Source organism: Amblyomma americanum, chromosome 9, assembly GCF_052857255.1.
Source record: "Amblyomma americanum isolate KBUSLIRL-KWMA chromosome 9, ASM5285725v1, whole genome shotgun sequence".
Classification (NCBI taxonomy): Eukaryota; Metazoa; Arthropoda; class Arachnida; order Ixodida; family Ixodidae; genus Amblyomma; species Amblyomma americanum.
The window spans coordinates 97,006,639-97,078,727 of NC_135505.1; the positions used below are offsets into that span (position 1 = coordinate 97,006,639).

The 72,089-nt window shown below is 44.5% G+C and overlaps 1 long non-coding RNA gene across 1 annotated transcript; it reads right to left on the minus strand.

Annotated features, from left to right (window-relative positions):
- Positions 1 to 43,515: 43,515 nt before the first annotated feature.
- LOC144105203 (uncharacterized) lies at positions 43,516 to 60,100 on the minus strand. Its single transcript, XR_013308720.1, has 2 exons — positions 59,988 to 60,100; positions 43,516 to 43,721 (listed from the first exon to the last, which is right to left on the minus strand). It is a non-coding gene; the product is annotated as an uncharacterized LOC144105203 (long non-coding RNA).
- Positions 60,101 to 72,089: the final 11,989 nt, after the last annotated feature.

Genomic DNA, 72,089 nt, shown 5'->3' on the forward strand with positions numbered 1-72,089 from the left:
TAGCTTCTCAACCAACCAGAACTAAAAGGTGGCCGAATTGTAATTTTTCGTGTTGCGGCAGCTGTAAGGCCTTAGCATTACTAGCCTTACGATCACAAAAACTGTCCACCTCGTGTTGTGTGATGTCGCCGCCACCCGCCAGAAGGTCTCTTCTCGCTACACATCCGCCTTTGTCCTCCCCCAATCTCCGCCATTCAGAGCCCTCGTCCCGCACCAAAAGAATCCAACACGCCCTCCATGTGCTCATCCCCCCCCCCCCCCAAGTGCCCACGGCAGCCCTCCAGGATGGCTTCACCTACCACCCATTCCTTTTCCCCTCCAGCCATCTCTCCCTTCAGAAGCATACCCATCACCAACATGCCACCTGTACCCTCCAAGTGGCCTTACCCAGCACACGTCCACTCCCCTCCACACAACCGACGCCAATACTTCTGAGAAGCCACGCAGTACTGTATTTTAGAGCTGCGTACAACTTCGGAAAACGGCTCACACTGGTACTTTGACATTCAAGATCAGCCGGGGTCAAAGCGGCCGAGACATTGTCAATTACGCTATTGTGTAGCTATGTGTCTAAGCGTAGTATATGCCATGTGATCAACCATGAGTTTGGACCATTTGTTAAATATGCAGTTATGGCAAATAATGACTGGGCAAAATACTAACGTTAATTTTTTAATTGCAATAAAAAGCAAAGTGCTCTATAGCATTGATTCATATGCTTCTGGAAATCTTTGAACAAGTATGAATGCACTGTGCTAGTTAGCGACTGTCACAACAATTCGGCGCACATTCCGAAAGCCTGCGCGGCGCGGAAGCAATCGCGCCAGCGCGTGCGGTAGACCATTCTGGAATATTGGATAAAGGAGCTCCATAGAGCGTGTAGCAGTGTGTGTGTTAATGCCCTCTCCATTTAGTTCGCCGACGCGGCGCGAAACGAATCCCATCCGAGCGCGCCATCTATCATTTGAGAACTTGGGAGAAAATATTACTCATTGCCGACGGAGAGCGAGGAGCAGGAGTAGGAAAGGCGGTAAGGTTAACCGGTAGATGAAAGCAGTTAGCTACCCTGCACTGGGAAGAAAGGGATGAGGGGCTGTAAAGGTTAGGGGGAAAAGTGAGTGATAAGAAAAAGCAAAAGGCGAAAAGGCTTCGGCAAAGTCACAGCCTGTCGTGCAGGCTCAACACATGGGAGCCGTAGCTTCAAGCACCGCAGGAGGGCCTCGCAGGCCTTCGTCATAGCCGATGATTGCCGCGGCCAGTGCCCAAGGATCTTCAACTCCGTAAACAGGCGTGAATCAGTGTGTTCCAGCGCACGGCGTAGAGAATGACTTTCAGAACTGCACGCTGGACATTCACAGAGAATTAGATATGGTCTCATCCATCACGGCCACAGATGTCACATCCAGTTTTATCGGCCATGCCGGTCACAGTAGACTAATGGTTTGTGAATGCGGCACCAAGGCACAGAAGACCCAGCAAAGTTTCCTCACTTCGTGGTAGGCCGGACGCGAGCCGTAGCTTCAGGCCAGTATCCAGGGATCATAGACCCGTGTTCGAAAACTGGCCGGAATTCCCCAAGTAGAGTGTGATCTCCCGCGCCAGTGTTCGAAGCGGACGCGCTGCGTCAGCTCTCGAGATGGACACGAAATCATCCTCGCGGTGAGCACTTCGCACGGCCTCGTCCGCGCGGTGGTTGCCTGTGATGCCGCTGTGTCGTGGCAGCCATTGGTAGGCATTATCGTGCCCTTTATTGATGGCGGCGAACGAGTAATCTCGAGCGTGCTAAGTGGTGCCCTTTTCACTGCGCTGCCGTGCCCGCGGAGGCGGGTCGAAAGGAAGATATTTGAATTTTCTGGAAACCAGTCTCCACGCCTGATCAATGGGGATGTTTCTGTCCTGTTTTAGTGCACTTTAGGTACAAGGCCTTTTTTTGTATTGCAGTGTCATTTGCGTTACTTTGCATGTGTCGCATTGTATGTTCGTTAGAGTGATTGGAAATTCATCTGTATCATCTCTTTGCTGTATAAATTTGTTTTGTTTATGAAACTTTGGTTCCCACCCATTCTCTGGCTTGCAACCGGCGAAAGCTGGGCACCAAGCGAACACCCCCTTGTACTTGGCAGCTGGATTCTGGCTGAACTTGCCGCGCTGAGTAGAGGGCACTTCCTCTGATACCGACACCGCTACCCCCAAACGCTTTGAGGGTGTCTGCGAGTGCACGCGGCTAAGGCGAGGATGTGACAGCAACCCGAATTGATTAACATTAGTTGGGTTATTGCAGCTAAAGCCAAACTTTGCAGTGTGGCATCGCGTCATATACCGTTGAAAAGATTAGGTTAATTGCAAATGCGCTGCGCTAGTTAACGAGTCTAATTAACGTTAATTAGTTAACTGCACTTAAATCCCAACTTTTCGTTACAGCACGCAGCCATACTTCTTTAAAAACCTTAGGTCAGTTGTGCACTCTGTTAGTTGGAGACCCGAAATAATTAGAGGTAACTTGTTAATTCCAGTTAAAAACCAAAACCAATCAAAATCACAGACCTAACGCGCTACTTACTACTGCAGTTTTAGCAGAGTTTAACCGTTGCCAATTTTTTTTTTCTCAATAAGCAAAGCGAACCGTAACGATGTTATGGGTAAACGATTCGAAATCTGCTATCGCGATGGAAAGAATCGCGTACAACGGGGCGCCTACACGCTGCTCTGATGGAATTCTTTTTCATCGAGCTTTTACTTCGGTGAGAGCAAAAAGACGCTAGAGTCGTCCGTGATGCATTCTAGGGTGACTCTAATGTCTCTTTCTTACCGCCGAGGTAAAAGCGCGATCAGAAGACATTCGAAGAGCCGAGCGTTTCTTTCCTTCGCGATGGTACACCCATAATCAAGAACGCAGATTTGCCGCATCACTTTATTATCGGCTGGATGCATTTACGAGAGATATTCGGTTTATAATCTCTACGATAATGAACAGCGCTTACCAAACAAGGCTATCACACAATATCACAACAATCACACAGTAAACGAAGCAGCCAGACAGTTCCATCAGTTGAACACAAAAAATAACATGTCACACCTAACCTTCAGAAAAACAAAAGACAGGTGGAAGCACAAGGAGCTCAGAAAACGCAGATGGTGAGTATTCACCAGGGATATAAATTAGGCATTGAGTAGCGACATCTTACGTCACACTGCAGGACATGAGATAGCCTCCTTACTTCATAAATGAACTGCGTCCCAGCGCAAGAGGATAAAAGTTCGCCAAATTTTCTTTCTACTGGATTACTTCTAAATAATGCAATCGATCAAGCACCTATTGGTAACCGTGCACCAATTGCACTTTTTGAGCACATTCACTGAAGCATTCCTGAAGACACTATTGGGAATTTTGAGAGCAATTGATTCGTGAGTGGGAATGAGGAGTGCACGTTAAAGATCCCCATGTGGTCGAAGTTATTCCGGTGCCCTCAACTACGGCACCTCTTCCTTCCTTCCTTCCTTCCTTCCTTCCTTCCTTCCTTCCTTCCTTCCTTCCTTCCTTCCTTCCTTCCTTCCTTCCTTCCTTCCTTCCTTCCTTCCTTCCTTCCTTCCTTCCTTCCTTCCTTCCTTCCTTCCTTCCTTCCTTCCGTCCTTCCTTCCTTCCTTCCTTCCTTCCTTCTTTAGTTCCTTCCTTCCTTCCTTCCTTCCTTCTTTCACTCCCTCATTTATCCCTTCTACTACGGTGCGGTTCGGGTATCACCGAGACATGTCAAACAGTTACTACGTCATTTCCTTTTTTCGAAAACAATTTTCATTTTCATTTCTATTTTCAGAGGCTGCTACTGATTTGCGCGCTTTGTTGTGAGAGGTTATTTCGCATCGGGACACCCGCTCCTTGACGCATGTATCCTTGATGAAAAATGAAGAGTAATCAAGTCCTGTGACCTTGCAGGCCACCTCTCGCGTTCATTGTTATCATCATCAGCCTGGCTACACCCACTTCAGCGCAAAGCCTTCTCCCATGTCTCTCCAATGAACGCTCTCATTTGCCAGCTGCGGCCACCGTGTCCCCACATACTTATTAATCAAATCCCTCCACCTAATTTTCTGCCGCCCAGTTCTACGCTTGCCTTCTCTTGAAATCCACTCCGTTACCCTTAAGGACCGTCGATTATCTTTCCTTCGCATTACATGCCCTGCCCAACCCCATTTCTTCTTCTTCATATCGACTAGGATGTCATTAAAACGCGTTTATTCCCTCACCCACACTGCCCGCTTCCGGTCTCTTAATGTAACACGTATCATTTTTCTTTCCATGGCTCGCTGCGTTGTCCTAACTTAAGCTGAACTCTTTTCGTTAGCCTTAACGTTTCTGCCCTGTAGGTGAGTACCGGTAAGATACACGTGTTGTACAATTTTGTCTTGAGGGTTATTGGTAACCTGCTATTGATGATCTGAGAGAACCTGCCATATGCGCTCCACCCCATTCTGATTCTTCTAGTTACTTCACTCTCATAATCCGGATTAGTGGCCACTACCTGCCCTCAGTAGACGTATTCCCTTACCACTTCCAGCACCTCGCTACCAATCGTGGACTGCTGTTTCCTTGCGAGACTGTTGAACATTGCTTCGGTTTCTGAATGTTAATTTTAAGACCTACAATTCTGCTCTGCCAGTCTAACTCATTGATCATGCTTTACAGCTCATATCCTGAGTGACTCAGGAACTCTCGTCGTAGACTCTCTGGTAAACGACGCCCTATTCACTGCATCCTGTTATCAATAGGCTTCCGAAAGGAAGATCGCAGAACATATCATCAGTTGAGCTTTTCAATCAGTCATCGAACTATGGCTGTTCAGTGAGTCTTCAATTAAAATCACAATGAACAGCATCATTATGATATATGTGATGTCAGGTTAGCTCCCGACAAAGAAGTTCCTTTATATTACTAAGAAACAACAAAGGAAAGACAAGATGGAGATACCCAATTCACTTTTAACAAACACTTGATCAAACAGAATCGCACAAAAACACATTTTGTGGATAACAGCAAGCTCATTTTTATTAACTAAGTTGACTGTTATCCTGCCCAGCAGAGCTATTAGTTTTGAGAGTAGCTAACTCTGATAAGTAAGAGTTGCGTGCAACGCTGTGAAATGCTGTTTGGAAATGAAGGTACAAAAATATTCGTAGAATGGCAGTCGATGAGGATAATCAGGTAAGTCAAGAATCTATGTTTCATGGTATAAATTTACGCGAAACCTTCAACGGGGTCGCGCTTTGTCAACAAGCCTTTTACATTTGTCTCATTGAGAATAGCGACGATATTCGCAGCATTGCAGTCGTCGGGTAATTTAGAAACAGCAGTTTCATTTTGAAGCGACGGCGTTTGAAAGGACGCTGTAGGTTGAGAAGAACTCTTCATTTCGCAGTCGCTATACAGACTGATACCTGGTGCCTAAATACCTTCCAGATATTGTAATTGTGATACCCACCCTCTCCTGTTATTTGTTTTTCACTCTTTACTGCAGAATCACTAAAGGTTTATGTACCGGTACCTTGTCCAGGCAGCTGAAGAAATGCTAATCAAAAATATCACTTAAATTTTTTTATCTTTGGTTCCTTTGTTCCAACCTTGGTTGACATAATCGAGATTACTTTGCACAGATCTTTTCGTGCGCGCTTTATTTCACTGACTACAAACATTTCATATCGAATATTTTAAATTTTTTTTTTGTTCAGAGTGCTACGACACTTCCTCTTTTGCAGATTTGTCTTGCTATTTTTTAGTTATTTCATCATTGAGTGCAGGGATTATTCCGCTCCCTTCCAGTACTTGTTCATCAAACGGTGCCTTTTGTTTATCAAAAGCCTGAGAAAATAGTTCGTTGATGGCTTCTGATTCCGAATAGCTGTCGAGAGGTAAGGTCCTTCATTTCAAGAGGGCCTGCGCCCCAATTAAGTTTACAGAGGAAATGTAATTCCTCAACCTCAAAGAGAAATCAGTGTTGTCCTGGATAAATGCATGTGTCCTGTTTAATGGATCATCATTTGGGGTAATGTATTCCATCGGGCGTCACACCTTAACTGAGTTTCGGCCCAACTTCATGTCAACTTGACTCTGTTTGAAAAGAAATTGAACAGACAAGGCAGTTGTGATTGAATAGCTATAATTATTTTGCAGGATCCTACAGCTTGACTGTTTTAAGTGTGGGGGCAAAAAAAAAACAAAGCATAAAGGCAGCATAACCCCTTTCAAGGAAAATGGCTTAAAAAGCGACCGATTTCTTCCTTTAAACTGCAATAAGTGCCATTCTACGTTAGGCACATTTTGTATCACCTCCCAGCATAATATAGGCCATATCTAGCGTTAGGAAGGTACTGATCACTACAAATAATTAGAAAATTAGAATCACCATTCACAACAGTACACCATAAATGCAAGCATCTAAATAAACGTACTGTCTGTATATGTCTGCAAAACTTATAAATTGATTTCTAAAAACGAAAATTACGCATGGGACAGGACACAGGAAAGAACCAGACAGGAGGAGGATGGATTTGCAACTGTGTTATGACGCAACGCCTCCCTCCTTCCTCAACAACAACACGCATGCGCACCAAGATGTCACTGCCTTACCAAACCTAGAAACTTCAGTTTCTTCCAGTGCAAGTGAACAAAAGGCTCGCTGACGCACTTTTATGAGCCATATCTTTTATGTACAGGGCCTCTAACGTTTAACGTGCCATTTTGCTGTTACTACCACCGATTATCTTAGTATGCTTGGAAACTTCTGTACATTTTTTGCCAAAGAAATGACAAAGTTTTTTAAAAAAAAACACCCCGCAATGCACTACTCCTGTCCCTTGCATGGTTTCTGTTTTTAAAACTCGTGGGTCACCAACACTGCGCCCTATTGCACTATTCAGGATTTTGTATGTGCATACATCGCTTGAAGCACTTACTGACTGGAGACTCTAAATTGAGATTATATGCCCTGAAATGATTTTTCCGGGAAGTCTTTCTACGTGAGTTTATCTCATGTGGCGCTATCACATTTACACGGGAAGCAGTCGTCACATTTGGGTGTCGGCATTCTTAATGATAACAAAGTGAATCATATTGTTTGTTCTCGCCATTAACGCAATGCAAGGTATGTATCAAATATTGGCATAATGAAAAAACTCTGATTTCGCCGATTGTAGCCTGGGCGACACAATAGAAGCTTATCATTGGAGTCCACTGGATTGCGTTTATGAACAGAGCGGAGGATTCTCTCACGTTCAAACAATTCGACGCCGCTCCACTCTTACGGTGCTGTGCCTCACACAATAAGAAACTATAGGCGTTTTATTCGAAAGGAGCCATCTGCAACACGACGTGGTGGCCGCAGAAAGAAGAGGTTATTTCAAGAGGTACGTTTTTGTAGGGTCATGCATGCTGTGGTAGTCGTAGATTAGGACAGATTTCATTAGCAAAACGAAGTAGAGCTTTGTAAGCATTAAACATTTTCCCAAGAATTTATTCAACAGCCATTCTTGTTAGCGTAATCGCAGAGGGTAGGCTAAAGCGGAAACAGCTGTTTTTAGTTTACTACCAATCTCTGAAACTGAAAAGCTTCGTGAACATATTAAGTGGCTTACATATTTTCGTATGATGGAAGTCAACAGTCAACGAAACCGAGGAGCATAGAAGAGTGTTTCTTTTTTTATAATTTGTGGGATTAAGCAGTTGATTATAATATTGTAATTATTTCATCGCTGAAATATAACTGATCAGGAACAACATGTCCCCTTGGAGTCCGCCTTGCAGCCCCCGAATAGCTCCGAAAGCACAATATTGGACTGCCGCCGCCGTAGCTCAGTTGGTAGACCACCGGACGCGAAATTCGGCGTTCGTGGGTTCGGATCCTACGGGAGCAAGCGATTGTTTTTCTTCTGCGTTGTAACTAATTATCTTTCAGCGATAAGGTATGTACATTATTAATGTCGAATAATTACCAAATAAATAATTAGAAAGAAAACTTCATTCTGTGCTTCTCGGTTTCGGTGACCTCGGTTCCTTCATCTGTATGCCATAACGAGCCCGTATTTCTTTAGATTAAGGAATGCCTAGGTTCTGGCAGTCTTGCTGCCATGGTTACCATAAGACGGTTCTCGCACAGCTTCCGTCCTCTCTGTTCGATCACATTCCTCACGTGGCACTTGCGGTAGTGAGTACTACGTCCGCCGCTATAGCAAGGGTGGCGCTCGTGGACACTCCCAGGGTTAGTTAACACCACCATAAAAAACCCCAAAAGTATAATATTGTAAAGCCGTAGCACAGTTGATATAGGACCGAACACAAAATTCGAAGGCCGTGGGTTCGTATCTTATCGACGGTGTCTTATAATCAATTATATATTTGCGAGGAAATAATAACACTAGCATTATCGCATTCACTAAGCTCACAAATTACTTTTAAAAAAGAAACATTCTCCTTTGCAACTCGTTTCCGGTCAACGTTGGCTTTCTTCATATGTAATGAGCCCCTCACTCCCCTTCCATTGTCTTATACGAATATTTTCGGGCCGGCACTAGAGAAAACAGCTGTGTTTCCCAAACAATTGGTAAGTGGCCACGCATGATGTATTTGTAGTTTGGACGCACTCGTATTACTCCCGTAAGTTCCAGCTGGCAGGAAAAAATGAGAATTTTTTAAACCGCAGTAAATTTTTAATGTCCAAATAATGGAAAAGGGCATATGATATGTTCTTTTAAAAGCTGGCTATCTTACTCTAAGCTCCTCTTTCTTTCTTTCTTTCTTTCTTTCTTTCTTTCTTTCTTTCTTTCTTTCTTTCTTTCTTTCTTCCTTTCTTTCTTTCTTTCTTTCTTTTAGGTGTGTGGTCTCTTCTATACTCCGTCTCACAAGATGTTTGCAGCACTACGAAAGGTACAGATCTCTCGTCCAATCAGGATGGCGCGCACTACATTAGTGTGTTCCTACGCGCCTGTGGCTCGATCCACCTGATGTCCAGGTGGCTTCTTTCTACCTCTATTTATAGTAGCACCGAGCCACAGGTGTTCCACCGCGCAGCGCCGCGCCTTTCCTCAAAATCCAACTTTCAATTTTCAGTTTTCTCTCGCTTCTTTCCCTCCTTTATCTCTTCCTTTACGATGCGGTTCGGGTGTCCACCGAGATATTGTCTTTCTTCTTTCCCTCCCTCCTTTATCCCTTCCTTTACTGCGCGGTTCGGGTGTCCACCGATATATGTGAGACAACCAGGGTACTGTTCTCATCAATTCCCCTGTTGTCGCGTCGCAGTAAATTTCAGTAATCGTGTCATGTGCATATAAATTTATTTACTCCAGCGTGCCGAGGCAGCCGAGTGTCGATGGTGGCGAAATGCAAAACAAGCCCATGTGCTGCGCGAGAGGCAACGCACGTTAAACGGGTTCGATCATCTCATCGTCCTCATAACAACTGAATTCAGCACTGCTGGTTGTGTCGTCCTCCAGGTTGACAACAATGGCCGGTCCCTGGTCAACAACATCGTCGATGATGTGGTCCAGTTTTCTCATCACATCTTCCTCACTGATAATATGCTGCACGTAATTCTTCCATTTCTCAACAGTCACTTGCGTGATGCCTTGCCAAACCAGAGGCTCGACGTCTTGGAGCTTAAACGTCTTGTTTTGGCTGGCCACGAAACCCTTGACGTCGCTCCAGACAAGCTCTATCGGGTTCAGTTGGCAGTGGTACGGTGGCAGGCGCACAACGAGATGGCCAGCACCTTTAGCAATGCAGTCGACACGGTATTGCTCCCCACCTGTGTTCACATTGCTGACAAGCTGCATGAGCTCGGCCTTCACCATGCCGCTGCTCCACGCGACACCTTTTCCGGACAGCCAAGCCTGTATGTCCTTTTTGAGGCTACTCATCCGCGGCACTTTATCCTGCTTCACAGAATGATATGGCGCGTTGTCCATCACTATAACGCTGCCGGGTGGTAGTAGTGGGAGAAGTCTCCTGGAGAACCAGTTTTCGTAGTGTTCCCCGTTCATTTCCTCGTGGTAATCGCCCGAGTTTTTCTTCGCTCGGAAAACTTCCGCTGCGCCTTCGACAAAACCTTGCTCACTACCGCAATGCGTCACAATAAGCCTGCCACCTTTGCCACTGGGGTTTTGTAGACCAGTCGACAGTCCGGATCGATGCGCTTGGTGTGCAGATTGGATGGTGCAGTCAGTCCACACTCGACTTCGCGTGTGGCCGGCGTTAACCCACGTTTCGTCGGTGAAGAAAATAGGCCTACCCTGGCGTCGCAGCTCCGCTATCTGGCGCAGGTACCGGCGGCGACACTGCACAATGTGCGTCGCTTCGATTAACATCGCATTCCGAGAGCGCTTCTTATATCGGAAGCCAAGTTTCTTCAACATCCTCTGCATTGTCGCTGAGGACACGGTCGGTAGCGTTTCGTCCTCTTCGAAATGCGCAACCACCTTCGCGATAGTTGGAATTTCCCCTCTCTGGAAAAAGGTGTGTACCACCCTTCGCAACACGCTCAGGTCCAAATCGTCCAGCTTCTTCGTCCGCTCGCGGCCTCTTCCGCCAGCACGCTTCTTCGGTGACAACACTCTGCCCGCGTTCAACGTCTCCGTTGTCCACTTGTAAAGCGTTCGCTCGCTCACCTGCGTGAATTTTGCCGTCCTCTTGATGAGCGCATTTGTACTCCAACTGCCCCCGCACTCGACGCGAAGCGCTTCAAGAACATTTAAAGCCACCTGCTTCGCCTGCTTGGGGAAACAGCGCACTGTCGGTGTAGAGCACACAGGAGACACAACAGACTCGTCCGACGCCATGTTGGAAAGTGGCGACGCATCACTACCTCGCAGCAGGCCTCCGCAGAGCTGTGTCCGTACGGGCTTTGTCTGGTAATTTCACCAGTGATTGAAACACTCCCTACCATTTAAATATACCTGTCCAAATCATGTTTTTAGTTGCAATGCTTATTGTTTTGATTAATAGTCATACACTCCTCAAATATTCGAGGGACTATTTTCTGCGTTTCTGCAGCCCTGATTGGACGAGAAAGCTCTACCTTCCGTGGTGCTGCAAACATCTTGTGAGACGAAGTATAGGCGTGTGTTTGTTCAGTTGGAATCTCGTTTTCTTTTTACTGCGGAGATTGGAAACCAGGCGTACAGTTTTGGGCCAAACTTTTTAGCAATTAAGAGCTAAAGCCCTACCTCAGGCGGCATTTGAAAGAGCTCGAAACTTGATATGCGTACAGAATCGACCTCCTCACCGAGTTATTTATGCACAGATACAAAACAAAATCAGCTCAAGCAAAAAAAAATACTGGTTTGCAGAGGGTCAGAGGGTTTTGTACTCGTAATATTACTTCGCATCGTGGTTAAGTTTGATCGAGATGGCAATGTCTCATCGGGAAGAAAAAAAAATATGCCGTCGGTTATGAAATTCGCTCATTAGCTGAAGGGAAGTGACGACACAAGACCAGACACTTCGCTTTCGCTGCAGGAAGCGTAATCACCAGAGTGGATATTCCCATCGGCAGGAGCGAAGCCACAATATCAGACCGGAAGTTGTAGCGCTTCTTGTAAATGTCTCACAGCTTTTAATTCTCTCGGAATGCAAGCATATTAAGTAACTAGGTGCCCTGACAAATTGTTCTTTTGGGTTCTCGGGCTGTACGTGCTAAAGAGTTAAACAAGACTTCTAATTCTTTGAAAGCAAACAATTAAATTATATTTACTACTTTACAAATCGCGTTCCAAATTTTTTTTTTGAACACGCGAATATCAACAGTCTCTCCAGGGAAAACTCCAAAATAGGCGAAATATTATCCCAGCTCCCGCTCCGGTAGACGTGATCATAATCGTAATTTCAACATTCTGAACAATATGCACTTTTTATAAACTCCGATTTATGATGTACCGTAATTTTCTCTGCCCTATCTACAGATGATAGAAGTTTTGTACTAAATATTTTTTGCTTTCACGACTGTCTACCACTGTGGGTTGTATCGTACGTTGCATTCTGCTCAAAAGTACCCATGAAAATATATTCTGTCGATCGTAATTTTTTTATATTCATGTTATAATTTTATCGAGAAAAAAAGGTCACGCGTACGTTCTGCATCTTTCTGGCATCTAAATTTCGAAGCCTGTTGTTCGCTCCACTTGGCTACTATGCGAAATTAACACATATGGATAGCGTAAGCACCTGACATTCGTAATGCTGCAACATAAGAGTTTCTCCCACAGGAAGGTAGGCACGCAGTTTCTTGGATAAAAACAATCGCGACGCTTCCGAACGTAGTGCGGTTCGCCCAACTTCGCCATGATGGGGACAAGCGGATTTAATGTACTCCTGGATGTATAAGCCAGGTGGGAAAATTGGCGAATTTTTAGTTACGTAGAAATGAGACCTACGGACGAACCACCGAGTACATACTGTAGCCTGACAATCACTAAGGTAACGGCCACCAGATACAAAAAAATCCTATGTTTTTGTCCATGGAAGACAGGATATTTTTTGTCTTATTTTTTTATAATTTTTACAGTATATTGATTCTCTGTTTTTGCCTCTGCGATTGACGCAGTGGTGGCTGTTGAATTAGAATTCAGACTAGTCCTTTGGCTGTGGCATACCAATGTTATCTTAATTATTTTTGCATGAAACAAGTAAAACTTTATTGCTTTTAAATCGACCGCAGGTCCTCCATTCGATGCAAGACAGCGAAGTAGTCACTAACTCCAGCTGTCTCTTCACGATCCCTGCATCAGGCACCGTGTGTCAGCAAGTTCTGCGCAACTGCTGTTCACGCTGAATTGAGCATCAACATGCAGGTAATGCAGCGTTTTGCACGAGTTTCCAGGAGCGTCCCGGCAAACGCACAGCATACGACCCGTCCCGTCGAGTGGACCTTGGACGGATGGACTTCCACGAAGGAACAAGCCATTGAAGAGGGTTTCAAGGAGGATATGAAAGAATTCGGGACTCTTGGGGAGTACGAAGTGTGTGCCAACGCACGACTCAACGACGCGCACACTGGCTTGACTTTGAATTTCAGCTTCTTTCTGCGAAGGCAAGCAGTGACACTGGGCGATAAGCGATCGCCGAAGGCAGTACGATTCAGTGTGATTCACGCAACCAGTGGGGTGGACTTGACGTTTTTGCTCGACAACGGAAGGAGCACAATAAGGACCTGTAAGGAACACGGCAGGCTTCCTGATAAGACATGGCGCTTTGATTTGAGTGATTTTTCCACGGAATATTTGGAGAATAACGGCTACATTGCGGACGACAAACTGTCCCTGAGATTTGAGATAGTATTATCAGTGACTGATGCTTAACAGTGATGTCCGTTGTATATCTAAGAACAATGTCGTATATATATATATATATATATATATATATATATATATATATATATATATATATATATATATATATATATATATATATATATATATATATATATATATATATATATATATATATATATATATATATATATATATATATATATATATATATATATATATATATATGCAGGTCTTTGTGTCTTTGTTCTTTATGTGGCAGTAATGGTGTATAACTTTTTTGTTTTTTTTTAATCTGTACGCGTTTCAACAAATTTGTGTTTCTGGCGCCATACTTATATCGCTTATTGAGTTTGGCCAGCACACCAGCCTCAGTCACAGTTCTAATTCTATGTATTCTGCTAACAATAAATATTTTACTGCCAAAAAAGCCTTGTATGCTTATAGTCTCACAGTTTTGTGTGAACCATCATGTGTGCTGATTTCACAATGATGCTTGAGCGGTATCGAGTTTGCTGAGCGGATCGGCACTCCTTTCAGTCAGGCCGGCTGCGTGTATAAAAAGAAACTGAGCACACCACCACGAAGTGTGGTCTGGCTGACCAATTTTAACGCGATAGTGTTAACGGTCCAGTGTTGCAGAAAATCGATCGAGCATCGGTGTTGTTGGCCGTCGTCGAAATATTCACGGAAAAATCTCCAGAAAAGCAACCTAGGTGCATGGGGGCCACCTAGGTCACGTAACCTTGTAACGTTATCACAACCTGCCGAAGGGATAGTGAGAAAACTGCCCACCGGTGCAGGTGGCAGTCACATTAATGATTGGTCGGGAGAGGTTGCCCGGCAAGAATAATGCGGTCTCGTAAGCCTCTGAGTTGGCAGCACCTGCCATCGCAGCGCAGCGGCGCATCGCTTAACCTCTGCAGCACAGCGTCAGGAGTGGTATGAGGACTACCAGAGATTGATCGTTGTCGAGAATGACGAATTCCTTATACACATCCACTGCCACTTACTCGCCCAACCGGCCTATCACACTGCCTACATAATAACCTAAGCTTCAAAAGTCTATTGGGCCCAACACTAGCGTTTAGTTCTTCTTTGCCACGTGCTGTTAAGTGTTGGCAATTATCTTCATGAGTGATTGCTACCATACATCGCCCACTATAATATTCAAGAAGGAATTGACCACCTTTATGCAGTCGTGACATTGTACAGTCAGGCGCAAAAGTCTCTGTACGACGTGTTCCTCAAACGAGGCCGATAGTTCTATTATTATCCAGCGGATGGAGGTCGCATTTGTGGAGATGAAAGCACAAAAGTTTTCACTTTCACCCTCGCAAGTGTGGTCACCAGCCGCTTGCTATTACCAGTGCTATAGGCTTCGTTTGAGAAACACGTGGTTCATAGTTTATGCCGCGGATTGTACGTACAATGCGTTCATGATGTGCAAGTTGAGTCCGCGCAATGCTGCGATTGTTTACTGCTTTTCTTTGTGTATCAATATGAGACTTATTTCCTCAATTATTTAAAATTCATTTGTAGCGCGTATAGATAAGGGCCAATTTACGCAATTTTTTTATTGCAGCAAGGCAGTCGACAAATTCGTTTTAATAAAATAACTCTAAAATTTTTAAAAATTGGCCTCCCTAATATCTTTATAACATGAATTGCTGCATAGTTTAACGACCGAAGCCAGCTTGTTGAAGTCGACAGTCAACGCTCACGCTGTCTTCCTGATTCTTCCGCTGTCCCACACGGATGTGTATTGGGCCCACTGTTTTTTCTTTTACATGTCTATGACATTGTTTAAGGGCTTAGCCCATCGGTGCTTATTCGATTGTTCGCCGACTAGAGTATTTTATTCAGGGAAGCTGCGAATACGGATGATTAGAATGACCTAAACAATGCTGTGAACAATATCTTGAACGGTACGACCAGTGGTGCATGGTTTTAAATGCTGACAAAAGTGTGCATCTTCCAATAACGCGTAAAAACATACCACATAGCTATGCATATAAATTAGTTTCTATCCCTCTTGAATACGTATATAACTACATATTCTCAGGTTTAAGGGCGTGTATATAATATTTGCTCCTCTTTGTTTCGAAGGTTGTGCTGCAATAAAAACTGCAAAACTGCCGCTCCTAACATTAAGCTGCATTCCTATTTTTCTATAATACCACATAAACTCAAATATGCATGCATAGTGGTCGACTCCTAAAGTTTAATTGCTTTCATGTGGCATTAGAAAATTAGCAAGAGTTGTTTGTTTGATTAGCTGCTAGGAAACAAAGCATCTACCAAATCCTGTCACCACTGAAACCTTAATGCTCTTTCGGCGGCGAAAAAACGTAAATGAAAATTCCCACTGTGTAAATTTCTTTTCCAGCAAACCAAATGCGATCTGGACGAGTTATGTGGCTTGACTATAATTAACTGCGCAAAGGAAAGACGACGAAATAAGATATCACATCTTATTTTTTATTTATTTATTCAATCATGTATTTATTTATTTATTTATTTATTTATTTATTTATTTATTTATTTATTTATTTATTTATTTATTTATTTATTTATTGTACCTATGTCGTCTCAAGGCATTATGCTAGAGGGGTTACGTGCATTAAAAGCACTCAAATAATTACCAGTACTCACCTAAATGGCAGAAACGTGGAGGCTAGCGAAAAGGGTTCAGCTTAAGTTAAGGACAACGCAGCGAGCCATGGAAAGAAAAATTGTAGGTTTAACGTTTAGAGACCGGAAGCGGGCAGAGTGGGTGAGGGAACAAACACGGGTTAATGACATCCTAGTCGAAATAAAGAGAAAGAAATGGGCTTGGGCAGGGCATGTAATGCAAAGGCACGATAACCGCTGGTCTTTAAGGGTAACGGAGTGGATTGCAAGAGAAGGCAAGCGCAGCAGGGGGCGGCAGAAGGTTAGGTGGGCGGATGAGATTAAGAAGTTTGCAGGCAAAGGGTGGGCGCAGCTGGCAAAGGAAAGGGTTAATTGAAGAGACATGGGAGGGGCCTTTGCCCTCCAGTGGGTGTAGTAAGGCTGATGACGATGATGATGATGATGAATTTATGAACACAACAAACCAAAACGTTGTCAACGAAAAACAAAGAAGCATCGAACGCCCTAGTAGGACATATATATATAAACCCTAACAAACTTTCAGTTTAGGCCACATGTTTCTATGCATTACACGTCCGCGCTACCAACTACGAGAACAGTAAATATCGAATGACCGCAAAACGTTCGTACGCAACCTGGAAATTTTTACATGTAAATACTTTTTCAGCACCATATTTAAATCGTTTGTTGTGTTGAGAGAAAGGAGAATTTCAGAATATTTATCCGGCAGTTATAGCTGTTAATTTTCTTGTTGTTATACCTCCTCCTTGAAACACAGTGAGGCTCCTTTGAATAGAGGGTTTCATCGATTCTGGTTTCGCTGTTGTATATCTCATGAAAGAACTTTAATCTCAGTGCTTTTCATCGCTGGAACAAGTTTCCACTTCAGTGATTCCCAAAAATCGGAGCCCCTAGCTAATATGAAAATTGTAGTTCCTTGTTACAAATTTCGCCGCACGGGTCTGTACGCGCTCTAATTTGTCTCTTAAGATATTCGTGAACGGATCCCAACCGACACATTCACATTTAAGAATTGACCTGTTATTTGTGATCTGCAATGCTTCCTTTAGGAATGAAGTTGTATGCTTGAAGTTTCTTTGAAACTGGCAGAGAAGGTGTGAGGCTTCAGGACCGTGCTCACCCATTTGGAGTCTGCATGAACCTTGGGTACACCTCTCTATCCCGGGAATTACTATGAAATCTAGCTTATAATTACCTGCTCTAAACCAAATGACATTGGATCATCTGCTTTTTAACCATAATCGCCACATACATGTATGCACACATGGCTCAGTTTACTCTACCAGTTCTGCTAGGTGTGTGGTGATACCAGCCAGGTCTATCTTAATAAAGGGGAGGACTGCCTATCTCGCCTGTTCAACTGTTGTGGAACTAGCTGCCCTACGGCAGCTAGTTCATCAGTCAGGAGTCTCCCCATGACTGGACAGTTTTAACCGAATCTAAAGCAGCCCTGCAAGGCCTGCAAGCTGCACTACGCCGCGGGTCACACGAACAACTCGTTGCAGAAATCAGCAAGCTGTACCACGACGCCGCATTGAAAGGACATGACATAATTTTCTAGTGGCTGCCAGGACACTGCGGTATTAACGGAAATCACCAGGCAGACGAAGCTGCCTGTTCTGCCCACAACGACGGACGAGATACCTGTCAACATCCCTGTAACGAGAGCTGACGCAGCGTCCAGGCTTCGTTCTTTGAGGCTGGAGCTCACACTTTCAGCGTGGAACGCAGGAGAGGTCTGCAGCCGTCGCCTCAAGGCATTAGAATCCTGACTGCGCCTCCGTCTTCCATGTGACGCAGCGTGCCGCGAAGCGACATTTCTGTCCCGTCTATGGCTTGACGTCGCCTTTACAAGTCAATATGCTTTCTGGATCGGGATGGCCGACAGCCCTTCAAGTGTAAACTGTGGCTGCGAAGAGACAATCAGTAATCTCCTGTGTGAGTGTCCTGCCTTTGTGAACGAAAGACGTAAGCTGCGTTGTGCTCTGGACCGCCTTGATTCTCGCCCTTTCACAAAGGACTAGATCCTCGGTCCGTGGCCACAACAGTCGACTGCCATCAAGGCTTACAAGACACTTCTTTGTTTTTTTTTACGAACGACTGCCTTAATTGACAGATTGTGACTGTGTTTCCCATTCCTTCTCTCTTCCCTTTTTAATCCCCTCATTCCCTACACCAGTGCAGGGCAGCCAACCGGAAACCTTTCGTGTTAACATCCCCGCCTTTTCCCCCTCTATCTATCTATCTATCTATCTATCTATCTATCTATCTATCTAATGTCAACGTGCGCAATCCAACCCAATGTGGCTGTAAACTTGACACCTAGATACTTGACGCTGTCCTTTCTCTGTGCAACAGACAAATTTGAATTATAGTTGCTTCTTACCTTGTTTTTTTTCTTTGTACTCTGCATATGAAAACATTTGTCTCTATTGAGAGTAATTTTGCATTTTTCGCACATACACGTACGTTCTCTGCTATTACTGAAGGATTAGAAAGATCAGTGCTTTATGTGCATTCTCCTTTCTCTTCTTCGTTTGGTCTGGCGTTCGAGCAGCGGCAGCCAAGAGTTCACAGTGGTGCACTTATGAGGCTACACTGGTCATAAATGGTCTTATAACATCCAATCCCCACTTCACTCTCGCTATTCACGCAACACATTGATTGTACTCGTTGGAGCGGCGCTTCGGAGTGTGCCGATGGTTTTGTAGGGATAGCTACATTACGGTAGCATTTCGAGCCTTTAGCGTGGCGGGCCACGCTGTCACGTGGTTGGTCACGTGGTGCGGGGCAGCTGCCGCCGGCGCGGCGCTGCAACAGCTGTGCGCATGCGCTGTATCAAGTGGTACGAAGATGAAGAAGCAAGACCCAGAGGACACCATCATCATCATCATCAAACGGAGCAGCGAAAGAACTAACTTTGCAATTCAACTGAGCAAGTTCCAGACGGCCAGCTGTAGCTCCAGGTTTAACCAGAGCTAAACCACAGCAAATTTTTTCCATGTCTCAGCACATCTTTCGCACCAACAAACCTGAATCGACAGCAAAGCACACGCCCCAGTAGTCTGTCTTTCGTGCGTCAGTCGTGCTCAAACGGCATTGAGAATAAGTGAAGCTTGAAGATTCCCTCCGTTTCATATAGTTACGTGACAGCAAGCCGATGAAGTGAGCACTACAAGGCAGAAATTATGGCATGGTTTAATGGCGGTGGGCTTAGCGCGAGCGCTTCGTGCCGCGAAATTGCCCACCACCATTAAATCCTGCCCTCAGTGTTTCAACCGGCCGTCAATGTTTATGTGTATGCGGACGATATTTCTTTTTTCGGTTCTGCCAAAAAAATTCATATCATGTACCAATTGTTGCAACAGTATTTAAATGCTCTGAAAGTTTGGCTGCGCAGCGTGAATTTAACTTAAATGTCAACAAGTGTTCCGTCATTGTTTTCCCACACGCTTCCCGCTTTACATTTCTTTGTCGTATAACTCTTTCCTAATCCCGCAAATAAATTCGATTAAATATTTGGGTATTATATATGATCCTCAGTTAGACTGGCGGCCCCATATTAGAAGCATTGTCCTTAAAGGTGAGCGTGCCCTTGCCGGTTGGTGAGGATCAGCAACAAAAAATTTGGTATGCGTCTGGACACTGCTCTATCTTTATAAGACCTATGCAGAGCCTATACTTCAAATCGGCTCTGTTCTCTTTTCTGAGTTCCCAAGGTATAAACTTGAGCATCTGTTTGTTAGGGAGCCTTTGCCTAGGTCTGTCAAAATCAGTGAATAATGCTGGGCTGAGCTTGGGGGTGCGAATACCTCATCTAAATTCGCGGTTTCAGCCTCTCACTGTGCGGACGTTCTTAAGGCCTTCGGAGCCTGGTCGTGGATTGGCTAGCCCTATATTTACCATGAACCCAACTCTCTTCTTTGGTACTGTTTGGCCTAGGTATTAGCTTCCTCAGGTTGTGTTCACAAATTCCCTGCTATCAAAAATTTCTGTATCAATAAATTCTGTAGTACCAGTTAACCACCTGCGGGCTGATACTCTAGTCCCGCTTGACGACACCCTCCCAGGGAATGATAAGCATCTGCTTGCAAAAGTATTAAAGGGCTTATTGAGGAATATCTAGATACTTTTCCCAACCATACTGCCGTTTTTATAGACGCCTCTCAGCAAAATGAAAAGGCAGCCACTGGCATTTACTCAAGGTTTATTGATTGGAGTTATTCATTTTGGCCTCTCGCTATATCCCTAGCTAAGGAGAGCAAAGTTGTAGGCCAGTTGGTGAGACATAACTACTAAAACCGCAGCAGACAGTCTCCTACCTGTGTCCTGTGTCTTCTGCGGTTTTAGTAGTTATCACTATGCCTCAGTTTTTTTTCGCTGACTTTCTGGCCATTAAGTTCGACTTAAAAGAATTTCCTGCAGTATCTCTCAGGTTGAAAGAAAAACTGGTAATGGCGCAAAAAACGGGGACACAGAAGGCACACAAAAGACAGGACTGACGCCAACTTACAACTAGGGTTTATTGCACCTAGCCTGCCTTTTGTACCACAACAAAGCCATATCAACAAATGCGTAAACATTGTGCATATCAAACGGCAATTCATGCGAACACTGGCAACAAAGTAACGCTGATCACTACAGAATCTAATCTACACAGAGCTTGGGAAGCCAACTTCTTTTCTGGCCACCAGAAATAATAACATCATCCAAGGGGCATGACAAGTCCACACTATCAATTTATGAAACGCGTGAAGAAGGCGAAAAGGAGCACGAATTACCAGTTTTTCTTTCAACATGAACCAACTCGCCCAAACTAGAGTTTTACTAGACCATATTTCTCCTACAATGGGCCCTTTCCTCTTTCGAAGCTTCCGCACCGAACCTGCCATTACGTGTCTCAACCTGATTGCCGTCTCAACGTGCCAGTCTCGAGTGGTCTCCTACTGCTTGAAACGGAAGATAGTTCCTTTCGAGGTTCAGTCATTATTCGGTGTTCTGCAGCCATCTTGGGGGCACGTCAGGCGCGTCTGCAAGATACTCAAGTCTGAGTACTGGAGGCATGTACGAATGTACGAAGACTGGCTTCGTGTCCTCGTCGTGGTAGGAAGTGAACCTGCCAAGGAAAACCGGCGTTTTCTAGAGATGAAGCGTATGGCGGCAAGTTCTACAGAGTTTCTCTGGCAGCGTGCTCTTCTGAGCCTTATTCCCCGTGAAAAGAGGCAGCCTGCTGAAAGCCCCAGGCAGCTTACCATGCTAGGAAATGCAGATGTGCCTGAAAAAGTCCAACGGATTTTGGAAAAAGGCCCAAATTCAGCCGGGTTCCTTGTGCTCAGCGTCAAGAGCTACTTGCCATGGTAAGAAGGGTGGCTAACAATGCCCCAGAACAGGAAAAAGGAAGAATCATAAGCGACGGCGTTGCTTGCCTGAAGGCCACCGCACATGGCTGTCGTTCGAAAAAGCCGCCATTGCAGAAGCTTTCAACTGCACTAAAGGACAATGATCTCGTACCGCTACAGGCTGATAAGGAGGGTGGCTTTGCTCTCCTGTCCGCTGGTGTATTCTGTGAAAAGGCATTGGCTGCAATTCACAAAAACTTCAAACAGGTCCCGTTTAAAGTTCGAAAACAAAAGGGAGAAGCTCTTCAAATCCTAGAAGAGTTGCATCTAGAAGGCATTAAGAAATTGGCAAAGGGTGAAAAGAGAGGATTTCTTGATGTGTTCTTCACTGTAAATACCCACAAGCCTGGATTCCCGCTGTGCACCATCGTGTCAGAAAAAGGAACTTGGCGTCGTCTCGTCAGCCGCTACCTCCAGACAAACCTTGGCACCCTGGTAACCGATGACCCTTTCCTTGTGCGCAGTTCATCGGACGTTATTAAGCATTTAGAGGTTTTGCCCGCCCACAAGTACACCACGTTCTCCATTGACATAGAGGAACTGTACTATTCGGTTCCTCACCAAGGACTCCTAAGAGCGGTCAGGGATAAAAACCTGTCTACAGGAGAAGTTCGCTTCCAAAATGCCGCTGGAATAAGCACAGATAATTTCATTACGCTATTAGAATTCTACTTGAAATCCACCGCAATTTCCTACGAGGGAAAGTTCTACGTCCAGAAGAAAGGAATCTGCATCGGCTCTTCTGTTGCACCCGTCCTTTGCGACATCTTCCTTTCAGTGGTAGGAGCGGACATCAGCAGACATATCAGTGACCCTCATGTAGTTTCCATACACAGGTATGTCGACGATTTCTTGGTCATTATGAAGGACAATCCGGAACAGGATTTAGACGCTGCCGTCACGAGGATTGTGTTCGTTTTCTCAAGCCACGGCCAGGGTCTCACGTTTATCAAGGAGGTCCCTACGGACGGCCAACTCCAGTTTTTAGATATCAAGTTATTGTTTCCGGAAAAAGGTCTCTGTTGGATGTACAACCCGCGTTCTAAGAAAGGCTTGCTACCATTTGACAGCGCTCATTCAAACTTGTGAAACGCGCGATTGTTTTTAACTCCCTGCAATCTGCCTTAAACAAATCTTGCCCCCACATGTTGTCAACAAGCTTTCGCACTCAAGTTGAAAGGCAAAAACAGGCAGGTTATCCGCCTTGTCTAATTTCGGCAGTTTGCGAAATGCTTTTGCAGAAACTTAAGCAACTCACTCGCATCAGGGACCGGTTTCGCATTCATCAGTAACAGTAATACCGTATATTCACAGGCTGTCGCATAATATTAAGAAAATAGCGAGCAGACATAATCTTCAGGTTGTATTCACAGCGCCTTGTAAGCTTTCAAGACTTTGTGCCATGACCAACAGAGAAAAGCGGCCGGCTTGCACCATAAAACACCAAAAAAAAGTTCACGCAATGCAGGACACAAGTGGTTTATGAGATACCGATTAGCTGTGGCCTCGTTTACATCGGGCAAACAGGTCGTTGTTTAAATGAGCGTGCAAGTGAACATTCCCGAAACTTGCGCAACAACGAAAGGAGCTTCCTCGTTGACCACTGCAAAAGCTGTTCTAAGGGCCGTCCCGAATTCGAGAAAACTAGATTTTTTGAAGAGTGTAAAAGATAAAACCGAGAGAGAGATTGTTGAGGCATATATCATCAAAAAAGCTGGAAACAAATGCGTTAGCAGGCCTTCCATTATTCTTAGCAGTGCCGAGACGTTTTTTATAGAAGGTTTTTTGTAGTTCGCAGATTTCCCTTGGTTTTGTGCTCTTGTTTCGTCCTTTCTTTCGGTGTTTTACAATTCTTAGATTTTTAGACGCTAAGACGACTGTTTTTTACAGGAATGATATTCAGTTTTTACCACTTAACGCTAGGCGCTGTATCTTCACACTTCATCTCTCATTATTGTCATCTTTTTTCACGTGGTTTTATCTCATAGTCGTTCAATTCGTGCTCCTTTTCGCCTTCTTCGATCGTTTCATAAATTTATAGTGTGGACTTGTCATGCCCCTTGGATGATGTTGTTATTATTTCTGCTGGCCAGAAAAGAAGTTGGCTTCCCAAGCTCTGTATAGATTAGGTTCTGTAGTGATCAGCGTTACTTTGTTGCCAGTGTTCGCATGAATTGCCGTTTGATATGTACAATGTTTACGCATTTTTTGATATCGCTTCGTTGTGGTACAAAAGGCAGGCTAGGTGTAATAAACCCCAGCTGTAAGTTGGCGTCAGTCCTGTCTTTTGTGTGCCTTCTGTGTCCCCGTTTCTTGCGCCATTACCAGTTTTTCTTTCAACATGAACCAACTCGCCCAAACTAGAGTTTTACTCTCAGGTTATTATACTTTCAGACAGCCGTTCCTTCTTGACAGCGCACGAAAAAATGACCGATAGTACTATGAGCGGTTCCCTTCTATTTTTTACTCCACCACATACTACCGAAGTACGCTTTCACGGAGCCCCTGGACAGTGTGGCATTGGTTCTAATGAGACCTCTGATTTTTAAGCAAAGTGCGCCCATTGGTGGATCTATTCTTCCGTTCCTCCCAAATATTGTACACTAGACTGCAGCATGCTTTCAACAATTCCACCGTCTCCACTACTTCAGCCATGAGCTTCTCCTTGCTGCTGCTGATTTTAAAAACCTCGCATTTCCTTAAAGTTTGCGGATGTGCAGTTCCAGGCAGTGTGAGGTGTCCATCACTCACTTGCGCAGCAGAATACTGCGACTAAATCTTTATTTACGTCGATCGGGGTTACCTCGGACCAACCTTTGTGAGTCGTGTGGCGAAATTAAATCCATACATCACTTGCTACTCTTGTGCCGACGGTTCGATTCTCTCCTTAGAATTTACTTGGAGATTCCCCTCGCTCGGAAAGGGCTTTTTCTATCTATTTCGATTCTCCTCTTTCTCGGGGCGAGCGCCAAGGAATATACCCTGAAACCAGTGTGCGATTTTATTCATGACTGTATAAATATATCATGTAAATTCCTCTGCTATAATGAGAATTCATCCTTTCTCCTTTCCGATTTCTTTTTCATTTTATGTAAAAATTCTAGTCGAAGAAACAAAATTATCCAATTAATCCACTCCTTGCCCATAAGTGCGTTTGTATCCGCAATGCACCCTGGACAATCCCCCGCTGTGGATATGTGCCATTTGGCCTGAGGTCATCATCTCATCACCACCACTGTCATTAAATCGTGCCACACATATATGCCATGTAGTCCTGTCTTCATCGGCTTGCTGTCACGGAACATTTTTTTTATTTATCATACTGTTATTCCTACTGGGACTGTTACGGGAGTGGATTTATAAGCAAGAAACAAATTAACAGACAGTAACGCAAGAGTCAGCAATAAGGTTTAAAGAAACAAGATATTAAAGCATCAATAAACGGTCACATCGAGTGCAGCATAGTTGACGGAAGATAGCTCGAAATTCTGGTCTTCAAAGCATGCGTTCAAACTCATCCAAAGCAGTACAGGCAATTGGCCCAAAATTGGAATCCGTATTAGCAAAAGCCGGCCTTACAAAGGAGCAGGATGGAACCATCCTGTTACATTCCTTCATAAAGTAATAAACTAGGTACACAACGAGCGGGCAACAACACAAAACCAATAAATAATGAACACGATAATCAGGTCCGGCTTGTTGATAGGACCGATGAGGCTGCGAGCTCAGCGAACTTTCAAATGAAGCCTGCGCAGTTATAGATTTATCCAGGCCGTTCCATTCTCTTACGGCTCGGGGGAAAAAGGAAAAGTAATATTTGTTATTTGCTCAAGAATATTCAATAATTGTAAATTCATGTTTGTGACGTGTTTGTCTAGAATCATTAAAACTAATGTAAGTAGAAGGATCTAAGTTGAATGCGTTATGAATTAATTTATAAAGAAACTTTAGTCTATGGAGTGTGACGCGGCTTGAAAAAGTGTCTAGGCCTGCGCAGGAAAGCAGCTGTGTGGGAGAATCCGTGCGCCGGTACCTGTGGTAGATAAACCGAACAGCTTTTTGTTGAACCGATTCGAGCATGCATACATCTTTTTGCATATACGAAAACCAGACGACGCTCGCATATTCTAAGATTGGACGGATAAGGACTTTATACGCGAGTAACTTGGTATCCGAAGTTGCAAAGCGCAAGGTGCGTTTAAGGACGAATAAACTGTTCATTGCTTTTTTTGGTAATGTTTTGTACTTGGGCTTTAGAGCTCAGATCATCAAAAATTATCACACCAAGGTACATGTTTTAAGTTACTGCTTTGAGAACGCCGTTTTCCGTGCCATAAGGGAAGTTAAGTTTTGTTTTCTTATTTGTAACAGACACCACTAGTTTTTTCCATATTGATTACCATTTGCCATGTATTGCACCACTGTATGACGTTGCCCAAAGCTGTGTTTGACCTTACCTGGCCTGCTTGAGTGTTAATTTTTTTATATAGCACGCAATCATCCGCAAAGAGACGCACCTTCACATCAACGTGATATGTTATGTCGTTTATGTATAAAATGAACAAAATGGTGCTAGAACAGAGCCCTGCGGCACTCCTGAAATGACTGGAATGATATCAGAGGCATGGTTATTGTATTGCAAATATTGTAGGCGTTATGATAAGTAACTGGCTATCCACCTCGTAACGGGACCATGACAAAGTATTTTGTTTATTTTGAAATTCAGTTTAGCATGTGCCACACGATCGAAAGCCTTTGAGTAATCGGGGAAACGTTATATCAGTTTGACATTGGTCAATAATTCCTTGTGCGAGGTCATGAAAAATTTTGGCCAGTTGGGTAACAGTGGACAAACCTGCTTTGAAGCCATGCTGGTTTTGGTGGATGAAGTTTTGAGTCTGAGTATGTTCTTAAAGAAATTTTAATAAGATGTGCTCAAGATTTTTGCAACAGGTACATGTGAGGAATATAGGCCTGTAATTGGACGGGGACGTTACGTCGCCTGATTTCTGAATGAGGAAAATTTTGGCTATCTTCCATTCAGCGGGCAGACAGCTGTCCGGAAGTGACTTAGAAAATATGAGATAGAGATATTCACTGATTGGTTCGGCATAACGCCTAAGAAAGCAGTTCGGAATGCCATCAGGACCACAGCTCTTCTTTTCATCAAGGTTCAACAACAGAGAAATAATCTCAGGTACCCTTATGGCCGGAGCGCCAGAAAGTTGTGTTGACTCATTACTATGGCACGCTAGTGTTCCTAAAACACTATTCTCGGCTGTGAAGATCGATTTGAAGTAATTGTTAAATGAGTCAGCTTGCTGCTTCCCACCTGTAGGCGAACTAGCAGCAACATTCTCTGTTTACATACCTCCAGAACTTTTCCGGAGAATTTTTAATGAAGTTGTTAAGTGTAGTGCCACAAAATCGTTTTCTAGCTTCGAGTACTTTGTTCTTTAACTGTTTTCTTAGCGAACTTATGTTGGACTTAAGTTCTAAGTTTGCTCGTTGCCTATTCCGTTGCCCTAACCTATTATTTTTTCGTTTCATGTGGATTATTTCTCGAGTAATCCACGGATTCTGTTTGCATGTTGCCTTCTTTTTCAAAGGGATGAAATTTGTGATGCAGTGCATCACATGCTCTTTAAATTGTACCCAGAAGACGTCAGCAGTGGTAGTACTCTGAACATACAAATCATAAAAATCATTAAATTCATGCATAAGATAAGTCATAACTGCCGCATCGTTCACTATGTTAAATGTGCGCACATATTTCGTCGGGCCCCGCTGGCGATCCAAGTTTGGCAAGTTCAGCGTACATAGTACCGTTTCATGGTCAGAAATTCCTTTTGACACTTCAACTTTACAATCATCAATTCTAAAGTGGTTACTAACAAACACCAAGTCTAGTATAGAATTGGATGTTCCTTGCGCACGAGTAGGCTCACTAACAATTTGTACAAGTTCTAAAGTAAACAGGATACGATACATGGCATTACTTGTATCATAAGTTGAACATAAAGTATTGCAGTTAAGAAGCGGACAATTGAAGTCGCCAGCTAATATGATCATAGAGCAATAGACATATTTATACATGCAATCGAATAGAAGAGAGGAAGGTGTGAGGTGCAGGCTGATCGTCGCCATGCTGGTCCTGGAGCTTCGGCATGCTGCGTCTGCCATAGTTGTCGGCATTGTGCTCCTGGTCCGCACCGCCCGGCTGTGCCCCAGCCCGCCTGTCCAGCAGCCACTTCGCCACTCGCCCCAGCCCTTACCACAGGACGCGACGAACTGATCCTACTGGCCAGACACTAAGCGACCCGAGCAATCCGAGAAACGGGAGCACACAACCTCCCCTCCCCCCCACCCCCCCCCCCCCCCCATGCCCATGCCGTTTGGTGTGACCATGGACCTCGGCCTGCGCGCCGGAAGATTTGTGGACCAGTGCTGATCCGAACATCTCCTCATCTCTTTGATCGTGAGACAAGCGCTACATCTTCTCTTCTGCGCTCATCCCTCCTGCCACGCCCATCGTATTTCTCTTTCTCTTTTTGTTTACATAAACGTCTCATTGAATAATAGAAAGTCAAATACCGTCTCCTTTTGCAGCCGGCAAAAAAAAAAGCACTGGAAGCGGCGGATTCTTCAAAATTTTCTTTTTACCACACATAAGAGGTTTACACTTTCGTCGTTAACGTAGACGGGCATTATTTAAATTGGAAATAATTTCGGAGCTAAAGTTAGGCGGAGCAACGAGCTGCTGCTGCCTTTAACATGTGCGGGAGATTACCAAGAGCGTAATAATGTGGAAATATAGGTTCTGTTACGATTAGTTACACCGTAAGTTCTGGCTATCCCACTAAAGTGCTGCAGGCCTCATAGCTTTCACTTTTAATTAAAGAACGGCTCCGAAAGGATGCCCGAGGATCGTCCTCTTTAACCATTGTTAGGCTCTCTATGATGCCTTTCTTTTCTGCTATGGGCGGGGTGTCCACTTCATTTAAGACTATTTACTCTGTTGTCCATCATGGTTATTACACCGGCTTCCTTGTCGCTTAACGCGTAAATCATATTTTTTGCCTTTGGCTTGTTTCCTCTTCATGAATTTCATGATAGCCCCATTCTTTAGCGTACTTTCGAGTGTCTTCGTGTTGCAATTCTTTACTCTTTCTTGTGCTTGTTGATTACTTTGTTTGAATTTTTGGGGTTACAGATTTTCATGCTTTAGCCTTTCTTATTCATATACTTCGTAGGATATCAAGCTAAGCTAAGCGAAGCGACGTCTTTCGTATGGCGGCAGTTGTAACGCGTTACCATTACTAGGCTTACGTTCCCAAAAACTGCCCGTCTCGTGTAGTGGGATGTTATCGCCACCCGTCAGAAGGCCTCTTCTCGCTATATATCCGCCTTTGTCCCCCACCCCTACCCCCCGCCAGTCTCCTCCATTCAAAACCTTGCCCAGCTCCAAAGAATCGAAGTCGCCCCCTAATACTCCCCCTCCACCCCCCTCCCACCCCACCAAACACCCACCACTGCCCTGCAGAATGGCTCCACCTACTACCCATCCCTTTTCCCCTCCAGCCGTCTCACCCTGCAGAAGCATACCCATCACCAACCTCCCGCCTGTGCCCTCCAAAAGGCCTTACCCAGTCCCCGTCCACTCTCTTCCCCTCAACCGCCGACAATACTTCTGGGAAGCCACGCATTACTGGATTTTAGAGCGTTAGCTCTATTCGCCTGTGTACACCTTCGGAAAACCGCTCATGCCGGTACTCCGACCTTCAAGATCAGCCAAGGTCAAAGCGGCCGGGACTAGGTCATTTACGCTACTGTCTAGCTATGTGTCTAAGCTTAGTATATGTCACCTGATCACCCATGAGTTTGGACCGTTTGTTAAATATGCACTTATGGCGATAATCACTGGGCAAAATATTAACGTTATTTATTTAATCCCAATTAAAAACAAGCTGCGCTATAGCATCGAGTCATATACCGCTGGAAAGCTTTGGTCAAGTGTAAATGCACTTCGCTAGTTAGCAGCTGTTACAAAATTGGGCGCACATTCGAAAATCCGGCGCGGCGCGGAAGAAATCTCGCCACCACGCGCTGTAGACCATTCTTGCTGGTATCTTGTCTAACCATTCTACCCTCAACTTCTACTGCTCGCTCTGCCACCACGGCGGTGAGGTTATCGTTCATTGGTTGAAGATTAAGGTTAGTGCCCTTTCTTAAAGCCGAATATCTGTTCAGCAGCGAGATCTTGAATTTCTCTATTTGCCCTCTTACCGCTAACTTTTTGATGGGCTTAAGCTTTACTAGCTTCTTCTGCTCCCTCTTTTCAATGTTAATTCCAGCCCTTGCCAACCTCTGGTCGCTGCAACACACCTTTCCAAGGGTCCCCGCATCTAGCACGAGGCCACGATGAACGCACAGTATGGCGCCTATTTTGCTTTTAGGCTTAACACTAAAGGCTCCTGTTCTCTCCTGTTTTCTTGTTCTCTCGTTTGCAGAAGAACGTATTCATGACCCATTGATTATTTCTTTCTGCTAACTCTAATAATTGCCACCCTCCAATTCGCCTCCGTTGACATTGATGCCGCCCTCCAGTACAGCGAACTGCGTGTGCCTGAAGATAATAAATATATCAAAACAAAAATAATAGATTACACACTAGCGAAGAAAAACATCTCAGAGAGCACTTAAACTGACTACGTGTAGTGAACGCGAAAGCATTAGTGCGTCATCATGTGCCTTTGACGTGGACACAGGTTGGGCATTAAAAAATGAAATGCAGAAGCTACGATGAACGCTCATTCTACAAATGGTGAATCCGCAAAGATCCGAGTAAAAGACTCGGACACTCGGTATGAATGCGTGTCACAAGCTAGTCTTCAGGGCGCCGGAACCCTCCACATCGGCGTCCCTCATGGCCTAAGTCGCTTTGAGACGTTAAACCCAACAAAATAACAACAAATCTTAGTTTTTTAACCGAGAGCGTATACAGCTCGTTCCGTCGAGAAGCCACCGGCGTCGCCATAGTAGTAGTAGTTCTCACCACCGCGCGTCTGAAATATTTCGGGGCTGCATAGAAATCAGAAGGCACGCACACTCAGTGAAGAAAATACCGGTGTCTACACCAGGAATCGAACCAGGGCCTTTGGCGTTCGAGGCGCGAATACTTCCACTCCGCCACGACAGCTCTTTTTTTACCTAATGCTTAGAAATAGTGCCGAAACGAAAAATGAAAGCATGCTCACGCCGCAAAAAAAAAATCAGGTCACCATGCCCCTGCACGACCCTCCTTCAAAAACATCAAAACTCTGGGAGGCACACACATGCATCCAGATAGGGGAGCCAGCTAGGCGGCTATTGCAGGGTAGCATATACTCCCCGCAGCAAAGCGCATTGTTCCCGAAACAAAGACTTCGATTACCGTGGTGATTCGGCGAGGCGGTCCATCATAGGCCTCTTCCAGAGACTAAATAGTGCCAGCAACATAAATAGTTCATATGGCAATACACTGTGTTTCTCCACAGGCAAAAAAAGGATACTGTAGGGTGTGATATCAATGTCCTTCTTAATTGTTCGTTGTAAGATGTCCCAGAAGAATATAGCATCAGTGCACAGAATAAAACATAGGTCAATTGTCTCGGGTGTATTGCACAGGCGGAACTTCACCGTCCATGCGGCAAGCATCTCCTTAGCATGAAGCATTGCCTTCACAGGCAGCGCTGACTTGTGCAGCTTAAAAAAGAATGTTTTCGCGGCAGAAGAAATGCGCGTTCGCGGCACACGTTTCCAAACACTAGGGTCAAGGAACACCAGAAAAGTTTGCCGATACAACGGTACAGGGAACAAATACTCTGTAAGTACCTGAGTCATCTTCCTTCTGGAGGGGCTACGCAGGTAGCCTGAAGAAAAGCACACAGTGATGAAATTGATGGTGTCAGCCACTTCCGTAAGCAATCCCCATAAAGGTCCTCACTACTGTGTCCAGTCGGTGCGAATAGAAAGGGCAAATGACTACTGAGACGCCTAATTAGCACAGCTACTAAAATGGCTGGTTTGCCGATTTGGAAAAGAAAAAAATGCGAATCAAGCTTATGCACGCATAAGTGCACAAGGCCTATTCCACAAGACTTTAGAGACAGAAATAGGTTATTGCGACGCATGAGTTCTCATTGGGAACGCCATACGAATGGTACAAATATTCTGTGCATCACCTGCACTTTCTTCCTCACATAGTGGAGAACCTGCAACACATAGGCAAGTTTTGCAAATAAAAAAGTGTTGCAGACTTGAGCGCCAGAAAGCACTGACAGGTACTTACCCTTCCAAGCCTGGGTTTGTCGCCTCATGGAGACTATCTGTGAATCCCAGTAGGCTCCACAGTTGCGCATTTGGTGAAGACGAACCCCTAGGTACTGAAAGGTCCCGCAGTTCCAGCTTATGCCAGGAATTTTACTTCGCATTGTACCCCAATGACCCAAACAAAAGCCCTTCAATTTATTTAAATTAAGTGCCGCACCTGATACCTCACAAAACTGCTCAGTCAAATGTTATGCATCAAGCACACTCTATTTGTCAGAGCAATAATAGGGCAACATCATCTGCATAAGGTAAAATCTTAATTGCGTATTGCGCCAGGGAGAAACCACGGATAGTGGCGCTGTTAATATTACTGCGGCAAAGGGGTTCAAGATATAGGGCATAAAACAAAGGCGATAATGGACAGCCTTGGCGAAGAGATAATTTCAATGGAGTAGGTCTGGTTAGCTCTTCGTTAACAATTAGTCTTGTATAGGACTACTTGTAGCACAATCTTATGCCCCTAAGCAAAACAACTCCAATATTTGGATGCTCCAAGATCGCGAACAAGAAATCTTGACGAACTTTATTAAACACCTTGGCACGATCAATCTGAGATACTTGTCCGGCCTCATCTGATACTGTCGCCACTACTGAACGTGCAATATGAATATGGGTTTAGATGCGGCGGCCTCTGACACCGCCGCTCAGATGCGTGCATGTAAAGTCAGCGACAACTATCTGCAGACGATTGCAAAGAACTTTTGCAAAATGTTTCTAATCTAAATTACAGAAGGAAATTGAGCGATATCCCTCCACTGTTCTAAAAAAAATTTGTATATGTGCTTTTTCGAATTAATATAGCATGCCCTGAATAAAAAGGGAAGGGGGCAAAACCAGCATCGTAAGAAGCCTGGAAAACTTCCGTCTAGATAGGCGCTAGGCAATTGGAAAATGTTGTATAGAACTCGTTAGTTTTAAAATCTGGCCAAAGAGATTTCTGAGTCGTCAGTTCAGAAATGGCAGATTTATTTCGCACAAATTAATAGGCCCCTCTACTACAGCACGCTCGTCATCGTTAAGTCAAAGAAAGGCTTCGAATATGCGACTGTAATCTCATCTCATATTTATGCCCGCACAGCCCCCAAATAGCTTTCAATAATAACGAAGAAACCATCAATAATACCAGGACCATCGCTCTATGTGTAACCACCACTCTAATTTTCAATATTTCTTGAGTAAGAGCAGTCTGCCTTTCATCACCCAGGGCCCGACGAGAAGTTGCTCATTCAAAAACCTACGGGACCTAGACGTTATCAAGGCGCTCTTGCATATTTGGAATTCAATCTCTGAAGGTCTGCTTTTACGGTAGTGATATCTTCTAAATAGGCACCTGGGCTAATCCTCTCTAACTCATGTAGCTCAACCAAAGTACAGATGAGCTCTCGAAGGTGACCTCGCTTCAAAAATGCGATTCTTGCTGAGGCTTTAATATCACAGTTTTTGTTTCTTGTTTAGATAAGTCCCATGCTTGCAAAACTGAGAGATCACCGCGTGACCATGTGTTCTTCAAGCAAGTAGATAGAGCATGTTTCAAGATTTTATCTGTAGCAGACAGCTATTCAACTCTCACAGCTCTCATCAAGGATAGAGTATGTGCCGTCTGTACCTTCATATCTGAAGAGATACCATGCAATCGTCACTGAAGAATATGGGCCGCACTAGCAACTAAAAACACTGGCTAACATGTCTTTTGAAACGTAGATCCTGTCAAGTTGAGCGCTAGAGGAGCTCTGAAATATATTAAATGAATATTATGTCCATTATCTTGCCCGACATCCACCAGGTTGTATTCGCATGCCAAATCAGTAAGTAAAGCTGCTGTAGAGTCAGAACGCTTATTAACACTGCTTGGTCTCCATGCCTACCAACACAAATGAAATCCGCCAATAGCATAATTTTATGATCCGGGGAGGAATGGTCGACTAATGACAGGAAAAATGGCCTGAGAACACGCTGCTTTACAGGGGCATAAATAAAAATAATTCGCCACTGTACACCCGAAATTGCGAGGTCACAGCAAATAACTCTTCCGTCATCATCTGTGCTATATACGACACGGTCGTAATCACCACTGTGTTGGCAAGGAATAGCATGCCCGCTCCTGATAAGCCTTTCAAGTGACGAACGAAAACATTGAATTCTGACAAAAAACACTCGAGAGCAGCTTCAGTCTCTTCATCAGAAGACAGCTTGCTTTCCTGGATGGCTGCCACACTCACATCCTATTTCTTTGAAAGATGCCGTAACTGATGTTGTCTTCGACGGTTATGCAAACCCCTAATTCTGAGGGTAGCGACCTCAAGTGTTTGACGCCCGCCATTTTTGGTGCTTGCCTTATTGAATGCCATCCCCTGTACTAGGGTGGCACGCCTAGAAATCGGTGGTCTATAGGGCAGACATTGCCCGTCGTCTTCAGGTTACTCTTCCAAATGCTACCACAACCGGTGCCTTCTGCTCATCGCCGCAGCTACACCCCTCATCATCTTCAGGACGCTTCAAATGGGCGCTGTTGTTCATCGCCTATTCCGATACATCCAAGGCTTCTGCCCATGAAGCCGAGTTAATCGCGTCGCTCGCAACCACGCTGACAGCCGACGGGGCACCGCAAACGCTAGAGGCTGACACTTCAGGCAACACAATGCTGCACTCCGGCGACGAAAGGGCATCGCCGGCGAAGAAGGCATGTCGCACATTGACTGGCTGCAGCGCCTACACTGACTCTATCGAAGGGATGTTCAGCTCTCGGGATTTCTCTGGGACAGACGGCTCCTGAGAAGCAAGCACAGGACTAAAATTAGCAGGCCCAGGCAGACCCGGATTCGGTGGCTTTCGGTCTGGAAGAGGAAGCCGTTCTGAACTGCTTTGTCTTGAAATGCTCCTAGCTGGAAGGAGCGCATCGGCTGTTGGCCAAAGTCTCCGGACACCTGAAGCTGCCACAGACTCGTACAAAGTTGTCCTTCCTTCACTTCCTACCGGTAATGCTGTCCTCAATGCCTTATTTCTGCATGCCGACCTCAAAGGTCACCCATACTGTGCTCCCGACTTCTGAGATGCACTCGCGCAGATTCTGGACCTCTATGAGATGCTGTGTATTGGCCAGTACCAAAAGAGCCACGTTTGGACGGTTACCTGCGAAAGCAATTCCTCAAAGCAGAAGCTTATTGACAAAGCAGAGTTCGACGTTAAAGATCTAAAATGTATTGTGTTTGACCAGGACACGAAAAACTTGAAGCATGAGCTTATTTGGCTCCCGCGCTATGTGGAGTACCGGAGGAATGTGGAAGCTTTAGAGCATTTCGTAATGTACAAACTATCGAGCGTGAGAAGTGGCGGTGCCCCGGAATAGAGCACTTGGAAAAAGCGAACCGTGAAATCTCGCTCCTGCTTAAGAACGGAGTCTCATAAAGTACAATTCCTCACACGCTCAACATTTTCGGGGTACAAGCTTTAGTGGTTATCCCAGGCAGGCCTCCGCTGTGTCTTCGTTGTAACAGTGTAGGCAATGTACGCCGTCAGTGTCGTGCGCCTCGATGCACCCAAACGCAACGTTTTGGGCATACACTAGGTTAACTTTGTCATCAGTTAGGCTGAAATGTTACGCCAGGACAACTGGAGACATGAAGATGAAGTGGGGTCAGAACACATTATGGATGTGTCGGATGTAGTGGAAGCGTCGGGTTAACTCAGTCGAGCTCCGAACAGAAGATTTACCAAAGGCTTCTGCACCAAATAACGGCAAGAGACCGCATGCAACAACGGATAATCAGGAATCCTCGTCTCCAGACCGAATGCCTCCGCCGCGACGGCCCGACTTCTTGAACATAAATGAAGGCTCGTCTAGAAAATTCACGGGTTTCTTAAAAACGCATCTTCGAGATCTGCACTGAGGCGTACATGAGTGATTATCGGCATGTAAATTATAGATGTCGGAATTAAGCCGGTATCATGCGTTTCCAGAGCATTTCTTCTCTGCTGAGCCCGTTGTCGCAGCGTCGTCCTATTACACTTCCTGAGTTCCTTGGCCATGTACCGCGCTGGCCCGGAAGATGGTGGGCGCGTAGATGTCCTTTCTGCGCACAGTTACGTCCTTCGTTTCTGAACAGGTGTGACGGAACCGCGGCCGTCTACGAGAGCTTGTGCGGAGCAGCGTCTGTGCTGTTTTCAGAGGGCTCCGACTGATTTGTCCAACGGGCAAGCCGACGGCGTTCCGTGGGCTCCCTGGCAGCGCTGTAACACAGTGTCGCGTTCGACTTAAAGGTGAAGTTTCAGCGTCCTCCAATTTTTTTTCGTAAATTTCCGGTAGATCTGCTATTCAAGTGGCTTTTGAAACTAAACATATTCATTCCTTTTATGTCCTTTCGAGATAGTTTTGTGCTATTTGAAGTATGTATGAAACAGTGAAGTATGAAACAGTTCAGAAGTTCAGAATAAAATGTATAATCTCAGGGAAGAACGCCGCTTTCTGCGTTTTCGACCACATGATCTGTACTCCAGTATTTCGAGTAAGAGTATAAAAAAGGCGCATTTTTTCTTTGTGATTAGCATCGATCACGCAGAGGTCTCCAGTAGAGTGTTTTTTTTTTATAATTGGTTAGTTTTGGAAGTTTGGTGCTCGCACCCCTGGCATTTTGGACGTTACGAATACTGAAGTGCACTTTGCGTCTGTTATGCACTCAGCTTTCAGGCTTCTGCTTCCTGAGCGCAGCCGCTCTAAGCGATTTTGAAAAGCTCTTTGTTTATATGTGTTTACACGCCCTCCTGTGGGCGCGCATGGCCTCAAGTTTTTCGCGTTTCGTGCTTTGCTCCATGACTTCCTGAAGTGTCTAGCCTCTCGCCACAAAGAATTTGCCTTCGCTCTTGCCAAGCAGACTGCGTCCGCACTGGCAACTTCTTGTCGACCTCCGGTAATCAGTACTTCAGTTATTCGTGTATTCAACTAAATGTGATACACTCATTAAATTTTATTTTGAGAACAATGGTTTATGGTTTATGGGGGTTTAACGTCCCAAAGCGACTCAGGCTATGAGAGACGCCGTAGTGAAGGGCTCCGGAAATTTCGACCACCTGGGGTTCTTTAACGTGCACTGACATCGCACAGTACACGGGCCTCTAGAATTTCGCCTCCATCGAAATTCGACCGCTGCGGCCGGGATCGCACCCACGTCTTAAGGGCCAGCAGCCGAGCGCCGTAACCACTGAGCCACTGCGGCGGCTGAGAACAATGTATTTATAACAAATTACCAAATGGAGCTATCGTCTCTTCTTCCCATGTGAGTGCTTGTAATCGAAGTCCAATCGCAGATGGTTTGCCGGAGATGCGAAAGGGGCTATGAGCTGAGGCTTTAGCTGTGATCACATCGGGTGTTGCTCACAAAGCAAATTGCGGAACCAGAGCTCTGACAGCAGGTTCTATACTGGAAGCTACTGTGTCACTGAGTACTGCGTTCTTCCAGAGAGGAGAAGAGTAGTTAGTGTTAGTAAAAAGCAGTCTAATTGCTGTGTTCTTTTCTGGTACATCGTCGTTTTTTTTCGTTTTCTGCTTTTATATCTTTAGTACTAACGTAAAGCTTTTAGTTATAAGTTGCAGTGGCCTTAAAATATAGCACCTCCAGCTGTTAGCTGTGTGCGCCTGAGTTTACCGACGATGCGTTATCCTATCCCCCATTCATGCTAAACAACTCGCGTTAATTTCACAAATGCAAGCTCTCACCATGGAAGCAAGTCGTTGTAGAAGCCAAGAGCTCTCAGATCGAACGAAAAAATTCTTCAAAGACCGATGCGGCGCGGCCGACGTGTGTCTCACTGCACACAATCTATAGAGTGCTTCTAGAGAAGCGGCATTACAACACAAAAAGTCTGGCGGTGTAGGCGCTAAATGCTAGGTTGTTTTGATCGAATATACTTTGTAGAAATAGATCTAATAAAGTGTATAGGTGGCAGCAGCATTAAATAATATTTCTCATGCAAAACAATGCATTACATTGGCTAAAATAATGCATTTTTCACAAACATCAATCATGACAACTGATCTCTATATGTGAACAAACTACTGAAAGCAAAGCACAGTTATTCTAGTTTTTATTGCTTTTTTATTTGTGCTTATCGCCATTGAGAACGTGATAAAGTAAGCGTTCTTTGCCTGAAATACAGTTGATTAGGGGAAGAAAACTAATCACGTAATGTTGGTTGGGTAAGCACCCGCAATGTCCACGGGACGAGTTTGGTACTCTACGAAATCGGCTATGACGGCGGCTGTTTGATGTTCTCCGTCCGAGAGGGGGAGGGGGTATTAATGTCACATGCGCCCTAAAACTGAGTGAGAGCTTTCACAACTGGCACCCTCTATTATACCGGCGGACTCAAAAACGTACTCTTATACCGCCAGTGTCACATGATCGTGAGGTGAGAGAGGAAACTACGCGAGAACCCTCTAATGCATCCTACAGCATCAAGAGCTCCAGACTCGACGAACTCGATTAGCTAATTAGCAGATAGTGATAAGGAAGTTCGGCGCGCGTTATGACGCACATATTTATTAACTGAATTAAAGATCGCAGCATGCATTACATAGGCGAGGGTTACAATAAAAGTTTAATACGCAGAACCTACACAATAACGGGGTAACATTCAGGAAGTTCCTACATGAAGTACACACGTCATTTAGAGTAAAAATATGAAAGCAAGTCATTTAATGTAAAAACAATATGCAGCTACAATCCCATTCACAGCACCAGGAAAGACCTCAGGCTATCAAAAATTATGTCATGGTCATTTGTAGACGCCAGGCTTCCGGGAACCTAATTTGAGTAAGGGATGACATGAAGAATCGGTGACTGAAAAAAGTCTGTAGGAAAAAAATGGGCTGTGCGTTGTGCTTGTGATCAAATCGTGAAAATACTCGAAAGGCCAGTGTTATGTGCAGCCCAGAAAAGGTTGATTCGCTATGATAAAGCTTGTGAAAGAAGAAAAAGAGTTGGCATAACCTGCGTTTCTCGAGAAGTAGCTTAAGGGACCTTTTTGTTTCAGATATACTCGCTGTGAGTAGTAGTTTGTGATGAACAAGGCCGCATTGTTTCGAAGAGATTCAACTTTATTTATTAAATACGCCTGATGTGGGTTTCATGATAACATATGCAGCAGTTAATGATTGGTAGCCAGGTCCTGGAAGCGGTAAAGGAATACGTATACTTAAGGGAGGTAGTGACCCCACAGCAAGACGGGCAAGTTGGTGACACATACTTCTGAGAAAATAGCGCAAAAGTCGAAGACAGCAAAGAAAGGAAACAACAGGACCAGCGCTAACTCACAACTAAAGGCTTATTCACAGGAAGTAAGGAATATAAACAGGGCAAACAATCAAGAAAGCAATCGGTTCAACCTAGCTACACGTGCGTTTGCTTTCCTTTCTTTATTGTTTACCCAGTTTATATTCCTTGCTTCCAGTGAATAAACCTTTTTTTATGATTTTGCGCTGGTCCTGTTGTTACTATTCTTTGTTGTCCTCGTCTTTTGCGCTATTTTTTCAGAGGTAGTGACCGCTTATCCACATCATGAGAGGGAAATAACTAGAAGATTAAGAACTTGGTGCAGCGCATATATTAGGTTCTCCCAGATCCTGAATGCCACTTTGCCAATATTCCTCAAAAGAAAAGCACAAAACAAAATACTTTTGATCTTACCGTAGCTATGTACGCCATCGTGTAAGAAGCCTTTGAGCATGTCAGACGCTTCACTGGAAAGAAGGACGACCAACACTTGTGCCCAACCATTCCCATCAAAGCACTTTTTCTCACAGATGCTCTCGAAAGCTGCTAGGAAATTTGCCATACCCTCAGCGATCACAAATGGCTGCAGTCTGTCTCTTGACTGCAGACTGTTAGTGTAATGCAGAACGAATAATATTTTATCCCTCCCGAAACTCATCCGCTGCGTTTCGAGCTCCAGTTCCAACAATTTCATTACGCGAGCATGCTGTTTTATCTCAAGCATCTCTTGTCGATCTGCCTCTTCGCGAGCAAAGCGACATTTTCGATCTCGCTCTGAATCTTCATGCGCACGTCATTCTTTAGCCTCCTCGTGCTCACGGCGTTCTTTCATCTCAACCCAGGCCTCATTGGTTTCCTCAGCCGTTACGCCCTGCGCCCGCATGGCCTCAAGAATCGCATGATTTCGTTTTGCGTGGCCCAAATCGATGCCGAACTATTAACAAATTTTCATGAGATTCTTCAATTTAATGTTCTCGACCGTTCGCACTAGCCTCTTGCTGTTTGACCTTTTTTTTAGAATTCCCTTGCCGTTCACTACTGTAGGGCTACTAGTATGACACGCGCAAAAAATCTCTTCTAACACCTCGTTTACTCCCTCAGCACTAGCTTTAGTTTCAAAGCACTCCTATTAGGCTCGAAACAAAAAGCTCTCTGCAGTGCTTCACACAGTCCTACACTAGGCTACAATAAAGTGTGGTACAGCAGTCTGACATATTCAGGGAAAAACCTCAGGCACTCATCGCGCCTGGGCAGCTGACGCCGGTCGATCCGGCAGCTGCCGCTCACTGTTACGAGTGGGCATCGCAGCCTGTCTGTACTGCTGTGCAGAGCTGAGCGAAGACACGATGAAGGCGACGGTGCGTCAACGAAACATATATGTACAGTAAAGACAAGGGTGTTACATTATAGGCGCAGTGGCTGAGAGCACTATGGCTCGCACAAAGGGACACGGCGACGCGTCGGGAGAGCGTCTCTCTCCCTTGATGTCTCCATCTGGTCGTCTACTCGTCTGCTGCTACCGTCCGGCGCGGCTCGACCATTTTTAGCCTCCGGTGACCGTTGCCGCAGCCAGCCGTTCAAACCTTCCAAACAGGTCACGGCACTGGTCACAGTTCGAATTTGACAAATGGACGAGAGGACTCGGCCGTTCGAAGTTTGCAGCCGGGAAAGGAATGCCGGGGAAACGTCGATTGTGGCTCGAGCCGGCACTTGCGAAGGGGGAGGGGGAGGATTCCGCCAGGTGAGCCTGGCTGAATGATGATGCAAGCCTCAACATGGCCTAAAGTCCGGGCTTGTGTTGCGCAATGGCGGGCGGACGGCTCTGGCTTCCACGGATTCCAGCGGGATGCGTGCTCATGCATAACACTGCCTCCAACACTCTGAATGATCTCATAGAAGCCGCCGCGGTGTCGCAGCATCAGATAATTTGGGAAGGCAAAATTCAAAGAAAAATCATAGAGCGCCTGGGGTTCGAACCCTCAGGGCGTTCAAAGCGGACAGAAAACGTAGCTAGAGCAACCAGGAATAGACACAAAACTCAACCGCTGCCAAAGAGCAGGCATCCGGTATTTTATGAATGTAGACGCAAAGATAGGGCTGTGGCCCTACAGGTCAAATTTCAGTGCAGATCCGATATGCTATACATGGATGCTGCTGAATACGATAGCACGGCAGGACACACAGAGGTAGTGGTTCGTTTGAGTATGGAGCCGGTCTCGTGCTGCACCGTTAAAAATACAAGTGCAACTGAGGTAGAAGCATTTTTCGCCTCTGTAGCAAGAACACAAAATGATGCAAAGGTGATAGTGACTCTAAGGCACCCATTAAGAATTATGATATGAGCAGAATCTCTGCTACAGCCGCCAATATTCGAGAGAATGGCAAGTACCAGAAGACCCAATGTCACTGATCTGCTACCCGAGTCACCAGGACCTGTGGGGGAACGAGAAGGCACAGGCGATCCATGTATAATAAACGACATTCGGATGTCTTTAATCCTAGATGTACGCACTTCAATAGCATTGAAGATCTAGTCCACATGGTCTGGACCTGCCTTTCCAATAACGACCCGAATAGGAATGTAGAAATGAGAGACCTTATTACTCAACCACGAAGCCGAAGAGCAACGCAAAGATATCGGTCTCGTCCTGACCGCCTCCGAGTCCCAAGGGATTCAGGCCGACGGTTAGGAGAATGAAGGGGGGTTTCGGCTAAAGTCTTCTCCTGTCATTTAGAAGGGTGCGAATTAAAATTATTTCTTTTCTCTCAAAAACTAATGAACTGTACAGGAAATCAGAGAAAAAACTGCAAGACTTTCCTTTTCTCTTTTTTTGTTTCGGTGACTGTTGGTTTTTTCATATTTGCGTCATCCCAAGACACGCAATTTTCAATCACTGACTGTTAATTACTTGCTTGAAAACTATATAGTTCTAAACGTTTCCGGAGATCTGCGAAAGAATGTCGAATTGTTGCTCATGAAAGTACGGAGGATTGTGTGGCACACGAGCATTTTCCGCATTTGTTTTTTTCCTGACAATTGCTGCCCTCTCCCACAAAATTAAACAAGTTTTTTGCGACAAATGTTTTTATTCACCTAAACGTATTCCGCGAAACGTGGTTAAGTACGTGTACAGAGCCATAAAACGCCTTGATGAAGTGATGATTGCTACAGGCAGGGCGACGCAATGTAAATTCTGATGCTTTTTAAATGAAATGATGTATCACAGCATAAAATCACCGGGAACAAACATACTCATTTTCTTCCTGCACCAGAATGTCTGATTTAGTCTTTTTTATCGATCTAATTTCCTTCAAGTGCAAAGCAGTGACATGAAATTTTTTGGACAATTATTCACTGTGCGAAAATGATTTCACTTGTCTAAAACTTTCCACTAACAGCCGTACATTGAATGAAGTGAGAAAACTTTTCAAACTTGCTATCAGCCAATGCTAACAAAAGTCTTCATATCGAGGCGTTGTTTTTTAAATCCTCTGCATTTGTTTGTCTCGTCACGTTCCTTTTTCTCCTCCACTTTAGGAAAAAATCAATCGAAATTTAGACGAAGACCAGTAAAATAAAATGTTGGTTTCTTGAACCTAACTTTTTGTGAGTAACTGGGTGCTACTCTTTCGTTGTTTTACATAAAACACAGCTTGTTTGCCCTCAGCAACAAGACAGTAATACTAGAGCATTTTGGCAATTCTTCGCTTTGAAGCAATATATTTTCTCCATTTCAAACAATATTGTATTATAAACCGTGCATAGAAAAATCGGGCACATTTATCTTTGGTGTAGGAAAATGATTCCTAGATAGTATAATTTTCGATTGATTCTGATGCAACACAACATAATAAAGTACTTTCTCTTGCTTTAATAGTGGCCTCGCTGCAACTGACTTCATAATCTTCTTACGCGAGGTGCTCGTTTTTGACATTCTATGGTCCTCATGGCTCAACGCGCCTCAACATTTTCTACTAAATGCCTGGTGGCGCAAGCGAACAGAAAGAAAGAAGTAACCTTATGTAAACTTGCTATTATAAGAAGCTTTTATGAAGTAAAAGCTAATACGATGTTACTAAAGCATACAGAAACTGAATAAAATTCTAAAAAGCTAAGCATTTCCATAAAGGCAGAGCGTCATAATAGCGAGCAGGCTGTCTTACCTTTGTAAATAAACTGTTCATCTCTCTAAAGGCCTGCTCTGTGTGTATGTTGCGCCTCTTCGTTGCGATATATTTCGTAGCAGACATGAGAGCCGAAGTATTTCATATAACACTTCAAATCTCCGAGTTCACGAAATTGATTTCACTATAACTTTTTTTTTATTTCGGACCTTCAGTAACCCCAAAACGCTTGAAATCTTCTGTTCTTACTCATACAAACTTTCCCTTTCCGTGTACTCCGATCCTGATAGAAAGTATTGTTCTAGTGGTTTGTTTTACAATACGGCTACTGAAATTGGGAGTATCCAAGAACGTGACAATTTTATTTACTTAAGAAATATTTCAAAAGCGCGAAGTGTGAAAGGCAGCTTTTTATTTTGCCAAACAGTGCCTTCGGTCGCAGGTTATATATCGACTTCAGAACTAAAGCCGCAGAGGCTTTCCCAAGGCTTGTAGTCAAGTCGACCCTTTGTCCTGCACTTTGAGTTGTATTCGTTTATGCACTCTTGAGGAGGTCTTTTTAGTTCCGTAAATGGCAACCAAAGAGTACATGCAGGGTGGTCTGGAAATAAATGTTTCCAGCATTAGAAACCGGGCAACAAGTCTAACGCAAGCTTAACTCGAAAACAAACAAGTAATATTTTTGGCACGCTATTTAAAAGGAAGCACTTTAAAATACATTTAAAATAAACAATAAAGCCGAGCCCTCACAACTTAATGATTCATAGAACCCATTAATAATGGGCAAATAACGTATTTGCTTAATATTAACCAGTTAGGAAGTAGGACATTTGGCTCCTTTATACGTACAGACCTTCGTTCAGTAATAAAATATGATATTTAATAAGCGAGCGCAGTAAAGTAACAGATGCTTTCTGATAGGATATGTTTCAAAATTAATGAAAATTGCTTTAAGTAGCATAAGATCCAATTACTGAATTAGGAACACTGAAGTGGAATAGTATATAAGAGTATTTAAATAAAAAAATTCTTATATCTAGTGATAAATACTGGGGAGATTATATCCCAGGCACGAGTACTCGCAAGCAGCGATTTCACTCCAAAAACATGACAACGCTTTCCATGACTAGTAACAGAGGGTAATACCCCACTGGGGTATTTTTCAGGTTTTCCTTTGCTGCACAATAATTCCCACCATTGTTTCTCCAGTTCTTTTCAATCGGATCATGTCGCACAGTCTTCCTGGCTGATTTCGGTCGCCTAGATTATGAGCTGTCTTTCGCAGCAGATGATACCGCTTATTCCGTCACCATTTTGAAGTCTTACAAGCCGCTACGTTCGTCGCGTATTTATTTTTAGTCATGCGAATTGCGCTACGTTTGATCGCCCCAGCTAATGTCCCGTCTTTAGCGTCCTTAACAAGCATTAGCTGCGCATAACTAACAGTTAAACATTAACGATGCAGGTGATCTCTCACATACTACGGAGGAGGCTGCCGGATAGGTGAGGTCGCAAAAGAATCTATGGCAATAATTGAGTGTTCTAAGACATTTAGTATCAAGCTTTCTTATTTGTGCCGCTTCTGGAATTCCACTCGAGGATACATTACGGGTTGTTTTTTTTATATACTGCACGCAATCCAAACTCAGTGTTTAGCTTTGTTTCAGATCATATCGGCTCTTGGTTCGCCTTCATGTTCTCTGGAGATTGCAATTGAAGCTCGCATTATTTGAGCAGAATCAGATCTATTAGCGTTTCTTGCCCAAGAGAGACCCTTTACTTGAACCTATGAAAACGACAGTTTACAAGGACCTGCTTACTTCATTTCTCATTCAAAAAATAGCGCTATTACTCAAAACGTCACTGCCGAACTATACAACTTTGTTGAAGTTTGCTGCAAAAGTGAGGGTAAATAATCTTCCTGCAGATTCATTGATGCACAGCCGATTTCGATATCGACGAGCAGAATTTTGTTCTATTAAGAAGCTGGAATTCTTCTTTTCCTAAGTCTTCATCGTCAACAACCCATGTAAAAATACTAGCTTTAATACCAAATTAAGACCTACTCAAGCTTCAACTTTTTCGACGAATTGCCTCCGTATTGCTCTAACGTCTGTTGCTCCCGCTATCCAAATATAGTTATATCGAAATACGAACTCGCCTATAATGATATGGGCACATGCAAAAATATTGTCTTGAGTTTCTTTTTAAATAGCAGTATTTGCTTTGTGTCTACCCAATGCCATAGAAAATTGGTTTTTGGGGATAGGAAATGGCGCAGTACCTGTCTCGCATATCTGCGGACATCTGAACCGCGCCGCAAGAGAAGGGATAAAGGAGGGAGTGAAAGTAGAAAGAGGTGCCGTAGTGGAGGGCTCCGGAATAATTTCGACCACCTGGGGATCTTTAACGTGTGCTGACATCGCACAGCACACGGGCGACTTTTGCTTTTCGCCTCCATCGAAACGCTGCCGCCACGGTCGGGTTCGAACCCGGGAACTCCAGATCAGTAGCCAAGCGCCCTAACCACTAATCCACCGCAGCGGGTCCTAATGCCATAGCAAAAGAAAATAGGGTACACGTTTCTTCTTTCTATGAGGAACTTTGCGGTCCTTTTTCAGGTGAGTAAGAGCTACATGGCACTCAATGAGTTGCTCATCATTCTTGCGTAATTGTTCTGGATAATGTTCACGACCGAAGAAAAAACTAGGCAAAAGTTTGAGCAAATGGTAGAAACTTAAAAATTTTTGCTTGTGTTTTATTGAAGGTTATGCGCGAAATTTTTTCGATATTAAAAGATTCTTGTACTATGCCTTGCCATTTTAAGAACGCTCTATATTTTCGTAAAAGCTTGCGATGGTCACACGAACGTGACAAGGCTGAAGGAAATTATTTTTTTAGACGAGGTAGTCACTGAGTTTTGATGCCACCGACCAAAGCTTAGCTTTACAAAAACTTTCCATCCACGACAGCACAATGAATGAACTACGAAACTTGATGAAAGGTGTTAATTCGGACCTGTTGGTTCATCACAGAAGAGGAAAATATGCAGCGCAAAGAACATATGGACGCCAGAAGAAAGTCAAACAACAATCGCTGACATTACTGATTTGGTACTGTCAGCGCTGTGTTTGTCTTTCTTCTGTCGCCCATGCGTTTTTTTAGCTGCATATTTTCCTCTTCCGAAATAAGAAAACTGTTGAGAGAGAGAAGCTAATATAGCTAAAGTCAGCTGGAAGTTTGTGAAGGGTAGAAGATAATGGCTGCTCCTATGAACAAGGCGGGCAGCATTTCTTTAAGACAGTTTGAGCATTTGGTTTCAAGGCGGCAGAAGGCGCGATAATGAGATAACACAGGCTACCGAAATCGGTCGCAAAAACTAAGGTCAAGAGGCTGAAAACTCCAACGATCGACGTGTCGAAACTTTCTGAGTGCTTTCCCCAAACTGCAGAGCTTTGCGCTTTTTTGTTTTGATCAGATATTCGCTCTTAACGCATGTGTTTAAGTATCCAGTTTGTCAGAGTGAAGACGCATGTATTGTGATCACCAGCCTATACATGCACGACGGTATTTTATATGAATGTGCCACACTGCCATGACCACTTCACTGTCTTCAGATAAACTTTAGTGTCGAAACCCCGCGACGCGCCCAAGGGAGGGGCTGGCCCTCCACTGCGCTTGCCACAACACCACTGCAGCCGAGAGCTGTGAGATCGAAGCGAGCGTTGCCAGCTAGCACCCTAAGGTGTGCTCGCGCTGGGAGTTCCGAGCTTGCTTGCACAATGTTTGTTTCGCGACCTTCGTCGAAAAGTATGCAATATTTTCGTCAAGCGCAGTTATGCTGTCGCTGGCAAAGAGCTTGAGTAAGGTTGGCTTTTATCTTTTGAAAACACTGCATTCTCCTGCAAACGCTGTATCCGTCACACAGCAAGGACATCCGTCTGCTGCATTCTCTCTGCTAACTTCTATAGAAGGTGCTCATGTACCGGTGTGCAAGGACGTGAATTTTGACGTGTTGTGGAAAAAATTGAAATGATTTTGCTCGTCCCCTACCTGGTCAGACAAGTGTATCCCCGTGGTCAATTGTGCCGCTGACGTTCTTTCTTGTTGTCATTAGCTCATTCGTAAATTTTGGGCCTTCGTCATTGGCGTCCGCCGCTCCACCTGCTACCTGCCTCGGTTGGCAGGTGGCAAAGTGGAGAGAGAGAGAGAGCAATACTCTCCTAATTTTTATGGCGAGATGCGGGAGATCTAATGTGTGAGAGATCAGGCAGGACGGCAGGCAACCGGTGGCAAACTGTCTACCGGCAAATCCACCTCTCCACTAGAAGGAATAGGAGGGAAAGGTACGCGGAAAGGAAGAGAGGGTGGGAGGTGATGGATGGATTAGTGAAATGGGCGTCTATCTTGGCTGCGGAAAGTTGTTGGTTGGAAGCCCCGCGCCGAAAAAAGATGAGTATAAGCGTCCCTCGACCGGGCACCCGGCTTCTTTTCTTGCTGCCAAACTGTAGCTAACGCTCGTACTTTCGCGTTATGCACACATAACTGTCCTGTGATTTTCAACTCCTCAACATTGGAAGGGCCATGCCGAGAATTGTACGTGTGCTAGTGAAGCTGCACTGAGAAGAGAGGGAGAGCCTCTAGAAAGGAAGATGGAAGAAGAATAAAGGAGGGGAAAGTTAAGAGGGAAAATTAGCAAGAGCGCCAGCGCGCTGGTGGAGAATAGATATCTGGGCAAGTTGGCATGAGCTCATTTTAAATTTACCAGTAGAAATACAAGGTCTAAGGTCTACTTCAGGTACATGGCTTTTTCTCTGGTAAATTTAAAATGGTGCCACAGGAAAGCGGCAGATATAATGAGAAATCGAAGAGAGGACAGAGGAGCAGGGCGTGCCCACCCTCGAGGACAACCGATTAGATCCGGCGGGACAGTCCTAGAGGACAACCAAAGTGAGGATCCAAGGCTCAGGCTTTCAAGCCAGCAAGTCCATCAGTCTCTCGGCGTCAAACCGTGTTGTTGGAGATAAGTACGCGCCCACAAGCGTAAACGTCAGGGTGCGCCTTTTCATCGTTAGACAGGTGTACTGGCTATGGTTATGAGGGGGAACCGTATAGTGCACATTTATAAGCTCTCTTCGAATGCGGAGGATGACCTTGCTATTTCCACTGTACATGGAGGATGCAAACGCTTCATAGCCCGAAATTCAGATGGTATTTTGTAAATTGGGCTCACAAATTACAAGTATTAGAAATATGAATTTATAGCCGAATTCGCAATTGCCTGATATGCGGGATTTGAGACCACGGGCATTCCACTGGAAAATGGATGCTTTTCTGATTTGCCTTTCAAATGGTAATGCTAGGAGAGACATTGTGTCTGCTACTGGAAAGCTGCAAGGACTGGATTTAGAGCGTTCAGTCCGTGTTGCTGGCGAGTGAATGCTAGACAGCATCCCACGCATGGCGTTCATAAGAGCCCTCAAGATGTAGATCACCTGCACCTCTTCACCTAGGGCTGGATCTCTGCCTTGGGCTCGCTGAGCTGTAGGAATAGGACAGTGGGAGCATAGTGCCTGCTCAGCCACCATGGATGAGCGTGGCGGCGGCAGTGGTGGCCATGTCCTCTCTGAAGCACTCGTTCCGGCATCACCAGTCACCAGGCTTGCATTTTTCGGTGGAAGGGGAGGACAAGCAGCAGGAGCGATGGGGGCTTCCCTACCGCTGTCAGCCGCTTGTCTAATAGGCAAAAGTTAGGCGAAATAGCTAAGCAAAATTCACGTCAGATCTGAGTTGATTTTCGATGCACATGAACCCTTGCCAATCTACAAGAAGTCGTCGTTGTTGGTGTGCTTATGTTTTTTAGGCAGGGCGACCGCTTCAAATGGATTCGCACATAAAACATGTTTTTTCAGGTTGTCTGTCCGCTCAGAGGGTGTACGTTTTCCTCTATTTAAGGAGCAATGGGTCAAATGAAGAGAGTAAATATCGGCTGTTTTGCCTTTTCCGCAGCCCCTAGTGCATCAGGGTGCAATCCAGTTTTTCGTACCGACTGATTTTCAGCTAGTTACAAATAAATGAGCGTCAAACTTTCTACGTTCGGGACATCGATAAGAATATCACTTTCTGAGAAGATGCTGTATCAAGGGCGGCAGTACGTTCGCCATGACGTTAAAGACACTTTGAAACTTTTTCTTCATCAATACTAAACTACGAACAAGAGCGACTTTTGATTACCGGAAGCCATGAAGGGAATGGTAGCGTCAAAACTCAAAGAACCAGACGCACAGCAAGAAACTCTAGTGTAATATCCAACAAAACGCCCAAGCAACCACTGTAGCGCCATCGCAAAGCTTCGGCGCAAGGCACGCTCAGCTACGCCGGGAGAGTTGAAACTGAAGTATACCTTTAAACCTTGGCCAAGGCGGTGGATAAGCAGGAAAGATTATAAATTGAGAAGTGGCGCCCATATCTGCGCTATTCGGAGCAGCCGATGAAAGCACACAAAAGTAATGGTTTCATGAGTGCACGAATATTGTGGATGATCATAGCGAAAGCTTTATATGTCACAGCCTTTGGGAATCGAAATCTCAGCCGTAAAAACATCCATAAAACACACTGGCGCGAATCATAAATGTCACTACCGTCACAGTCACTTGTACGTATCATCAGTGCGGAATCTTCTAACAAAAAGAAACCAGGAGCAAGAATTTTGGATTCGACATTTCTTTAACGTCGCTGTCATAATTATCGACAAAGTACAATACAACGGCGTGCTGCCTTGACAAGGTAAGCGCCAAGAAAACATTTATACGCCCCAAACGGTTCCCAGCTGATGTAGAAAGTTTGGTCACTGGTCACATTGTTTCAGTTATCCCCGTGCCACACAGAATATTATAGAGTTTTGTCCCGGCGTCTGATCCGCAGAGAAAGCGTGCACGTTCATATGGCAGAGACAGGTTGGTGCTGCTCAGATTGATAAGCACGTGCCCCCCCCCCCCCTCCCCCCGGTGTTACCATGCTTGAACACTGAATGTGAAAAAAATTTATCACGCCAGGCAATACACGCGAGACCAAACTCTCAAAACTCTAAGGGTAAAAAAATGTGCAGCCATTGGTTCACGCGTTGTGCTTTAACAGCTTTTCTCGTTGGCCGCAAGAAGACGCCCAGTTTTATTTTCTTTAGGAATAGGGGGGGGGGGGGGGGGTTCTCGTCTATGCACGTATGCACGTAAGGCCGGAGGAAGAAGCGCTGGCCGCCTCTCTTTCTGCCCCACTTCTTGCCTTTTCCACCTTCTGGAATATCATGGCCGCCAGAAAGCCGAGTTCAGATGATATTTTACTCTAGATTTGTGCCCTTATATCTTCATCTGTCCTGGTCTTGAGATGCGCTGTTTTTTTTTCCAAATCTCTTACGACATTCGAAGGCTACCACCTAATTTCTTTGCCTACAAGGTATGTGTTTTGAAGTGAAAACGCATAGTTTAGGCAAAACAAAGGGAATTGAAAAGTTTTTCCGGTAACATCAAGTAGTTTGCCGCCACTTTTCGCGGGACACATTATTCCTCTAAAACCCCGGGCATATTCATGCTGTGGCCATGCAGCAGGAATAATTGACCTTAGCACATGTCTTGCTAGGGTGCGTTGATTTCCTCTGTCTGGAAACACAGCCCATTCGTGGGCGCTATCGTGAGCTATCTTAGTGCGCTGAAGGAATAGAAAGTTGGAGACGAGGAGCGAAATAAGACCGTACCCTATGTAGCTAGCGCATACCTCAGCCAGCTTGCAAACGTAAGCGTCTGTCTTCAGGCAAACATTGCGTAATGAAGAAAATATTTTTGGTCTCGTTTTTACGGGGCTTAACGTGCCAAAGCGACCTACGCTATGAGGAACGCCGTAGTGAAGGTCTCCGGAAATTTCGACTACCTGGGGTTCTTTAACGTGCACCGACACCGCACAGTACACGGGCCTCTAGACTTTCGCCTCCATCAACATTCGACCGCCGCGGCCGGGATCGAACCCGCATCTTTCGGGTCAGCAACTGACCACTACAACCACTGAGCCACCGCGGCGGCAGTCTTGACGACAATCTGCCTTTTTCATTTTCCTGTGCTGCCACCTCGCGTACAACGCTGGAAGCTCACTGGTAGGGTACTGCGCGCCCATCCCGGCCGGACTGAGTGCCGCTGCGGAGCACGTTTTGTTGGAATCTGTCAACGATGGCGTGTCCTGGGCAGCACATGGTACCTGGAGGATTTCTAGGGTTGACTGATGGCTTGGTGCGAAATCCGAGGCAGGCTGTAATGCCCACCGAAGAGCAAATGCTTCAGTATCTCCGATCATCCGGCATGCGATGCGAACACCAGCTAGCAAGGGCCGCCGCTTCAGAAATGAAGGCTACATTCGGAACATAATGTTCAATGAAATATCCCCGATCAGTGAGGTTGGCGTTTTCCGCTGCATATGCCTGCCATTCATGAAAGGTGGATACTACATCGTGCACGCCGTGGTACAGAAAACGACTGGGGACAACAGTTTTCACAAGCAATCGTTGTGCTCAAGCGCTGCAGAATAGCTACACGAGCTATAAAAGCACGAGCTACTTGCAACAATGCAGCTCTGCTAGCATTTCACTGTATTTTCCCACAACACACCACTGCATAGGTTAAACAAGCATGCGCGTCCATAAAGAGGAGCGCGAGAGGCGAACATTAATCCCTTCCGGCGATACCACGCAGAGCTCTTCATCATGGATATGATTCGAACACACGCATAACGCACATTCTTCTTCTTCTGCCTCTTAATACATGGCACATACCCACACGGGGGGATTGGCCAGGGTGTAGTGGCATAAACAAGGAAATTTCCATAGGAGATTATGACAAAATTTTAGCACCATGCGTGAATGCTCTCGTAGCTTCTTTTTCGTTGTCCGCTCCATCGCGCGTTGAAAGCGGCTCACAGCACTTGCCCCTTTGGCCTTCTTGCTTGAGAAAGCAAAAAGCGTTGGAACGAAGTCAGGGTGCCGCGGTGACATTCGAGGCCTTCGTGCCCATGAATAAAACACTTCGTGATAGACTGCACACGCATTTAAACACAGTACCTCGTCCGTACCTGTCACAAAGTGATTCCCGCACAGTCTCGACGTGCTTGACGGTGCCCAAAGGCGGCACGATCGTCGAGCCGGCGAACTGCTTTTATCCACGCTTCGCGTCGAAGGCTGTCCCGGGAAGCGCTCGGAAAGCGAAAAAATCCGAGTTTACTTCGCTTTACATATTGGGCATTGCTGCTGTATGCAACACATTTCGTAGGTATCGCCAAATGCGTCGCGCTGAACGCCCGACGGCTGCAGCAACGCACCCCGCGTAGGAAGCCGGTTTTTTTTACACTTCCACGGCCGGTCTTGAGTGGAGCGAGCGACCCTCAATATGTTTCGCGACACCGCTGCCAGGGGATGGGCGCATGCGCAGTCGAATCGTGAAAAAAGCGGATAGGTGCGACGAAGTGTATCCACACTATTTCTTCAAATGCATTAGTTGATTGCATGCAGAACGCTGTCTGAGCGCTAGCGTGGTAATTTGGGCATGTTGTTATCGCATGAAATGGTTTAACAGCACACACAGGACGAGTTCACAAGGAAAGAAACGACGAGACACGAGCCCCGACTTCCGCTTGTCGCGCATGCGTGATGTTATACCAATATATAAGTTATACCATTATAATTCAGTGCGAGGTTAGTAATAAACTATTGAAAGTCGGCGCTTATGTCTCGCCGTTTTTCACCTTGAGTCCTCGTCCTGTGTGCACTGTTCAATCCTGCGGCTTGTGCGCCCAAAAGAAAGCTCCACGAAAACAACTAACGTCTGCCCAAAACGTAGTGTGTAAACTTAATTTTTTGTGTGCCCCATATTTCACGCTTTGTAGCAACGATCTGGAAATGTACCCGGGTGATCACAAAAATAATACATTGATGTTCATTCTGTCGCGCTGCGGAGAAATTTGAACCGAAAAAAACAACTTTCGGTTCAGTTTAGTTTAGTTTGATTTACGGGGGTTGAACGTCGCAATATGAAAATTTGTACATGACAAATAATTTGATTCATATGATTTCAAAGAGACTCAGGCTATGAGGGACGCCGTGGTGAAGGGCTCCGAGATTATCGGCCAACTGGGGTTCTTTAATAAGCACTGACATCGCACAGTACACGGGTACACAGTACACTATACATCGCACAGCATATGGAGCTAAGCGCCATAACCACTGAGCCACCGCGGCGGTGCAAAAAGCTACTGTCACTGCCGAACACGCCTCGTGTTAAACTCCAACACATACTCGCGGTGTGCATTGCACATCGTCTTCATCCACTAATACTGCTATAAATCTCATATTAGCGCTTTGAGCTATATTGAGGTGGTGATAAAAAGGTGTGCTCTGCATGCGTTGGCGTCGACAACGCTGCGATAGAAACCATGCCTTAGAGCAATGCATGATGGAATTAAGAAAATTGCTAGAGGAACACGGCACTGGTGTACAGGTCACCTGCGTAGTTAGGTTTATTCGCAGTGACGATAAAAAAGTTGACGGCGCGTATAACTGGCTACCTTAAGTGTGGAATCCTGAATCGTGCATTCAGGTATGTGGTGGTGGTGGGGGGGGGGGGGGGGGGGGGGGTAGTGGTGAACCTTTATTCACTATGTACGGGCCCAGGCCATATGGCCAAGGTCCTCAGAAATCTAGGTATGTGGCGGTGGTTTCTATCTGCACAAAAATGCTTTCTTACAATATTTCATGCTTTGGCGTGCTAAGCCCTCAGTAAATTATTCATAACTATAGCTTACCTGCATATGTTTTAAACCCATAGTATGCTCTGGCTTTCTAACTTACTGATCGTATTTTGAAGCACATCTCCAGACTAACTTAGCAAGGGAGTGTCATCAGCCTGTCGAAGGTATCCTCCGTGAGCTCTTATCCCAAATCATTTCCAATCCAGGCCTTTCAACATCGTCCCGTACACAAGCATCTGCAGTAGCTCAGTGGTTATGACGCTCGGTTGCTGACCCGAAAGGCGCGGGTTTGATCCCTGCCGTGGTGGTCAAATGTCGATGGAGGCAAACTTTTAGAGGCCCGTGCACTGTGCGATGTCAGTGTACCGTAAAGAACTCAAGTTGGTCAAGATTATCCGAGCCCTTCACTACGGCGTCCCTCATAGACTAAGTATCTTTGGGACGTTTAATTCCCACAGACCAAACGTCGTGTAAACAGGCGGTCAAAAACATTGGGGAGACTGTGTATCCCCGCCGGACACGTACACTCTTTTATCGCAATCTTTTTGCTCTCTTCATGTTGGATTGTGGTAGTTGTGCACTGGCTACAGGTATCTTCGGGCACTTTCACATAAGACGCTTCTACACCCTGATTACGCAATGCCTATATTACCGATGAGGGCGTATTACAAATTCATACCTCAAGAAGCTGACGGTGGTGCGTGCGTCAACACAACTGGCTTTCTGTCGCATTTTCACATCTGGTCTCTCTGCAACATTGTTAACGAGATCTTCGCCACTTCTGATGGTTCGTAAAAATCGAAACCTTTTTCTGAACTCACGAAGGGCTGCGTAAGTATAGTCGGGGGTAAAAAATCTCTGTACCACGTGTTGCTGAAACGAAGCCGATAGCTCTGCTATTAGCAGGCTGCTGGAGACTACACTTTTGGAGGTTAAACTCAAAAATCTTTTTTTTTATCTAACAATTGTCATCTCCAGTTGCCGGCTAGTATTAGGGCTATCGGCATCGTTTGAGAAAAACATAGTCCAGAGACTTTTGTCCCTGATTGTACAGGCTGTACATACCGAACATAATTTAATAAGGTGAATAATGACAGAATTATGAGCTCTTGCGAATACCTTTGCAATGATCCAACTGTTTTCCTTGGTTCATAAAGTGCTATGTAGCTCTTCATCTTCTACACATTACTTAAGAAGACACATTGAACAAAACTGAAAAGTTGAAACTGAAACTTCGGCGCGCTGAAAATGTGTCCCACCTCGTTCGCCTTCACGCGATGAAGACGAACTCTTCACTCATTGTATTCTGATATCTCCTGTTACTTGATGGGGGTACTGTGCTCCCATCGCGAACATCGTCGCCTGTTGACTGCTCGTTTTATGTATACAACATCCAAGAGCGCCTTACAGCGCATGCGATAGCTCTCAGACTGAGTGGACTCTGTACTAAAACCGCACGTGAGAGGCCCCGCGATGTTTTAAGCCGCCGATACAGCCTTGAAGGAAATTCGTGAGGATACTGCATTTAATTTATTGTTTTTTTTTCTTGATCTGGGCAGTGCAAAACCTCATATTTCGCACTAAAGACAGGGCTTTGTGATACCGAAAATGTAGCTCTAATAAATGGCTTATTATTTATTTTAAATACCTTACAGGCCCGTAGGGCATTTTGCAAAGGGGGGCGGCAAAACATCAAGAATAAATTTAAAAGGGGACGAACAAAAACAAGGAAACAAGGCACTCTTCATGATCAGTAAAAATTTGAAACACCTCTATATGATACAGAACAGCTGACATAGGAACACTGAAATAGGAACGCATGATAATAATGGTAAAGTTGACATAGAAACACCCAAATAAATCCAAAAAAGGGACCCAGGGTACATCACACAAAAAATAAAATTAAAAAGCAAAATGCGCGTTTACTAGTGTCAACAAAATTTCGAAACAGAAATACAAACAAAAAGAGAGAAAAAATAAACGAAATGCGTAACAGAAAACGTAAAAGATATTGCATCAACATGTTAAGATGGCTTCAGTGAAATGTGCAATGAGTTGGGGATGAAAGGTATCAGGATTAGACAGCGAGGCGATGTTGTCTGGGAGGTTATTCCATAATCTGATGGCTCGCGGAAGTGCTGATGAATTGAAATCTAATGTGTCACTATAGATGCGTGTAAAACTGAAATGATTGTGCAATCTTTTGGATGTGTGAGATGGGACATCTAGGTAAAATGAGCGTGATCTATTGGAGTGCACGTACTTGTGAAATAATGTTAGCAAAGCGATGTCATGGCATATGCCTAAATATTGCAAAAAAGATCGGTTTTAATCTGAGTGACGCTTGAATGGTAGTTAGTTTTTAGAGATGGGGAATCGGGCTGCTCTATATTGTATGGTTTCTGATGTGGTGACCATGTTGTTGTAATAAGGAGACCAAATGGAGGAAGCGAACTCAAGCTGTGGTCGAACAAATGTGAGGTATGCTAGTTTCTGAATATTAGTAGGAGAATTTCGTAAGTTACGGCGTATGTACCCTAATGACTTTGAGGCCACAGCGCATATGGATGTGATATGAAAAGACCATGAAATATCGGACGAAAGGTTAACACCAAGAAATTTGTATTAAAATGCATGGGAGATTAAGTAATCTTGAATATGGTATGTATAGATAGAATTGTTATGTTTCCGGCTGAATGAAATTGTTTTACATTTTGATACGTTAAGGGTCATTAACCATTTATTGCACCATTCATTAATAAGAAGAAGATCTGATTGGAGTACCAGATGGTCGTTTGCATGTTTAATAGGGCGGTAGATAATACAATCATCCGCGAATATTCGCATTGAGGAAGATATGTTATTAGGTAAGTCGTTTATATATATACATAAGAAATAATAAATGGCCGAGCACACTGCCCTGCGGCTCACCGGAGGTAACTGGGGAAAGGTTAGAGGACAAATTATTAACAAATATGAACTGCTGGCGATCAGTGAGGAAGTTACAAAGCGATTATAAAGTTAACGAGTCTAGACGGAGTGATGATAATTTTGTAATCATGTGGCAGCGAGCTACGCGGTCGAAGGCTTTGGCAAAATCAGTAATTATAAAATCAGTTTGCAGGTTATCGTTCATATTGAAAACAAGTCAGTGGTTAGTTCGAATAACTGTGTTTCACAACAATGACCCTTTCTAAACCTATGCTGCTGATTACGGTAAAAAAAAAGTTATTGTGCTCAAGATGACAGAAAACATGAGATGCAATATGTTCTAGCATTTTGCAGCAGATGCACGTGAGAGATATTGGGCGATAGTTTTCGAAATGAGGTTTTGTTTCCAGTTTTAAATATAGGTATGACAAGCTATTTTCCACTCAGAGGGCAAAATTCCTGCAGTTAGTTATTGCTGAAAAATATCGAATAAGAATTTACTACTCACTGAAATGGTATTTTTTAATATTTTAGAATTATTTCCATCAATACCAGCTGAAGTAGAAACCTTAAAATTATTTATGAGACACATAATACCTTCCTGAGTTATTTCAATGGCTTTCATGTGGCGATAATCGAGATCGGAAAGTTCGGGTAAATTACAGTGGTCCTCAGAAGTCAACAGAGATGAGAAGGTGTTATATATTGCGGGGCACTCATTGATCGGAAAAGGGCTGTTGTTAGTTTGTAAGGAAAGGGAACTAGTGTCACGACTAGGGCATATCTGCTTCCAAAACTTTTTAGGATTAGTTTTCTTAAGTGATGGAAGATAGTGTGTGAAATATTTATCCTTTGCTGATGATAAGGCAGAGCAGTAAGGTTTTAGGCAGGCACTGTAACTGGCCCAAGCAGAATAGGTTCCCGCACGCTTAGCAGACCGGTGTAGCCTCTTTTTCCTGTTCCTTAGTTGCTTATGTCTCTTTGTAAACCAAGGGTTAGTTTTATCTTTGGTAATTGTGATCAAAGGAACATACTGGGATACCAAGCATAAAACGCCTTCTTTAAAGAGTATACAGTTTTCTTCAATACTCCGGCTGTTAAATGGGAGTAGAAATTCATGGTAAAAGAAGGTTTGGAGTGCAGTGTTGATAGCTGTGAAGTTAGCTTTACTGTAGTCGTAAATATTTTTCGTCACATAGCCCATAAACGGAACCTAAATGTGTAAACATAGATAAAGTAAATGATGATCACTAAATACTTCCAAGTGTCTGACTTCTCGTATCGTATCGGGTGCTGTTGTAAGTATTAGATCATAAATGTTGTTTTCGCGGGTAGGTTCCTTAACGATTTGAAAGAGGTTGTAATCGAGTGTCAGGCTACAGAATTCTATTGAAATATGACAAGATGATGATAGTTGAGCCCAATTTATTAAGGGGTAATTAAAATCTCCTATGAGATAGATGCTATCACCAGGACCTAGTTATGTTGCCTTAGTAATAGTGATGCGCAGCTCATTAACGCAAGGCTGACTAGAGTCAGGTGGACGGTAACAAGCGCCTATCAATAACTTAATGGAAGACATTAGACAGACTGCCTAGACAATTTCAAGCTTTGACTCGGTGTGGATTGCATATGATGATATTGCCTTCTTTATTCCCAGAAGACCGCCACCGCCTCTTTTATCAATACGATCACGCTTGCATATGTTGTATCAGTATGCACCAGGAAAAATTTTATCGTCGGTACTGTTAGTATTCAACCTCGTTTCAGTAAGAATGACGATGAGTGATTCGCCATCGTCCAGAAACGAAGAGAGCAGATCACGTTTTGGCACGAGGCTGCGGATGTTGGTGTATGACAATGATAGTGGATAATACATCTTACCTGCACTCGACTCGCGGTAATCCTTTGCACGTTTACTGTGGTCTAGCTATCTGCTTGTCGGCACAACACTGTCTGTAATGGTGTCATAAACAAAGGTCTTTGCTGCCATGTGCAATTTATCAAAAGACAACCTGAAAGGCTTTTTTTGTGCTTTGGCAAATGTGTATAATTTCTTTCTAATACTTGGTGTTGCTGGCGAGAAATCTTCTCCGATGAAAAAGGAAGTTCCTTTCAGTATACGTGCACATGAATCTGCACTTTGTCCTTGAAAGACAACAGTTTTGCTACAATTGGTCTACGCTTATCGGCGCCATATTTCCCTAGTCTGTGTACACGTTCGAACTGTGTACTTGTTGCACTTATGTCGAGCCTTTCTGAACAAAACTGGATAATTTTTTGCTTAGACGATGCCCAGTCTTCGTCAGGATCGTCTCCCAGTCCAAAGAAAAGAAGGTTGCACCGACGCAACCGATTTTCGTTATCATCGCACCTAGATGCAATTAGCCGAATATAAATATTCTGATGATATGTCTAGGGCAAATGAAGCGTGATCAATACAGTTTACACAGAGAACAAATTAAGGAGAAAATTTTAATTCGGGGACAGCAAGAACCAACGTATTTTTATTTTAATTTCCGTTCTGCAGAAACTGCTATGTATCTGCGATAATGAGTCCCGCTTGTGTTCCTTCTCCAGAGTGTCACAATGTACACTTATTGTGCTTGCGATATCATTCTCGAGTAAACTTTCATCACAAAGAAAAGCGGTTAAGGCGCTCCTGAAGTTCTTAAAAGACTCGCGGCTGCGTTCCCGAGAATAAATTTTAAGCTTTAAGTGTGCGCCCTTTGTATCCTTGTACAGTGATCGATAAACACGTGAAAAACTCATTTCGCTGCTGCTCTATACACTTTTTTTAATTTTTTCTCCTTTCCACGTGTAGGACAGCCTAGTGCGCATCGCCTCGTTACTCTTCCTGCCTTTCCGTCCTTATGTTCGTCTCTCTCTTACTCGAATAAGACTTTCATTCCAAGCGGACGGCATAGGTATACGAACATATTTTTCTCAGCTGAAGTGAACACCACATTTTCCTTGGCTCAAAAATGAGGCATTCATATTAAAGTACTGTCTATCCAAATAGCAAAATGCATGTTATATATCGCATTTGTATTTCGTTAACCGCCAGCTGGCTTCACAATTGTATTCATTAGGACGAGAAACAAGAACAACATCATGTGTAAGAATCAAGATGGGAGAATTCTGTTTACCTTACCTTCTGAACCGTGCTCCAGGAGAAAGCAGTCCTCTTTAGCATACAAAACCTTGAGAGGGCCCTTTAACACCTGTGGAAGTTCTTTATCCTCTGCAAAACAATAAGCACTTATGATTTGTACACTTGTCAAGGCGTAACAACGCTCGTACGTTCAGCAGAAACGGAAAGGCTTCGATTGTTGAATTGAGTTTTATACTGACTCTTGAAAATTTTTCTTGGGTATTACAGCGTTGTACAGCAGCTGATCATAATACTCGTGTCTGATATAACTTCGGTCAGAACAGAGATAGCAACCGGCAAAAAGAGAAGATACAAACACCTAAGCCTTGTCCGAATTGTCTGAGGAGAATATATAATTACCAAAGAGGAGTGAAGATTGACACAGACGGAGAGTTGAGTTCATATCAGTTTTTTCAAGGTATAGGTTGCGTTAGCAATGCATTTATTCTCCCGGCTATTGATTAAGCGTAGCAATGCCTAAATATTTATTGCAAGAGTTGGCTAAAGAATTGTGACATAGCACAACTACACCACCATGCGCTCAAACATCCCCATTAATCATATATTGCAACTGTCACAATTTTCTTCCCGCATCAGTCTCCTCCAGAAATTATAGAAGGCGCCACGCCTCGTTCCAATGAATCCAGATTCCGAGGGAGCAAAAATGTGAATCTGAATGATATTTATTTATTTATTTATTTATTTATTTATTTATTTATTTATTTATTTATTTATTTATTTATTTATTTATCAATACTCCCAATCCCTGTTTCAGGGATGATTTTTACAGGAGTGGATTTTGGCCGCAGGTATACAGTAGACCATGCATGAACACTACCTCAAGTATGCAAAAAAGTACACTGAATGTTACGGGGACAATAAGAATAGTGATTGGAAATGCAATACAAAGATAACCCACAAGTAATCATCACCTTTTTTCTTCATATATTATAGCAAGAAATAAAAATTAATACATAGATTATACAAATGCACAGAAAACCCATAAAAATATTAGAAAAACCAAATAAAAATCACAGTTTCTTTAATGACAATACTCTATTGCCATCTAGCGCTCAAATTTCTCAGTAGTTGGCTTTGCACTCACTGAATCATCAAGGGAGTTCCACTCACGCGCAGCTCGCGGAAAAAGGAGAACATAAGCGCATTATTATTTGCGCAGAAATATTCTAGTGTGATGAGTTGATTTTTGTGACGCGTTTCCCTGGAAGTATTCTAGGTAAAGTAGGAGAATTAACTTTAACTTTGTTATGTAAAATCATGTGCAGAAACTTGAGACAGTGAAGCGTCGCACGACCAGCTAGCATGTTAAGCCCAGTCTCGGATAGCATCAGCGCCGGAGAATCGGTGCGCCTATATCTGTTGCAGATAAAGCGCACTTTTTCGCTGGACAGCCTCAATCATACTATGTTATCTTGTGTGTACGCTGATCTGATAGCGCTGATCTGAAAAACATTTCATACTGGTGCAAAACTCAACTTCTATATTTATTTCGCAAAAATCTAAATTCGTTATGTTCCATTGACCTCAAATTACACCTTACATATCTCCATCGGTGCGCTTTAACAGGCACTTTCTACTGCCTTCGAACACAGTCACTTTTTTTATCTAGTTTTAGCAACAAATAATTTATTCTGCTTTCGTATTATTTACTAAAGAATTCATTTGGCCTTTATAGTATTATCTGAGCGTGTCTGTATTTTCATACCAACATTATTTTATCATTGTGATACTCTCATATCCACAGTCATCTCTGTTACTACTTGTCGTCCTCAGGCAATATGTACTGTACACAACTATATTACATTTAACGGCTTCAAATCCAGGAGTCAGAATAATGTCATTTAGCAGATTCCTGTCTCCCTCAGCCCCACCTAATCTTCAGCTGTATATATTGCCTTTTCACTGACTCTCTTGTTTCAATCTTTTTCTGATCATGCAGCGAGTAATAAATCGCAGTGTTTTTTTTTCAGAATTAGAATCAGTTTGTTTAAACGATCAAGCAGTACATACACATATATGGTAAATACAGAACGAGATCTCAAAGCCAATGGGTTCACAGGGGACCTCCTATTACAAACTTACAAAAATCAATACGTACGAGCAAATGTGGATAAAATTGAAACAGAGTATAATAACTAACAAAACACGCGACAGTGCAAAAAGATGCAACCGTAAACGAAACATGAGTAGGGTAAATGTACATAATTGCATAAATAGAGGAGAACAATTCAAGTGTCTTCTCCGTATGCTCATGAAAAAAAAATATTATTGCGATTGAAGAAAACTACGGAAACTACGCATGATAGTATGAATGTAAGACGATTGCTTTAAAGTAAATGATAATGAAATCCACAAATTCATTAAATTATAAACTCCACAGTTTCACATTGCTGAGAAAAATTCCTCTCTTCCTTAGCATAATAATAAAAGTAAATTAACATTTCCTTATTCTTTTTCAGTTCCTTTTGTTAGAAATAACCTTGGTACAATTTGATCATTACTGACAAGTCAGTGTTGAACACTTGGTTCTTGAAAATCAATAATGTGTTTACAGTAACTTCAACACGCAATAAATAACATTTATGAGAATGTTGACAGATGCTTAGTGAACTAATTAGAGCGCATCTTCTTCTCTGCTTTGGCCGAATTAGCAGCTACTGAGAGTTTTACAAATTTAATATGTATGCTAGTGTTATTGCTGTCGCATTTTATATAATCTTGAAATATTAAGATTTTTTAATTCGCCGCCGGCCATTTGAAGCGAACCGTGTGGGAAGTTTGTACCTTTCAGGGACGTAAGTAGGATGCCCCTCTCTTCGTTGTAATCTGGGCAGCAAATAAGATAATGGTCTACATCTTCGTCCACACTACATTATGTACACAGTAGTGACAGTGACACCCCAATCTTAATCATTCATGTTGGGTTGTGAGCTAAGCATGTGCACAGCAGAAGTTTCTTTTTGCGTTTCCTGTAGGTTCCTTCGCACATAGTGTTTTCGACAACGAGGTTACCTTGCTCATGAAGAAATGCTTGCAGATGCGCAAAGGCCACTCTAAATAAAACGGGCACATCAAACAAACTGCGCTCACTCGCTCTGGCATCCGGTTTTGCCCACCCAGTGAAACACGTGACACCAAGGGAATAAAGAGACCTCAACGCACTGCTCCGCAGAGAGACTGCCGGAGAGCATAACAAGATGGGGCAAGCTGCGCCCAGCATGGTAACACACGTCGTTCTCCCCGCGGTCCCAACACAAACAGCGACTTCGTCCTATTCGACCTCTACGCCTGCAAGTGTGAAACTACTAAGAAGGCAAAAACTTATACCGGCGATTAACGTAGACTGTAGAAGCAGTGTGTACTACCGTTTGGGTTGAACCATATATATCACCTCAGTAGAGTGGCAGGTGGACAAAGTCGGTGATTAAAAGGAGGGGTGGTGATTTCGTACGTTACGTTGGTCACCTAAGACAGTACGTGGTAAGAGCCGGTGTACGAGCACACAGCCACTTCAGAGAGCCCGGCATATTGGGAGGCACACCAGAAGGCGGGCCATAGAGAGACCTGCACGTTTCTGTGCAGTAAATAAACTACAGCTAGATTTGGGATTCAAAGAGGCCGGTACAAAGAACCTGTCATGCCATTGTCAGCTATTGCGTCGCGCCCTGTGCATACTGTGTGGTCGAGCGCAAGTTGTAAGTGGGCCTCCAAGGGGAAAGGGAGATGTCATCTGAGGGAGAAATAGAAAAAGCAAAACCCAGCGTTTTCCTGGGAGAGAGAGTAGCACCCAAATATGATGTAAGACATTGAAACGTGCAAATCCCGTTTGGCAGAAAATTTATGTATGAATATCATACCTTTCGGCCCATGATTGCAGCATTCGAAAACTACACTTCACTGGACATGATAAGTCATGGTGATGGCTGTGGTAGAAACATTTATTACCAAGCAATACAGAGGAGGGAAAACTCCCTAACATGGCACGAGGCAAACCTTAAGGGGGTGCCCTTAGAGGGCAATGGACAGACCGACGCCCTGAAGGCATAGGTCATGGTGAGTTTGTGTTGGGGGGAACAGGAGCTGCTGCTGTCGTTGATAAATACTCATTATAATAAGCGGCTTTCAGCAATGAGCAGTTGTCGTGGAGCAGCTTGTAACCAATAATGAACGCTTCATATTCTTAACCAGAATTAAATTTACGCCCCCGCAACCAGTCATAACACACAGTCCACATCTTCTAGAAGCACCGTGAATTGATGTACAAAAACCGCACACAGAACTGATCTGCTACTTAGTGCCAATATAGCCTAGAAGCAGGCATGAGACAGGCAGTACAAGGCTCTTGTATAGGATGAGGAGGCTACATGGCTTCGCCCCCTCCCCCCCCAGAAAAGAATTGTGACCAGCAGCATGTCAACCTGGAGGCACGTTTCCCCAGAGCATGGACAAAGTGACCTGAATAACTTGGCCTTGATATTGCTTGGGGTTCGGTTGCAGGAAACACGCAGGCGATGTGGGCTGGTTTCACTCGATCATCGGCGACGATCTCTTTTCCGGCTTTCGTGCCCAACTTTCGTAAGCACATTATGGTGCCCGTTTCCCTTTATCAAAACGCCGATGAAACAATGATTTTAACTTCTGTCAGCAGCTGCTATGACGTGATTTCTTCTTTAGAGTGTGCTGCCACGAAAACTGTGTACTTTTTTCGAAATAACCTAATTAGAATATATGTATCTAAAACGAGACTAATCTGTTCCCATAACCCTTTGAAGAAGGTACTCCTTGATTATTCTCTCGGTTTGCATTGGTCAGATTGTACATCTTGCTCTTGTAGACCGTTACAGTATTCTTCTGCCGTAAAGTTTCTGGGTTTATACCTTGACAGCTGCCTTTCATAGAACACCCACCTTGATTGTGTTTGTAAAAAACATGTTCCGTATCGTGTCGACTGTAAAATATAAGATATTTCAAGCCTTATCGGTAAGGAAAACGATAGCGCTCACTTTAGGCTTAGTGCACTGCTGTACAGAATAAAATTTTACGGGTACTGTGTACTTCGCTGGCACAACCAAATAAATGCTCAATTGCACTCCCTCTTACAGAACGTTCCTCGTGATCTGAGCCTGAATGCCCTCGCAGACCGTTTCGAAATACTTTCAATGCCGAATTTCAATTATCTTTTCATGCACACAGTAGTTTTAAAACACTTTTTGTCCAGAGATTTTTTACATCTATGCGTCTGTTCCCTATGCCTCATGCCCAAAAAAACGTTTTTGGAGACCTCGTTGTTCCACAAGATACGACACTAGAGCACACGCTCATTATGGTCCAACTTCCTGCAATAAACGACCTCCCAGCACCTTTCTTATAAAAACGAAACACGAGTAAAAACTACTTCTAAGGCGTATCACTTTGTAAAGGCGTATTTTGCTTATTTGGTTTCTTGAACTGAGTTCGCCCACGCTCAATATCTTTGTGCCAGGAAAGCCTGACTGGTGTACGATTACCTGTAACACAGCAATTTGCTGGCGCTTATTTGGTCTCTTCAGTGTTTTATTATTCTTATTGGGAGCTTCTCTTCAGAGACAGTGCATAAATTTTATTAATCTTCTTACTTCTTCGTTTGCCGTACTCGCGTTTCGCTGTTTTATATTTATGTTAATTACCGTGGGTGGTTTTGCTGCTTGCGAGGCACTACCGCTCAAGCCTTCGATGATTTTGGCAGGCCTGAATATATGTACTGTATTTTTTCATGAGAATTAAGTATTAATATTATCATTATTATTGCTTCGGACCTTTCCTATGGCTCTGGTCTTCAGGATACGGTCAATCGCAGGGCAGGGTAAGCGGAGGCCTGATGGTGTCTCGATGCACAAAAAACATGTGGTTATGCGAGATTTCTGCTGCCGCAGACCACGGACCGATTGGCGAGTGGGGTCAGACTGCCTGTACTCGAAGAGCGGGCGAAGTTTGTGGACACATGAAGGCAGAGTGAGTTCCTGGCTTTCTGCCAAAACGAAGTCTGGAAAATGGATGGTCGTGCATAGACCCTTCAGCTGCCTTTCACTCGAGATCTTCATTGAACGTAGATCGAAGACCGAGGAAAACAACAGGAAGGTCATCTCGGTAAAAAGCGCCAGCTTCGCTGTGACGAGGTGGCTTTCGGCTGGCGGAGTAGGCGTTCAGTCATGCTGTTTGCTGAGGAATGGTACGTCACGATGAGGAAATGACGCCCGGAATGAATAGAAGCAGGGGCTGAATACACTATACAAAAAAGCGTGGATGAGATGTATCGTGAGCATGCTGGGGCAGCCGAAACTGAAAATTCTTCCGAAAAAAAGTATGTTTGCCACAATAGCAGCCGTGATGTCCGACAACGGTAAGGCATCGGGCCATCGGTTCTATCGGTCGACACACATGAGAATATAGTGGAAACCTCGTGACGTGGCAGAGATCCAACAATATCGATGTGACAGGGTGTAAGCGGCAATGGAGAGAACGAGATGTTTGGTTAGGCCATTTAGTGTAAAGCGTCGTTTCCGCACGCTAACGGTTCGAGCACTTGAGAGCCCAGCGGCGCACGTCTGGGTTGCCACTTGGCTAGACGATGCGACCGTCACGAGCCGCTGCGTGACAGGAATACAAGGATGGCTAGCGTTGTGCAGCTGTTCAAAGGCTTGGCGGTGGGAAACGGTAGGAATGAAAGGTAGTGGAGAACTACTGGAGTTGTCGCACTCGATGCTTTCCGAACAAATGGACAGATGTACCTGCGACAAGGACAGGAATCTAGGCATGACCTATCGGGCTTGGGCCTCGCTTTACAATCTTCGTATGGCAGCTATCGGTTTGAAGTCGAACGCAGCTGACTCAGGAGCATTGGCATGGGGTAGTGCATCGGCAGCACTGTTCACAGGCTCTCCTACGTGTCTGTACTCCACGGTAAGCTCGGAAATTAAGCTCAGGTGACGTATTTCTTGTTGGTTGTAGCACGTCTGATTCCTTTGAAATGGAAAGGTCAAGAGCTTCTGGTGCGTCAGCACATAAAAAGCTATTTCTTCCAAGAGGTGGTGGAAGTGTTGATTGCAGAGGTAGACGGCGAACAACTCATGGCTGAACGTATTATAGCTAGTTTCTTTGCGCTACAGCTTCTCGCCGAAGAAATCCAGCAGATGCTATGTGCTGAAGCTGTTGCAGACCGACGCCTATAGCTGCACCCAGGAGTCATGGAAGAGACGCAACGGGGCTTCAGCCTTTAGGTGTACAAGGAGAGCAGCGTCATCAAGGGATTTCTTTTGACACGTGACGTCCACTGAGACGAGATCGGTGACAATCATGTTAATGCAGGCTATGCCTGGCAGGAAACGCCGGTGGACGCTCAGCTGGCGAAGTAAATCTAAGAGCTTGCGAAGCGAATTGGAGAGAAGGAAATCGCACACCGCGCGCATCTTGCTGTCCATACGCAGAATTCTTAGAGCTGTAAGATTGAGGGTGAAGAAAGGCGGTGTAGCTGACGCCGAAAGCCTACTTGGTCGAGTTGATGGCCAGACCATGATGTTGAAAACAGCAGGCGCAGGTGTTGAGCATGTTCCTCAGTGAATTAACTAGCGACGAATAGATCATCGAGTTACGGGAACACGAAATGGAGGCCACTAGTGTCCTCACTGGTGAAACTTTGGAATGTTTAATGAGCGTTCCGCTCAGGAAAATGCATGCGAACGCATTCTAAGCGACCAAAACAGATGAGAATTCCTCGTTTCAGTATGTCGGCAGACTCCACAAGGATATGATGTTAGGCTTGCTCGAGGTGGATCTCTGGAAAATATGACCGTGCAGTACAGACCAGCCGCAAAATCATGAATATCAGGTAGAGGATATTCACGCGGAACGAACCAAGCGTTTTGGGTATGATAGCAAAAATTCGGGGTAGGTGCGGCGTAATCCAATATGAGCTATAATAGAGGGCAAGCTGCAGGTAGCAATCTGGGAGGTGTTCACCGCCTGCGAAGGCGCTCCTTCAGCAGTGCGTTGCCTATTGAAGCGGGATGCAGGCACGACGCTAACCAGGATAACAGTCTCCACCAGAAATCGGCATGCGAGGGCACCGTAAGTAACGTAGAGAAGGCGGCTGGGAGCAGAGAATGAGTAACGAACCACCAGAAGTGACTCACTGCAGCCTTTCCTGACATGTTATGCTGCCGGAACTGGCGAGCAGTAGTGGTACCAGCACAACCCGTTGCGAACTGGTTTCCATCGACGACAGCTACAGTATACAATCGGTACAATGAGGCAATCATTCGTCAGAGGAACGCGCGCAGCCATGAAGCATCGATGTTCGTAGCTTAGTAACGGTGCGCGCGAACTGGTCAATCTGAGCCATGAAGCATGATTGCTTGTTGATGAGGCTGGACGAAGGTGAGGACGTAATTCCCGCAACAGTACTCGGGCCGTTGTAGTGGCTACACGGTCAGCCAACTCTGCAAGCTTGTCCAAGGTAAAGGCACCTGCTGCGACCAGAACGAACACGACGTTCTGAGGCAAGCACTGAAGGAACAGCTTGCAGGAGCAGCGGGCCGTTGATGTCCTGCAGGCGGTCGCTGAGCAGCTGTGGCATATTATAAATGACCTCAGGTGGTCATTGGCCGCTAGGTACGTGGCACTGAGCAAATTCTGCAGGCGGCTGCACTCCGAAATGGTCTTCCGGGCAGCAACCGGCAACTAGAGCGGCCGTACGGGGAGAAAGGATAAGGCGCCTTAAAAAACGTCGCTGATATAATGAATGTCGAGAGCGGAGGGGTTCGAGATGACTTTCGGAGAGTTTGGAGATACTTCACGCGTTGTGAGCAGATGCATCAACGGTCGAACATAGCCTCCACTTGCTGAAACCACAGCGCGGAGCTCAGAAGCCAAATTTACGTCATCCTAACGTGAACACTGGCGATGCCTTCCGCAGCTGGTGGACGTGGGGCCTGAACGCAATACCCGCAGCGCCGTTGGCTCCATTCTTGATGTCTAGGGTCACCACGGTGTAGAGAGGCCGGGACAAGGTCTCTTTCAAGGAAACGTGGCATGACGGAGATGAGGTGAGAAGGCCGGCTGCCAGGTGTCAACTTCTTTATTCTCCCTGGAGAGCGGAGCGCTGTTGATGAAGGTAGTGTCGCTAGATAATCAGTGCGAAGGGCGAAGGCAGCTGGGGAAGTTCTCATGAATGATGGTCTCTTGGGGGCCTTGCGGTGATAGTGCTGGGAGATCTCGCCACTTTATATTCCTATTGCTTTATGACATTGACGGTATGTATTGATGGAAGACCACTAATGTTTCCTTTATTCCAAAGAAAAGAAGCGTTAAGGAAACAAAAACCACAGATAGGTCTTCGTATTGTCCATTGCCTAGACGATTTTGGTGTAGAAATCGCTAATAGAATCACGACCGCTTTGACCTTTAATCACCGAATAAACCAGCATGGCTTTCGTCAAGGGTAAGTGGGACCTTCCTACACTGCCAGAAAGCATTTTGCTCAGTCCAAATCACTAGCGTTACGCAGGCATTGCGCAACAATGCGCAACCGCCAAAGGGCAGTCGGCGGTATTTATGAAATAAATAAATATGAAATAAATATGAAATAAATAAATAGAAGAGGTGTGTCTAAATGTTCTTAAAATCATCTGTAGTGGATAGACTGCCACAATTGTTCACCATAGTGAAGTGATCAAATCTCATCGATGAGCAGTGCTCTGAAATCACCTTGCTGCGCTGAGCTTTTCAAGATGCAAGTTGTCAAGCAGACAGAAACAATGTCTACAGTAGCATTCCCCAAGTGTGTTCTTGAGTTATTCAGGGATGTCTTGCAGGAATAGCTTATGTATTAGAGATAACAAGGCGCACCAACGTACTGTGCGATCTGCTCAAGATGTTTCCTTGATGTATATTCCGCAATATGGTTTTTAAAGATAATAACCAAGTACGCGAAAGAGAAGCATGTGTTTAAAAATTAATATCGAAACACTAAAGTGATGCTTGACACTCCCGGAAGATAACCTCAGTGTATGATATATAGCGACGCATTCAAATTTCAACGAGAATACATCTTCATGGTGCTCGTAAATAACGCAGATCTAAACCACGCGTATAAGAAACATATTATGAGTGGTGTGGAGCGCATTTGGCTCTAACTGATTGACTAAGAGATCTGTTTGTCAGTATCCAAATACAAAAGTATATAAATAACAACCGCACTTTACCAGTACTCATCTATTGGAAAGGGTGGACAGGCTAACGAACACAGGTGAATTCAAGTTGAATGTTACTTTGCCAGCTATTGGAACGAATGTGGTAGGTGTCACGCTGCGAGACGGAAAGATACCTAGGTGTTTACTGAACAAAAGCAAGATAATTACATACTGCTACAAAACAAGAATCAAAAATGTTCATCAGCAGACAATGGAATACGAAGTAAGGCCACTGAATGTATTTACCAGTAACAGAGTGAATCGTAAGAAATTGCACGCAGGGAAGGGAGTGGAAGAAGCGGGATTGGCGATAAGATTAGGAAATTTGTGGGTGGAAGTTGACTAGCTGACACGATATGGTTAATTGTTGAAGTGTTAAGGGATAAGCCTTTCTTGGCTTCTGAGTTGCGTGGATGGAAGTTGTAGACGAAAGTTTGCGGATGGAAATTTTCCGCATGAACTGTCAATCAACCGTTGATAAGCCGCATATATGTAATAAAACAAAAAGATCTAAACGAAAATACAAATAAAAATAAAGAATAAAAATATCAGATAAAAGTTATGAAAATAAAGGAAAGTAACAATAATAAAGGAAATTAAGTAAAATGAGGGAGAAAAAGAAGAAAGGAAAGGTTTTCGCGTTTGCCCTCTTAAGCAGACCTAAGCACAATCGTGTAAATTTCTAGAGCTGATTTTGTATTACAGTGCGCGTAGTTACGCTGATGATGATAAAGATATCCATGATGAACAATGACATCGTAGAAAAAGAACGCAGTGTCTGTAGAACTGTTAACTCGCAATGGTTACATGATTGATTAAATTGTCGGAAGGTCGCTGCAAAGAAAATCACTCATTGAGTGAACAAGACGCAGGAAATAGGCCTAGAATGCCAAGGTATATGCGAGAAAGTGCCATAAACAACCTGAATAGCCAAATAATGAACAGCAGGCCACCATGAGTGGTTCTTTAGCATCGATAGTGGGCGCTGACGGCGGCATATTAGCACAGTACAGAAGTGTTCAAAATAAATGAGGGCGTACCCGGCAGCACAGACGAGACACAGGAAAATGTTCAGCAGTGACTAGGTCGTGGAGCTCTATTAGCTCTATCAATCAGAGCCTCTGGAGCAGCTAAGGTCTGTTAGTTTCTGGACCTCGCGATAGAGAATGCCACCTTGCAGCATATGCACGTGTGAGGGCTCATCTGTGGCTCCGGACAAGCGAGAGTAAAGAAGTATTGTGAAAAACATCGAAAAGAGAAGGGGCTACTCCGCTCACACTCGAGCCAAGCGGCTCCAAAGTGCAACAACTTAGGTAGTTAGTCACCTTGCGCAGCCGGCCGAATATGTGCTCTACGTTGAACGAGTGCTCATGGGGTGACCGGGTGCTTCATTGATCGGCGCCGGCTACGTTCAGAAGCCAGCCCTAGAGCCAGAACCTGGTCGCAGAGCAACATGGATACCAGCAGTAGCGCAGGACCGACCTATTTGAAATACGGACTTATTGCAGGCTGCGGGAGGAGAAAGAGACTTTATTGAATAGAGGAGAGATCTGCATGGTACTTAGCCTAGCAAGATACTCCATGTGAGGGAGAGAGAAGAGAATAAGACCAGAGAAGAAGAGGGGGATGAAAAAGAGAGGAATTGGGGAAAACGAGAAAGGGTTAAAGTTGAAATCCAGCATACTGAAAACGCAATCACTCACAAACACACATGATTATCAGAAGGTGTTACCAAGCCCGTGACCCTAAGAAAAACTAATAATACTTTGTCCCGCGCAGGCAAAGTCGCATCACTGCAGGGTCCAAGAACAAGCTCCAGGCGCATGGGGTCGTCCTGTCGGAGTCCTAAAGCACT